The sequence below is a fragment of the Panthera tigris genome, chromosome C1 (genome assembly GCF_018350195.1).
Source record: "Panthera tigris isolate Pti1 chromosome C1, P.tigris_Pti1_mat1.1, whole genome shotgun sequence".
Taxonomy (NCBI): domain Eukaryota; kingdom Metazoa; phylum Chordata; class Mammalia; order Carnivora; family Felidae; genus Panthera; species Panthera tigris.
This window is the reverse complement of record NC_056667.1, coordinates 99,006,970-99,078,457: the sequence shown is the minus strand read 5'-3', so window position 1 is coordinate 99,078,457 and position 71,488 is coordinate 99,006,970. Positions and strand designations below refer to the sequence as shown.

The following is a 71,488-nucleotide window of genomic DNA, read 5'->3' as shown; positions in this document are numbered from 1 at the left end:
TCCAGACCCGTTGAACTATAGTGAGGGGAGGATTCTCCTTTCTTGCTGGCAGGAGTTTTCTGGAAAATAGTATGATAATTATCAAGAACCTTAAAATATTCATGATCTCTAGAAGGCATCCTTAGGAAGAAGCTGGAAATGTGGGCCAAAATTTAGACACAAAGCCTCACGGTACGCTATTTGTAACAGCAAAAAGTCAGAAACAACATAAATATCCAGCAGTTGGGGAGTGGCTAAATGAATGTATAGATACAAAATTAGTGCTATACAACCTTTAAAAGTGTTTATAAAGAACCTTAGTCATGCGGAGACATGCTTACCAATGTTAAGAGGGAAAAAAACAAGGTGCACAACTGGCTAAAAGGCCTTATTTCAACCATGTGAAGAAGGTAAGGGCAGAAGAGAGACTTAGGTGGGAACACACAAACACATTAAGCCTGCTGGTCTCTGGGATGAAGGTCAACTTTCTTGTCTTCTCAGCTTTTCTCAGTTTTCTGATTTGTCTTCGATCAGCGCCTACTGTTATCATAATCCGAAAGAGCGTTAGTGTTCTTATTTTTAAGAGGAAAGGAGCGACAAACCATCTTGAGCGCCAGATGTCTTGGGACAGAGCAACACGCACCACTGTGCGGCTCGGGCCTGCAGGATGGAGTGAGGCGATTGCCCATCACCTGCTTTGGGCTTTCCTGGAACCGCTGAAGGCTGACTCCCCACTTCACTGTCAGCTAGAGATCAGGGGTGGAACAAAAGACTAATGTACAGTTTCACTTTGCGTAATTGATTTCGCTCATCAAGGCCTTGGAACACATGTTCGTTTTTATCCAGAGTCTAACGGAGGCGGCTGTTGTCATTTGTTGTCACTGTCAGGTGTTCGAGTCCGTGGAGCTGGTCCTTAGGACTCTGAATCCTTAGACTGCTCCGAGGAAGTTGAGGTTCTTCAACTGCATGTAGCAAACAACAGGTGAATGATGGCGTTTCCATGTAGGGCTGTTTGCACCAACCCCCTGGGCTCACGCGGATATGGTGATATCTCAAGCAAACAAACAAGGCGTTACTTATTTAAGAGTCACATTTTCACGGTCTTTTTTTTTTCCTAATAAAATGTAGCTTTTCACTAAAACGCTGAATCAAAATATACTGTCACTCATGAATAATACGAAATAGAACAGTGCTTCTTAAACTTCAGACCTGTTGATTATCTGGGAAACTCTTGGGCTCAACCTCAGAAGTCTGATGCATTCACTCAAGGGTGGGTTTAAGAATGTGCGTTTTCAACAAATACCATAATTTGATCTCCGTCTGTGTTTCTGAAACCAGTCTTTGATTGTTGCGGAGTCAGATTTCAAGTACATGCTCGGGGGTGTAAAGTAAATATCTTCCAAGCTAAAAACTCGTCATGATGAATCACAGCTTAATCCAACTAGTCCTCTTTAATTCACAAATAAATTTTTGTTTTTCAGTAAAAGATTGGTGTTTTAAGTGTGGGGCGATTGAAGGACATAGTTATCTTTATCCTACCTGAGATTCCAATGAAGTGACTGTAATTGGATTTTGGGAAAAGTCATAAATCTACAGGAACGAAGAAAAGTAGGAGAAAGCACGACACTAGAAGAGAGAAGTCAACAGGATATTGGGAGTCGTAAAGAGGACAGACAAGTAGTAAACGATGTGTGGAGGAAGCAGAAATCTCCATGTGCAACAGAAGTGATCATGAGAAGCCAATTCGCTCAAGTGAACCTCGGAGGCGTGGAGACCGGAGAGAGGCACCAGGAACCTCTGAGCTTAGGAAGGAGGAATGTGGCTGAAAAAAGCATTCACTCACCGTCTATACAAGTAGCAGTCAGCTCACAGGCCCCCTTCCCTCCCCCACTGCAGGAGACAGAAGATTCCTGTTCTACAAAGAGACAAAGAGGCACTAAATCCAGACACCAAGCTAGTGAGGGGCGAGTGTGCCTGTTACCAGTTTATTGTCTCTCACTTCCAAATCCACCCTTCTTTGCCCTGATTTGTGATACCGGAATTGAACCCTGTGAGCATTTCTTTCTTTCTTTCTTTTTTTTTTTTTTTTTTTTTGCTGACTGGATCAGTATTAGGCTTTGTCGATAGAAGTTTCTAGAGTGATGCTACAAGGTGATAGCAGCAGGAAGGTGCTTGTTTTCCTTGTGGTTTCTCTACCATTTTATTTAGTGGGGGAGCCAGTGGATTGGTGAGGGAGGCCTGGTGGTGTTCACCTCAGCGGCCCTCATGATCGGCTCTGGCCACACTCGGCTTGTGCTCTGTCTGACTGCTTGTGCCCACTTCTGCACACTCTGCTCTGACTGCTTGTGCCCAGCAGTCCCTTCCGTGGTAGCTCCAGGTAGGCCCTCGGGTAACCGTCTCCTCGCCTGGTGGCCATTTCCACAGAAATTTAGCCCATCCACACTTCTGCTGTGGCAGGGCCACTTCTACAGATCAGCGCTGCTGGGGGTCCTCTGGCGGTCTCTTTGCCACAGGCGGGCTACGTGTTCCTGTAGTAGCCATGCCCTCTTTGAGGGGAGCTAATCGTAGCCTTGTGTGTGTGGTGGGGACAGGGACGCGGTGTGCCTCTCCTAGTTCCTGGTCTCATTTCCTTTATGGTTCACTCTCCCTTACCTCAACAGTCTGAAGGAAATCATTGCTCTTTTTTTTGGCCACCTCTGGGGCCTTTAGAGGTTCCCCCCGCCTCCCTTGTTCAGTAATTGACCACTTTTTACTAGTTACCATTTCTCTATATTGATTTTCCTCTTTTGAATTACCAGTGTAGTTTCTTTCAATGCAGCACGAGGGTTTGAAAATGGGGAGTAAGTGAAAATCCTCCTATGGGAGGGTGAGATCCCCAGTTTCCTTCCTTCCTGGACTCCCCCAACACTGGCATCCAGGATTATATCCCTCAGGCAGGAGGATTCCCTCATCAAGAAGCTGACAGACCCAGGAGAAAAGACTTAACATTGACACTCACGTTCTACAACAAATGGCCAAATCTCGCATGATAGCCCAGTGGTGAAGCCCATTGGTCAGCGAGCTCCAACTCTGTTTATAATCAGCTTTCTTGGTTCTTGCTCATAAATACAAATAGATAAATGGAATCACCAGGCATCTGAGGAAAGTTTTCTCCCTAAAAGACAGTTTCAGTAACGAAGGAACAGAAAAAAATAAATTAGAAGAAAACACCTCGGACTTATCACCTGAGGCGTGTGACATTCCATCCCTAAGGGGAAAAAGAATGAGTAAATGGAAAATCCAAATTATGATACTGAAGTTAAAAGCTCAACAAAAGATGGGAAGACAGAGTGGAAGAAATCCCATCAAAATGAACCAAACAGACAAAAATATAGGAAAATACAAAAAATTAGAGCAGTGATCCAAGAAATATAACTATTTTAATAGGCATTCTGGAGAAAGACAACAAAGAAAATTAAATAAGAAATTAAAAAAAAAAATAGTACGAGAAAATCTCTTGGGCCATGAGCTTCCCTATTGGAAAGAGCTCTCTGAGTTCACAGAACAGTGGCACAGAGACATGTCATTGTGAAATTTTAGACAATTGGGGAAAAAATAAGATCCTAGAATCTGGAAACCAATAGATCTCTGGTAACCCTAGTCAGCAACCCTAGAAACTGGAAAACAGGGGGAAAATGCCTTCACAGTTCAGAGGGGAAGTGATGACCAACTTGGAATTCGCTGCCCAGCCCAACTATTCATCAAGTGTGAGGGCAGAATAAAGACATTTCTAGAACATGCACATCTCACAAATTTCATTCCCTGTGCCACTTCTAAGAAGCTACTGGAGAATTCATCAAACCGGGACACGGGAACATATGAGAGCTATAACACAGGCATCCAACATAGGAGAGAGGCAGAGAGGATTCCCAGGGGACGCGTCTGTAGCAAGAGAGGACAGAGACCCTGATAAATCAGAAAAAAATAAATAAATGAAGAGGATAGATTACCTTATGTGTTTGCTTTGCAGGGAGGAGTTTTATTTTTTTATTTTTTTGTTATTTTTATTTATTTTTTCAATATATGAAGTTTATTGTCAAATTGGTTTCCATACAACACCCAGTGCTCATCCCAAAAGGTGCCCTCCTCAATACCCATCACCCACCCTCCCATCCCTCCCACCCCCCATCAACCCTCAGTTTGTTCTCAGTTTTTAAGAGTCTCTTATGCTTTGGCTCTCTTCCACTCTAACCTCTTTTTTTTTTTCCTTCCCCTCCCCCATGGGTTTCTGTTAAGTTTCTCAGGATCCACATAAGAGTGAAACCATATGGTATCTGTCTTTCTCTGTATGGCTTATTTCACTTAGCATCACACTCTCCAGTTCGATCCACGTTGCTACAAAAGGCCATATTTCATTCTTTCTCATTGCCACGTAGTACTCCATTGTGTATATAAACCACAATTTTTTTATCCATTCATCAGTTGATGGACATTTAGGCTCTTTCCATAATTTGGCTATTGTTGAGAGTGCTGCTATAAACATTGGGGTACAAGTGCCCCTATGCATCAATACTCCTGTATCGCGGGGAGGAGTTTTAAAATTTTGACAGAGTTTAGACGAAGAGTTAGCGATAACACAAACGAAAATATACAGTAATTATCTTCAGAACATTTTTTTAGAAGGAGGAGGATATGAATCATAGTAAGGTTTGTGGCTCAGCTGTGAATAATAGGTAATCAGAATAATGTAAACACTGAATATTGAGTTTTTAATAAAAAAAATCACGTCTCCCCCCCCCCCCAAAAAAAAGCATACTACAAGGATAGAGGAAGAGAAGTTCATGTGAGTGTGTTGGAGGGGAGGTGGTCGTTCGATAGTTAAATCCTCATTTTCCATAGTAGGAAGGCAATAGATAATACCTACACTTGAAAAATCAAGAAATTTTGGGGCGCCTGGGTGGCGCAGTCGGTTAAGCATCCGACTTCAGCCAGGTCACGATCTCGCGGTCCGTGAGTTCGAGCCCTGCGTCAGGCTCTGGGCTGATGGCTCAGAGCCTGGAGCCTGTTTCCGATTCTGTGTCTCCCTCTCTCTCTGCCCCTCCACCGTTCATACTCTGTCTCTCTCTGTCCCAAAAATAAATAAACGTTGAAAAAAAAAAAAGAAAAAATCTAGAAATTTTAAGTATAAGCATGTGTATCAATATGGATATAAATGTCAGAAGAGGGGCTCCTGAGCGGCCCAGTTGGTTAAGTGACTGACTCTTGATTTCGGCTCAGGTCATGATCTCACAGTTTGTGGGATCGAGCTCCCGTGTTGAGCGCTGTGCTGTTAGCACAGAGCCTCCTTGGGATTCTCGCTCTCCCTCGCTCTTTGCCCCACCCCACTCACATATGTGGCAGCGGCGCATGCTCTCTCTCTCACACACAAAAATAAACATTAAAAACAAATAAATATCAGAAGAAATGTGTGAAGGAGTTGGAAATGGCTCCCTGTAGGGAGTAAAACTGGGGTACAGGCAAGAAAGACACTGCGCTTCCTTACTGTAAACCTTCTAGCACTTGTTGGGTTATTAACTTTCTGTGCAAGTCTTCTGTGAATCCACAATTAAACATGAAAACAGAGAATTCCAATGACTTGCAATCGTCACTATTATTTTTGTGGCATCAGGTTGGGTGTCCCCGGGGCCACCTCTCGGTCCGGTGATTTGCTAGGAGGGACTCATAGACTGAGCCTATGGTCGTACTCACGGCAATGCTTTGTTACAGCAAAAGGAGGCAAAGTAAAATCAGCCAAGAGAAAAGGAGCACGGGGCAAAGTCCAGAGGAGGCCAAGCACAAGCTTCCGGAGTTCTCAGCGCAGTCACATGGAATGTGTTAATTCTCCCAGCATTGCCTTGAGACAACACCTGGGAAATACCATCTAGCAGGAAAGATCATTAGAGACTCCATGTTCAAGGTTTTGACTGGGGGCTGGTCATGTAGACACCTTCAGCATAGCACAGAAGAGACTGAATTCTAGACTCCTGGAAGGAAGGCGGGTGTCCAGCACAAGCCCCATCGTCTCACTAATTGAGCCACCCAGGCGCTCCACCAAGCCCTAATGTTGACACAGTTTGGGCACAGCGAGCCCCTCTTATTATTTAGGGGACAAAACGTATCAGTCTAGGGGAGCGTTTATCATTGAATTTCCAACAGCCGCCAACGGCCAACCTTGCAAAGCAGGTCTTTCAGAGGATGGCAGTCTTAGTCTGCTAAGTTAACTCTTTTCTGCGTAGGCATTACAAGTTTTTACAGGTATTCTTACAACATATCACAAAAGTGCTGAGTGAACTGGAAAGACTTCTGCGTGCAGTCAGTCATGAGATCCTAGTTCAAATCTCATGCAAGTTGTCTAATGGTCATGTGATACTAGAGAGGAACTGAGATCACTTGAGGCTTACTTTTTCCATAGGGCTGATGGAAAGTTCGAAGGATATTACATGCAAAAACAGATACCCAAGAAGTGTTGATTGCATACAGTTTTGTGATTTTGCCTACTGAGTCTCCTCCCTCTTACACATCAGCCTTCTCACCCAGCCTCCTCTGCGGTGTTTCGGCATTAAAATAGACGTGTTCTATGAGGAGTTTTTAAACGTTTCCTTCACATAGTTTTGTCTCGGCTATGTAGCAATTCTGCTATTGTGTGCTTTTTGGCAAGAGGCCGTGCAGCTTCCCGGGCTCTGGGTGAAACCCTTTGATGGGTCCCTTAACAAGAGAAACCACATCAGTTTAACCAGCTCTGAGTGGGTTCGACCATGAAGACTCTTTAGTGGCTTTCTTCCATGTGTCTCTGGCCTGCTTTCATTCATAGGGATGCCCTCCAAGAAAGAGTTCCCTTTCCTTGGTTTCACCATTCCAGACTGTGCCCATGCCCACGATGTAGCCCTCAAGGAACTTACAAAAGTTGGGGAGCCCGTTGGCCCAATTATACCTGTTCACTCTCCATTTGTTTCTGTCTTGCCTCCCTCAATCCACTGGTTTTTGACCACTTGCTCTGAAGTAACCCAACCCGGATCTTGGGTCCACTGTCCATCGGGCTCTGAAAGGCCATTTTCTGCACCGTTAAGATTGTTCTGAAGATGACATGAAATAAGGAATATGAAAGTGTCCTAGCAAATGTAAAATGTTGTGTGAGTCACGAATGTCACTTTACCAGGTAGTTTTAGAATTCTGCAGATCTCCTTGTTAAGTGACAATTATTTATACCGAAAGTGCCCCGATGTGACACGGTTAGGGTCCTAGGGCCTCAAAAAACTCCATAACTGAAGTCTATTCTGCTGTTTTAAAAATATCTTTATTAGCAATAAATACTTTTTACCCAACTGAAATTCTTGGTCAGAATCCCTAGTATTTTATTGGTTTAAAATTTTACTTCAGATTTATGCCATTTATTATCAAATCAGTCAGTCCAAAATGAGGCTGTTTTGATGAACACAATAACTTTATTTCTTTTTAATTGTTTTTTAATTTTGAGAGAAAGAGAGAGAGCATGATCAGGGGAGGGGCAGAGGGAGAGAATCCCAAGCAGGCTCCACAGAGCCCGAGGCGATGAGGGGCTTGAACACACAAACCATGAGATCATGACCTGAGCCAAAACCAAGAGTTGGATGCTTAACCAACTAAGCCACCCAGGTGCCCCAAACACAATAACTTTACATCAGAGGTTATGAATAACAGTTTGACTCTCACATTAGCCAACTGACCTCTGTATTTTGTTTTGAAGGCATATTACTGAGAAAATCCTAATTACACAGAATAGAAATCACAAAACATACGTTTAAAAAAAATAGCTTGCCTGAAATCTAACAATGCACTTTAATTAACTGTTCCAGAAGCTTGGAAAGGGAATAGGGTGTCTTGTGACTGTTTCAAAATTGAATCATTAACAATATCTAATAACTGCTGTCATCTTTAATTGGTTATTGTTCTATGTGGAGATCATGAATGAATGGACTCCTCAGATAATATTCCACTATTTGGGAGAAGATACATTTTAATTGTATGGTAACTTCTGATATTAGGACATTTTAATCCATGACCTTTTACAAAGTTTTCTATAACTTAGTTCTTGTCTCTGATAGACGTTCATTGAGTTTCCACACAGCAAATCTAACTTATTTTTCATGGTGACTCCACACTTGGTTCGGTTTGATCTCTGACACTTTCTGCAGTTATAAACCCAGTGTTACTGTAGACGACCATGTGATTTTATTGAATTTACTAAAAATATCAGTGAGATATGCAAGCTTGTACAACCGCATTATATTGCAGAGATATTTAACTCAGGGACGTATAAAGTCATAAGATCTCTCTATCAGCTTCCCTCAAAGTGGTTTCTTGTCTCATTTGAATTATTTGTACAAACATCCGGTCTCAAATGTCATTATGACAAACTAAAATTTGGTGCTCACAGTCCATAGCACGAGGAACAATGATGGAAAATCCACAGTTTCAGGAATATACCTTAATCAGGTCAGACCATGTGTGTGGAATTAGCCCACACTGGGAAGATTCTGGCATCTTAGAAGGGGCTGTGTATCCCCGTGGCACATAGTGGTTCATTGAGCACATTTCAGTGGCAGCATTTCTATGTGTTAAGACTTGTGCAGTTTTCTATTACTTTTGTGCTCAGCAATTATGGCACGGCTGCTTGGCCAGCTTATTTGGTGGAGTATTAAAATTGATCCCAACAATTAGGAGTGTCTTTTCCTGTTACGTGGGAAACCTTTCATGTTTGTATCCACATGATCGCATTATGTAAGAACAAGTAAAGAGGTTGAGACCTGTGGCATTACTCCCAGCTACCCACCCTTTTCACTTCACACTGGAAGCAAAGTGTGACCGTGTTTAAATACCACACACCGGGATGTCTTCGAGACGTACAATCACGGAGACATTGTCGCTCTTGCAAACATCTAAAAAGAGGGCTTAGTAGAGAAATTGCTAAGAGTGTTCTCGGAAATCTTGGGGTCTGCTTCCTCCAAGAAGTCAGAGAAACAGGAGGCAGTAGACTTTCAATGAGTCATTAACTTGACATTCATTGGCCCTTTTGTTGACAGAATTTAGAAAGAGGTGGGTTTATTTTCATGGCTGCCACTAGCACTAATTCTAAGGAGGGCATAAAATGCAGGGCAGCTGTCTAGAAATCCCGGGCAGCATAATCTGGTGCCCTCTATTTACCAACGGGGAGAGGGGAAAGTGCTGTATAACTGTAAATCCAATAGGCTCTCAAGAGATTTGAATTGACCCTCAGTCCTGGTGTCTGGAAATCCATCATTCTACATAGACACAGGGACTTGAGCTGAATGGATAATTAGTATGGTGTAGAGAATTCAATTCAACCAGTATTTATTGAACGCACTGTGAACACACAGTGTTCGGGGCCAGGTGCTGGAAAAGGCAGGAAACAGGGATGGGAGAAAAATATGCCACAATATATTAAGTGGCTCCAATCCTCAGGAGCTTCCAGTATTGACAGAGAGGCCATACACACTTTGGAAATAATGCGAAAATTCTAGAGACGGTGTCTGATAGTTAAAACTATATTCTAAGTAGCGATGAGTGTCCAGAGTGACCTGTGGTCTCTGCTTGGGACATGGGTTGGATGGGGATGGGGGAGGAAGGAGACCATCGCAGGCAATTGACTGCTGTAGGGAGAGATGATGAGGCCACATTAGGATAAGGCAGGGGAGAAGGACACCATGGTGATAGTGACAGAAGTGCCACAGGAGGTATTGACTGACATTGACATCAAACTCTTCTTTTGACAATGTAGATTTCTGCCAATCCTCTTTTTTTTTTTTTATTTTTTTAATAACATTTATTTATTTTTGAGAGACAGAGAAAGGCAGAGCATGAGCGGGGGAGGGGCAGAGAGAGAGGGAGACACAGAGTCCGAAGCAGGCTCCAGGCTCCGAGCTGTCGGCACAGAGCCCGACACGGGGCTCGAACTCACAAACCGCGAGACGGTGACCGAAGCCAAAGTCGGACGCTTAACTGACTGACCACCCAGGCGCCCTGGTTTCTGCCAATCCTCTTACAAAATATATTTTAATATATTTACATGTTAAAAATTTATAATATTTTATAATATTTTAAAAAATTATAATATTTTAATATTATATACTCAAAATTTATACTTTATTTTCTAAAGTCCTTTTCAGCTCAAAAACAATCTATTTTTCCTAAGCCTGTTCCAAGTCTACTGACAATTAGAACTTTATGAAAAATCAAGTATAGGACTCCCCATTAGGATAGTTCTAGAAATGATGGAAGTGTAAAAAAAATGAATTTAAATTTAAAATGTACACTTAAGCTGAATACAGTTAGATATACAGAACAGGGATGTGAGGAAGAATAAGAAGAATGAGGGAGATATTTTAGCGATGAAAGGGATTGCTGTAGAAATCCTATTTTGAAAGAACGTCTGCATAGACATGACTCATGTACTCCTCCCCTTTCAGACATGTGGAAAATTACAGTCTTCCAATCCTTTGAAGTTAGCCAGGGCCCTATGGCTAACTTGGAACAATGTTGCCAGCCACTGTCCTATGTATCACTTCCGAGGAAGCTTTTCAGTGCTGTGGGCACGGTTCTCCCTGCTTTTCTCCTGCCACACTCACGAAGGAGTCACAAACTAAGGTAAAGCAGCAAAGTGTGGAAGGGCTTCCGTTAGCCTGGATCCCTGAGGCATCTCATGGAGAACCTGAAGAGTCACCCGGGACCTCGGTGGCTGCTGCACGAACGTCATGGAGAACCTGAAGCGTAACCCGGGATCTTGGTGGATGTTGCACGAATGAGAAATGAAACTTTGCTGTGTTATACCATGAAACTTGGGGGTGTTCGTTATCACAGCGTCGCCTGTCCTATCCTGGTGGGTACAGTGTTTGGTTTTCCCTTTAATTTTCACTGAAAAAAAAACTGAATCTGCCTTAGTTAGCTCATTGGTCCGAGGATGGTTCTAACAAGGCCATGGACACAGATTTAATCTCCACGCAGGTCAATTAAGTTCATGGAGAGAAAAATTATGTGAGAGGCGCCTGGGTGGCTTAGTCAGTTGGGCGTCCACCTTCGGCTCAGTCGTGATCTCGCGGTTCCTGGGTTCAAGCCTCACGTCAGGCTCTCCGCTGTCAGCGCAGACCCCACTTGAGGTCCTCTGTCCCCCTCTCTCTCTGCCCCTTCCCCACTTGTTCTCTCTCTCTCCCTCTCTCTCTCTCAAAATAAAGAAATCAACTCAAAAAAATTATTTGAGGAGTCTATGGGACTCCAGCTTTGTGTGTCTTCTCTGATTCCCTTGATCGCCTCTTTATTTCCCAAAGCACTGCTTGCCTCCCTAGCTGTACTATTACCATCACCAATCTGCTGGCACCCTGCCAAGATTTCTGAGCCATCTGGGGATGAGTTGTTAGTGCCAGCATGGTTTTATATCTCACATACCAAGCCTTGTTTGCTCCAAATCACGTTTCCACTTCTGGAACTTGACTGAAGTGATACGCCATGGAAGCATAGGATCTGGCTCTCTGAGCCACTGAGGGCCGTCACCCAAAAGTGCGGGGGAGTGGATTCTTCCTGGGATAAGACTTGACCAGTAGGAAGTAGGAGATGGAGAGGGCCAAGCAGATAAAACGTTCTCTTCCCTTCTTCCTTCCCTACAATACACAGAGGCGTGGATTTTTCTCGCCATATTTCCAGAGGAAATTCCACCAACGCAACCTTTTCTCTTCATGGCTTCTTGTGAAGATCTGGCCACCCTGGGAATGCAGTGTAGCATGCGACTTTACTTTTTTCCTCCCTTCCTTTCCCTTTTCCTCATCCCTAAAACCATGGGCTTCCATCATCTTGAAAAGGAAGACAGCAATCTTTCCTTGGGATCTAATGATGAGTCACAGCCTTCACTCCAAAGTCCAGACAACAAATGCACAAAACAAAGCCACGAACCTTCACAAGGGGTCTAAACTAGAAAAGGTAAAAGGGGAAAGAGGCTCCGTATATCGTCCATCTTTGACTTCCCATCCAGCCTATTTGTTCCTTCTTCCTGAAATGAACATATCTGGGAAGTTTCTTTGGTAAGGAGCTCTCCAGGTTGCCTGGTTTGCCTGAAAATATCTTCATGTTAGCCTTCTCCTAGATAAGTAATTTTGCTGGGAACATTTCTAATTTGACAGGTTGGGTTTTTTTTTTTTCTTTAGCAATGTGAAGATCTTGTTTCGCCGTTTTCTTGTTTATGTCTCACTGTTGGCGAGTCTTCAGACAGTTCTTAGTAGGTAATCTGTCTTTATCTTCTAATCGCTTTTAAGTCCCCTTTGTCTTTGGTGTTCTGCAGTGTAACTACAGCATGTCTAAGGGTAGATTAGTTTTTACTTATCCTGTTCAGCATTTATTATGCTTCACTGATCTAAGGACTAAAGTAGTCATCAATTCTGAAAAATATGTAGTGTCTCTTCAAATAATAGGAGGAGAGTCTTTGAAAGTAACACTCCTGTCCGCTCATCCTCTCCTCCCCTGGGTGGGAAGATGACTTATCCAGGGTGAGGTTGGGCTAATGTCTGAGTGTTCTCAGTTTCACCTAGAGTGCTCTTTCTCTTTGGGAGCTGACTGCAGGGAGTAAATGTTCCTTTCTGTTCCTCTGTGCTAAAAATTTTTCAGGGCAGATATTGTCAAGTACTGGGGAGAGGGGACAGGGCTTCGATTGTCCAACACCACCTATGATGGAGTGGGTAAGTTTGCTTAATTCTGAGATACAGTATTAGGAAGGCTACTCATGCATATTTATTCAACAGTTCCATCAATAATAAATCTGGCATTTTATCTCCACCTGCCTGAATCCAATGTACTTTTTTCAGTTGGTTCCAAAGACAGTAGAGAATGGAGTGGTACTTATTGGCCTTCCCCTTAGACTCCAATATCCCTGAGTCCTACTCTCTTATTCTGGAATCATTTTTTTAAGATTTTAGTTGATTTTATTATGTTTATTTTAGTTATTTTTGAGAGAATGAGAGCGTGAGCAGGGGAGGAGGCAGAGAAAGAGAGTGACACAGAGAATCCAAAGCAGGCTCCAGGATCTGAGCGGTCAGCACGGCGCCTGACTTGGCGCTTGAACTCATGAAATGTGAGATCATGATCTGAACCAAAGTCAGATGCTTAACCGACTGAGCCACCCAGGCGCCCCTAAAGATTTGATTGTTCAGTAACCTCGACCCCCAACATGGGGTTGAGCTCACAGGCCCGAGGTTGAAAATCGCATACTCTACTGACTGAGCCAGCCAGGCGCCCCTGGAATTCTTGTTAATCTCATGTTAGACCCATTCTATTTCCGGTGCCCCTTAACTCTCTTTTTATATTTCCCATCTTTCTGTCTTACTCTTTGCATCCTGGGTAATTTCTTTCAACTCACTAATTCTGTCTTCTCCTGTGTATACTCTCTTGCGTGACTCATCCTTTTTTGATGATACCTTTTTCCCGGCTCAATTCCAATTCCTTGTAGCGTTTTGAACTGTACTGTAATTCTAGTATCTGAAGTCCTAGATGATCTAACTCGACTGTTCGTTATTTTCACTGACTCTTGCTCGTGGTGGCATGTTTCCTTATGTCTTTTATAATTTCATGGTACGATCTTGTGTTTGGCTGAGTTGTGTTTCTCGGGATCCTGAGACACCTGGGCTGAGGCTATGCCTTCTAGAGGCAATTAGTGTTCGCTTCTACCTGTCGCCATGCACACTGCAAACCTAGAGGCACGACACTAAATTTCTCAGCTTGTGACTTCTTGGCCAACACAGGTAGTGCATGATCAAAAGCCAAACTTGAAGTTTTAGGAGAGACTTTTTTTCCCCCTAGTCAGCTTCAGCCCAGGCTGAAAAAAAACCCTGAATGACTCACTTTGCTTTTGAGCAGCTTTTCCGTAGCCACCTTTCACTGAGACTGTTTGACTATGTCAAGATTACATGGGGGTCTTTGCTCAACTCTCGCCTGCAGATGGACCCAAAGCTTTCACCTCAGCCCTTGTGCAACCATTAAACCCGTAACTCTGGGTTACAGAAATCAGCAAATCTCCAAAGGGCACTTACAACCTCAGAGTCAGTTCATTCCCATGTTTCCAGCTTCAGTTTCATTCTGTAGATATTTCACTATCTTGTCAAGATCAGTGACACCTTTCAGAGGAGAGTTGATCTCTTTTTTCCAGAATCTCTAGATGTCTTATAGTGGGGTATTTTTCTCAGGCTGTTTCATTTACAATAATGCCAGAAACAGAAATCTCCAGAATGCTAAACAAATGAAACACAGAGAATTTTCTGTCAATAAAATTGATTAAAATAGCACCATGACACGTGGCATCGTATCCACGTGTCGTGGACTTCTGCCATACTTTGTGGCCACCTCACTCTTGTTTTTAAGTTTATTTTATTTTTGAGAGAGAGAGAGAGACAGAGCATGAGCGGGGGAGGAGCAGGGAGAGAGGGAGACACAGAACCCGAAGCACTCTCCAGGCTCCAAGCTGTCAGCACAGACAAGGGGCTCGAACTCACTGAATGCAAGATCGTGACCTGAGCCGAAGTTGGTCACCTAACCAACTGAGCCACCCAGACGCCCGACCCCACGTTATTTGAATAGCTTCCTGTGTTTGGGGAACTTCCCACATTGTGGACTTATCCTTCCCGAGGAGGAAACCGGAACTCATTTCCCCAGCTTCCTATGCAGGTGTAGGAGACAGGCATGCTACCTAGACTCTGCTTATCGGATGCACAGTACAAGACTCCAATTTGGCCAAGAAACAAAACAGATGAACATAGGGGAAGGGAAGCAAAAATAAGAAAAAAAAAAACACAGAGGGAGATAAACCATAAGAGACTCTTAAGTACGGAGAATATAAGTGAGGGTTGCCAGCGGGGTGTTGGGTGGGGGATGGGCTAAAGGGGGAATGGGCGTTCAGGAGGGCATGTGTTGGGATGAGCACCAGGGGTGCCATGTAAGTCACAAATCACTGAATTTGTTCCTGAAATCATCATTGCACTCTATGTTGACTAATTTGGATTTAAATAATAAATGAAATTGATAAAGCAAAATAAAAGAAGACTTAAGTTTGGAAAAGAACAATGTGAAAAGCAGAACGCATGGGGGTGGGGAGCTCTTGGCCAGAAGAGCAGCAGAATGTTACTTTCCCAGAGAGCGGTGTCAGAGCTTTTGATCGCCAGTGCCCGGCGTCACCCGTGGGCACCGTACTGCTCCCTGTGTGGTCTTTGTCGGTACAGAGTCGTGATGGCACGCACTTGGCAGAGTAGCTCCCAAGCCTGACCCTCTGGCTTTCTCGGAGAGTCTGTGTGATACCTGATAGCCTGTAACAAATTCCCCTTCTGTTTACACCAGCTAAGTGGGTGATGGTGTTTTCAGTTAAGGCCCCTGACTTATAGCCTGCGGATGGAGCCGTGTACAGAGGTTAATGATGAAGACTAATTCTACAAGCGACACGCAGAAATCAATATGAGGTACAGTCCTGCCTCACTGAATTCTGTGTACTCGTAAAGGGAAGGCTTACAAACTCAAATCACCGGAATAAATTAGATACTATATTTAGAAGATAAAAACCGCTTAGAATCTAAAAATACACCTGTCTCATCAACAATTTGTGTTCAACGGCAGCTTAAAATATATAGAAGTCTAGTGTCTGGTTCAAACTTAAGGGTATATGTGATGCGTGTGTGCACGCGCGTGTGTGTGTGTGTTTCAAGTTCGGCGTGATCTATGGTTTAGTTAAAAATAAGGAAGGAATATTTGGTTCCAGTTGGGATTTTATGTAAGTTCCTGCCAAGGTTATTATTACAAAGATGCAAAGAGGTCAGCACCATGGAGATAAATAATCACACTGATTTTCCACATGATGTCCCACGACACCCCTGATAAATAAAGACTATGCATCTCATTTCCATTCACCTCTGCTCTCTTTGCCTGGATTTTCCTCCCCTCCTGTCTCCACAGACCTAGATTATAGATGTCCTTTAAGGCTCCTTTTTAATGCTGTTCCCTCTGCTGAATCTTCCCTCTGTCACAGCAGAAGGCATGAACACCTCCCTTCCCTGGACCCTCAAAGCACCCCGTGACCCGCACTTACTCTTTGTGTATATGTCTGTAACCTGGGCACCGATCTCTTCTGGTGGAAGGTGATAGAGCCAGACAAGAATGGTCCTTGAGTTGCTGGTCAGCCGGCTCCAGGAAGGGGTCATCCTCAGCTCCCCATCTCCGGTCCCCGGGGAGTGTCCTGGCCAGGGAAGGCCAGGAGGTGGGGTGGAACGGAAAGGTGACTTATACAGGCCTCATCCGGTCATGCGCACGAATAGGATCACACAGTATGTAAAACCAGCTCTTCCCTTTTGTCTCAAGCCTTAGGCTCCAAATCATGCCTAGTTTACTTCATCTGTTTGTCCATATTTCCCTCCTATTCACATAACTCGCACGTCTCCTCGAACGAAAAGGCTCTCTGTTCGAAGGCCTGGGTTTCCCAACAACAAAAACAACCTCCTCTATTTGGTAGCCTTGGGGGCTTCAACCTCTGGGAAGGGAGGAGATGGTGAGGAATAGAAAAGCTCATCCTTCCATCTATCACCTCCCGGGGCTAGGAATTTAGCATTTTGAGAGACTGAGCCATTTCCTACACGGTCCTCAATCCTTGTACGGAGTAGATCGACACATATTTGTTTAAGGGATGGGTGGACTATGGAGGCAATCTGGCAGAGAAAATTCCATGTCCTGATGTTTGATGATACGTGACTTATAACGTCAAGACCTTTATACTCTCCTCTTTTTCTTCATAAACTTTTTTTTTTTTTTTTTAAAGCGAGTGCAAGCAGGGGAGAGGGACCGAGAGAAAAAAAGAATCCAACGCAGTCTCCGTGCTCATTACAGAGCCCAACGCGGGGCTCAATCCCACAACCCTAGGATTGTGACCTGAACTGAAATCAAGAGTCAGATGCTCAATCAACCCAGGTGCTCCCGTGCCCTCCTCTAACAAGGCATGGAATGCACAGTCTTTATCTGTCTGCGCAGCCCAGAGTGGTTGGCCGCGGTCAAGGGCTGAAGTCAGGAAGTTTGCTCTCGGCCCCCCTGCCCTCCTTTTTGGTCTCCCAAACCCCAAGCATCTCTCCTCCCCTTCCACCCTAGTCAGAGCCTTCTCAAAAACAGGAAAGATCTGATACCACATGTATTTTGACTAAAACCGTTTCTGGTGAGATAAGCTAGATAATTGTAAAAGGTGAAGACGCTGTCTTCACGATATCACAGAAGAGTGACGGCCCAGGTAAAAAGAGATGCCTGAGCAGCAGGGCTTTGTCTCAGAGCCTGGAACTCTCTCGATGGACACAGGGGGCTGGATAGGAACCACTGTCGCAAGAGCCCACCCCAGGCAGCGGCAGGAGCAGGGTGGCGGGGCTCTGTGTGGGGACAGGAGAGAATGATGTGGGCACCTGCTATAGCTCCAGGGAGGGTTTGCCTCTGGGACTCAGAGTGGGGCTTGGAGTTGAACAATTGCTTGCAGTGCTCCTCGGACTCACATACCATTGCACCTGTCACTTCCCCACTGACCATCCCCCAGGCTGATGAGACCTGGCAAATAAGTATATGTACATCTCGGCAGGATGGTGAGTTTTCCAGTCCAACTGTAGTATTTTTCAACCTTCTAATCCTGTGCCTAATACACTGCCTGGCACGATAGATGTCCGCCGTAAAAAATTACTGGAGGGACAGATGGACGAATGAATGGCCAAATGAATAGCAAGTCGACATTTTCTGGGTCCTCCGAACTGAAAGACAGACAGGAGGGAGGCAGCTTCTGGAGGCAGCTGGGCAACGTCCTGAGCTTTCTGAGAGATTTTGTATGTTCACAAATACCAACAAAAATTCGGAGTTGCCTCCTGTTACCCTCCTTCCCCACACTTCAAGGTCTGGTCATATTCGTGTGGTCATAGAACTGTCTCTTCACCAGTTTTATGTGTCCACCAGGAGGCTGTATCCAATGGAAGGGGGGCTCGGAGCCAGTCCTAGGGAAAGATGGACTCTTACTCTCTCTAACTCCCTTGCCTTCATCCATTGTACATTTACTGACCAAATTCTGTGGGCAGGAAGAAAGAAGTCATTCAAGGGGCCCATCGTCTGTCTCTTACGTATATGGCAGGCCAAGGTCGTCTTCATGATTCGTGAAGATAAGTATGGTTCCTATAAGTATTTGTGAGGTGGGAAGATGGGGGTGCATAACGAGTGAAAACACAAGGTACTCTCCTCTGTGATGTATTTTATGATAACGTTGTATCTAAAGAATATACACACCCAGCGTAACAGTGAGTGTACTGCTTATTCTCCACCTGGCCTCGCATTCCATCTTTCTCCATCCGCGTATCAGGAAGTTGACCCCCATGGACTGTATCACCTGGGCTCCATTACCTCTTGGCTGCTGGTGGGGTTGGCCAATGAGCAGCCACGAGAAGGGAAGAGACGTTGGGGTCCTTCCCTGCTTCAGTACTGTGTCCCTGGCTGTAGCTGTGTCCTTCCACGATAACGACTCCCTCCTGGTGACCCCTTCCCCACAGCTCTGGCTTTCACTGGACCCCTTGTCCCTTCTAGTCTCAAGGGGTAACAGCTTCATACAGTTCCTAGCCTCTGGGTACCTCAGCACCACTACTGGCCCCCTTGACCTTGCCCACCCGTGGTAAGTGGTCCCTTCCTTGGAGTCTCTTCAGTTGAACCTCTGGATGGAATTCTACTTCTTGCCAGCGCCCTGGCTGGTATGGAGAAGAGTGTGTAGGCAGCACATGAAGAGTAATTTTCCACTAAAAACAAGTTCTTACATTGTGCTTGTGTTTTTATTATTGAAAAGTGATTTCTGGCTTTTCAATACCTTCCTGCCCAACCTGTTTTCATGAGCTCTTTTCACTGTAGCACGAGTACTGACGACAGCACTTCAAACACGTGGTTTATGGTGGATGTTCTGAGTGTTCCTGCCAGTTTGGGGGTTCGGGTTCCTGAAAGTTACAGTAATTCTACTGTGCAGGGGTCCAAGCCCTGGCAGTAGGAAGAAGAGAGGGTTCATTATCCAATGTCAGCCTCCAGGAATCCTAAACGGACGTTATAGCCAGGGCCAGATACAAGTATAGTATGGTTTGAAGAACAAGGAGAAGGGCTCGCGGGCAGTTCTTGCCATGCTCCTGACACAGTTGCTGAAATTCCTAGGGGACACCAGGTTTCTCCATGAATTGCACATGGCCTGGTGAGGGAAGGCATTGTTGTGAATGTGTGTACCTGCTTTTTAGTCAGGGTGTAAATGATAGTGTCTGATCCTGTCCTGTTAGGAAGCAGGAACAGATCTGGCTCTGAGAAAATGCCAGAACCCACATGGAGGGGAAAAGGTAGAAGGAAAAGAAAGCCCCACTGAGCAGAGTGTCCCCTGAGGACTTCCCCTAAGGGATGTCGTCCCCCTGAGAACCCTACCTGATAAATACTCCTCCTGAAATGCAGGCCCTCGGAGGAGATCTCCCTGCGGGATGCTTCCCCTGAGAAGTGTTCCCCCTGAGGACTCCCCCACCCTGCCCTGATGAGTGCTCCCCCTGAAATGCATGCCCACCAAGGAGATTCCCTCTGAGGGATGCTCCCCCTAAGACGTATTCCCCCTGAGGGCTCTCCCTTGGGAGTGCTCCCTCTGAAACACATAATTCCTGAGGAGATCCCCCTGAGGGATGATCCCCCTGAGAAGTATTCCCCCTGAGGACTCCCACCCAGGGTGCTCCTCCTGAAATGCATCCCACCAAGGTGATTCCCTCTGAGGGATGCTCTCCCTACACTCAATCTTAGCCAAAGGCTGAGAAGCAATGTGAGGGATGCTCCCCCTGAGAAGTGTTCCCCCTGAGGACTCTCCCCTGGGAGTGCTCCCTCTGAAATGCACACACCCTGAGGTGATCCCCCTGAGGAGAATTTCCCTGAGGATGGCTCCCACTGAGCAAGGCTTCTTTGGTCTCTTACAGATACTCCCCTGAGCTCTGGGTTGAGACAAGACTCTCTCCCCTAGAACAGGGGACTTTCCAGCTTAGCAGAGAACAGACTTCTCTTTCGTCTTCCTAGCAGCTCTTGGAGGCTACCAGTGGAGGGCTCCATGGGCCTAGCAGCTGTTCTGGAGAACATCAGGCAAGCTGCCCTGCTCACACGGCCTCAGTCCCTCTGCTCTGGGCAGAGGCTAGCCTCAGGCAGAGTTCTGAGGGGTCAGGAAATTGCCCCAAACCCCTCCCACATTACTCTTCTCCCCCTAGACCCCTAATCGTATCCTACCATTTTTACCCCTTCAATACTCAGCCAACGTGTTCTTCTTCCCACACGAAAAAGGCTGCTCTTTTCTGGGAGGACTTGTGTTATAACAGGGTTTGAACCCTTATGCCAGAGGTGAAATGAAAATGGAAAAATGAAAGGCCCTAAGGCCCCAGTCCATTTGCTTCCCACTGAAATGAAACTATAAAAACAGACAACAACAACAAAAACAAAGAACAGTGCATGAACTCAAGACCTAGAATACCTACTTTACTGAATAAAAGATTGTCAGGGAGGAAACCAGTATGGCTCTCTCTCCACTAAAGGATTAGTATCTGGACACTGATGCCAACATCACTGGCCGGTCTGATGGTTCTCACGTGTAACTCTCAGTCCTGACACACAAAGCTCTAATAGTGAAATTTCACTTATCAGCCAGTGTTATGGGAGCTATCTAGGGGGCCAGTGGGCCTTCCGGCCCCTCGGACATCACACCAACAGGCTCTCCTTGTCCTGTCCCTGAGACACAGATCTCCCTGATGTATAAAGAGGGCCTGACTTTCCTCCACCTTCCTGACGCTTCACAGAAGACCCCTGTCCCTAAGAGATGAGTGGTAGGATTACTTGGGGCCTGTTCTCTGAGTAGCAGGAATTTCTACGGCTACTTGTCTCCACTCGCGTTCATAGGGAAACATGTCTCTAAGTACAACCAATAGTCACACTTGCTTGCCTTTATCTGTCCGGGTCACAGACATCTGCCTTGCCTCTCTTGATGAACATATAGCTCTAAGATCTATTCATTCAAACTTTGGTTACCTCGTGGTCTTGCTTAGGTAACTCTGGTGTCATTAGGCTGTCGCTAATGTTAGCAGTTTAAGACCCATGTTGCCGGCTTTGCCCCAACAGCATCCTTTCATGTCAACTTTGAGGCAGGAGGGAAGCAAAGCAGTTAGAGTCTTTGCAGGCCACTCTCTGGCAGGAACGTTTCCTCTTGAGACTACCTGCCTTCTTCCAAAGCCTTCTGAAGGCTGATGTTCAGTTTGCTGACACTGAGGGTGGAAAAGATAAAAATACTCATACTGATGTCTTTGTTTTCTGGGAATCGCTTCCCTGTTTTCTCAAGTTCACTCCACGAGGGGACCATGCAGCGTGAATGGCGAACCTGCCACAGGTCCCCGGGCTCCTCCCTGCTTGCCGCCTGGTCCCCGTCATCTCCTCGCCACTGACCCGGGAAGCACCTATTACGTGGGTTATGTGGTTCTTCACGTCACGGTGCGGTTCCTGAGAGAGATCTCTGGCTCCTGAACCAGCCACACCCATACAAATGAATGTGTTTTAATGAATAAATGAACGAATTTGCTTAGAACTATTTATGGAGCACCAGCTGTGTTTCAGACGCCGTGCTAAGTACTGGCGATTCCAAGGCCGACCAGACGGACCCAGGGTACCATAGCCCAGTGTGAAGGCAGGCATTACAGCAATGGCCGCTCTCAAACATTAGGAAGGTTGTAAGAGGGGACTGTCAGGGCGCCATGAGGAATTCAGAAAGGGGAGCCTAGTACTCCAAGGGTTCGGGAGGATGTTTGGGGTCTCAGGCAAGAAGGATGATGTATAATGTGGAACAAATAGAAGCTGGCCAAGTAAGAGGCCTAGAAGTGAGAGAGTGTAAATATGTTTAAATAACTGAGTAACGCTGAATATGCCCAGAACTTAGTGATGGGGGTGAACATGGGAAGATGCTTGAGAAGTAGCAGAAGTCAGGTGGGGAAGTGCTTCAAAAAGCTCCTGCCTGGGGCTGTGGTCTGCCTTGACATGTTGGCCTCTGCAGTCCCTGGCCACTGTCCCATCAGCTGTGGTGGAGAGTGGGAAGGGAGCTAATCTGAAGGCAATGCAAAAGGAAAAAAATAAACACTTGAACAGTTAATTCTCATTATTCATGATAGTTAAGTTCTATAAAGTCACCATAAAAACTGAACTGGCAAATACCAAGCCATTGCTCCCAGGGGAGCGAAATATAGGGTTAGGTTCCCGTGAGCCTCTGGTCACATTTTCAACAACTGATCAATGCATAACCTTGTTTTATGTGTGTTTCTGTTTGTTTGTTTTCTTTTTTTTGCATGTTAGTGATGTTTTATTTGAACAACAGTGAGTGATTATGGAATCCAGCTCCTCAACTCTATTATATATTCAGATACACAACAATCAATAGGGAACATATTAGTGATTTCTTGACTAGGAACCTACCAATTCTTCTGCTTTTTAACATAATTTATTGTCAAGTTAACTAACATACAGTGTATACAGTATGCTGTTGGCTTCGGGAGCAGATTTCAATGATTCATCACTTACATGCAACGCACAGCGCTCATCCCAACAAGTGCCCTCCTCAATGCCCATCACCCATTTTCCCCTCTCGTCTGCTTTCCCCCCACCCCCCCCATCAACCCTCAGTTTGTTCTCTGTATTTAAGAGTCTCTTATGGTTTGCCTCCTTCCCTCTCTGTTTGAAACTATTTTTTCCCCTTCCCTCCCCCCATGGTTTTCTGTTAAGTTTCTCAAATTCCACATATGAGTGAAAACATAAGATATCTGTCTTTCTCTGACTGACTTATTTCACTTAGCATAATACCCTCCAGTTCTGTCCGCGTTGTTGCAAATGGCAGAATTTCATCCTTTCTCATTGCCAAGTAGTATTCCATTGTATATATAAACCACACCTTCTTTATCCATTCATCAGTTGATGGGCATTTGGGCTCTTTCCAGAATTTGGTTATTGTTGAAAGTGCTGCCATAAACATTGGGGTACATGTGTGCCCCTATAAATCAGCACTCCTGTGTCATTTGGTTAAATTCCTAGTAGTGCTATTGCTGGGTCATAGTGTGGTAGGGTCCGCTCCCTAAGGAAAGAAAAAAAAAAAACAAAAAAACCTCAAGGCATCCTGGTTATATGCGTAACTGACAACATCCCTCATGACCTTGTAGCATGAGACCACTTAAACAGACTACATGTTTGTGTCTTACCATATATGGGAGACAAAGAAGTGGAATATAAATAGACAACTACACCACATGGCGTTTGGGGCTCAGTTCTTCGGGTACAAACCCAACTGAGGGGTGCCAGCAGGAATAAATTTGCTTTTTGGAAAGAAAGCCTCGGTGTCATGACTCTGCAAGAATCCTACTACAATAGGGTAGTTCTATATTTAATTTTTTGAGAAACCTCCACCAGTTTTCATGCCCACCAGCAGTGCAAGAGGGTTCCCATTTCTCCACATCTTCGCCAGCATCTGTTGTTTCCTGATTTGTTAATTTTAGCCACTCTGGTGTGAGGTGGTATCTCAATGTGGTTTTGATTTGTATTTCCCTGATGATGAGTGATGTTGAGCATCTTTTCATGTATCTGTTGGCCATCTGGATGTCTTCTTTGGAAAAGTGTCTATTCATGTCTTCTGCCCATTTCTTCACTGGATTATTTGTATTTCGGGTGTTGAGTTTGGTAAGTTCTTTATAGATTTTGGATACTAACCCTTTATCCGATATGTCATTTGCAAATATCTTCTCCCATTCCATGGGTTTCCTTTTAGTTTAGTTGATTGTTTCCTTTGTAGTGCAGAAGCTTTTTATCTTGATGAGGTCCCAATAGTTCATTTTTGCTTTTATTTCCCTTGCCTTCAGAGACATGTCGAGTAAGAAGTTGCTGCGGCTGAGGTCAAAGAGGTTGTTGCCTGTTTTCTCCTTTAGGGTTTTGATGGTTTCCTGTCTCACATTCAGGTCTTCCATCCATTTTGAGTTTATTTTTGTGTATGGTGTAAGAAAGTGGTCTAGTTTCATTCTTCTGCATGTTGCTGCCCAGTTCTCCAAGCATCACTTGCTAAAGAGGCTGTCTTTTTTCCATTGGCTACTCTCTCCTGCCTTGTCAAAGATTAGTTGGCCATACATTTGTGGGTCCAGTTCTGGGTTCTCTATTCTATTCCATTGGTCTATGTGTCTATTTTTGTGGCAATACCATGCCATCTTGATGATTACATCTTTGTAGTGGAGGCTAAAGTCTGGAACTGTGATACCTCCTGCATTGTTTTTCTTCTTTAATATTACTTTGACCCTTTGGGGTCTTTTGTGGTTCCATATAAATTTGAGGATTGTTTGTTGTAGCTCTGAGAAGAATGCCAGTGCAATTTTGATTGGGATTGCATTGAATGTGTAGATTGCTTTGGGTAGTATTGACATTTTAACAATATTTGTTTTCTAATCCAAGAGCATGGGATGTTTTTCCATTTTTTTGTGTCTTCTTCAATTTTTTTCATAAGTTTTCTATAGTTTTCAGCATACAGATCTTTTACCTCTTTGGTTAGGTTTATTCCCAGGTATTTTATGGTTCTTGGTGCAATTGTAAAGGAGACTGATTTCTTAATTTCTCTCTCTGTTGCTTCACTATAGGTGTATAGAAATGTAACCAATTTCTGTACATTGGTTTTGTATCCTGTGACTTTGCTGAATTCATGTATCAGTTCTAGCAGCTTTTTGGTGGAGTCTTTCGGATTTTCCATGTAGAGTATCATGTCATCTGCAAAAACTGAAAGTTTGACTCCTTCTTTGCCAAATTGGATGCCTTTTATTTCATTTTGTTGTCTGATTGCTGAGGCTAGGACTACCAACACTATGTTAAACAACAGCGGTGAGAGTGGACATCCCTGTCGTGTTCCCGATCTCAGGGGGAAAGCTCTCAGTTTTTCCCCATGGAGGATGATATTAGCTGTGGGCTTTTCATATATGGCTTTTATGATGTTAAGGTAGTTTCCTTCTATCCTGATTTTCTTGAAGGTTTGTATTAAGGAAGGATGCTGTATTTTGTCAAATGCTTTTTCTGCATCTGCTGACAGGATCATATGGTTCTTATCCTTTCTTCTATTCATGGGATGTATCACATTGATTGATTTGCGAATATTGAACCAGCCCTGCATCCCAGGAATGAATTCCACTTGATCATGGTGAATAATTCTTTTCATATACTGTTGAATTCAATTTGCTAGTATCTTGTTGAGAATTTTTACATCCATGTTCATCAGGGATATTGGCCTGTAATTCTCCTTTTTAGTGGGGTCTCTATCTGGTTTGGGAATCAAGGTAATGCTGGCTTCATAGAATGAGTCTGGAAGGTTTCTTCCTGGGAGTGTTTCTATTTAGAGACACCTTCTTTAAGGTATATTGTTGGGGCACCTGAGTGTCTCAGTTAAGCGTCGGACTTCGACTCAGGTCATGATCTCATGGTTTGTGGGTTCAAGCCCCACGTCAGGCTCTGTGCTCACAGCTGTGAGCTGCTTCAGATTATGTGACTCCCTCTCTCTTTGCCCCTCTGCCTTTCACTCTCTCTCTCTCTCTCTCTCGCTTGCTCTCTCAAAAATAATAAACATTAACAAATTTTTAAAAAAGATATATTATCGATGCATTAACTAGAACTCACGGCCAACAGCACTATAACTCATGCCTTAATGAAGCTTATCTAACACATATATTTTCTCCATAAGGCACATCAGAGCCTTCCTGCCCTTAGGAACATTAGACAGCACTTCAATAATTATGGACTGTTCTCTCCTCCAAAATTCATACATGAAAACCCTAATCCCCAATGTGACTGTATTTGGAAATAGTGCTTTTAAGGAGAAAATTTAAGTTAAATGAGAGTAAAAGACTGTGGCCCTAATCCAACAAGACTAGTCTAGTCTAAGACTAGACTTCTTAAAGAAGAGGGGACCCCGGGAGTGCACCGGCCTAGAGAAAAGTCCACGTGATGACATCTGCAAGCCAGGAAGAGTGTTGTCATGAGAGATCAACCTTACTGGTGCCTTGGTCTTAGACTTCCAGCCTCCAGAACTGTGAAAAAATAAACTTTTTTTTAAGGCACCTGGTATTGTTATGACAGCCCAAGCTGACTTATATCAATAATGAATTGGGGGGACCATTTTTTAAAAATGTTTATTTACTTATTTTGAGAGACAGAGAGAGTGAGGGAGAGACTCCCAAGCAGGCTCTGCGCTGTCAGCATGGAACCCAACGTGGGGCTTAATCTCACGAACTGTCAGATCATGACCTGAGCCGAAATCAAGAGTCGGACGCTTAACCGACGGAGCTACTCAGGCGCCCCGGGGGCCATTTTCAATTATGAAATCACCAACAAAGAAGCAGAAAAGAAAAGAGAGGAAGTGGAGACATGTTTCACCACCCTGATTTAGCTCATCTGGGAAACCATGCCCCTGTGCCAGCCACAGTTCTCTCACTTTTTATACTCCTGTAACATCTTGCTTTTGCCACTATTCTGGTTCAGAACTTGGTATCCTGGGGTTGACTTCTGGAATCCTGTCCTGTTACTCGAGTTAAATCCCCACACGTTTGTGTCTCTATTCTGATATGGTCCAACTTCTCCAGCCCGAGGTCCTCTTAGGGTCAAGTTTATATATTCTGTCATCTTTCTATGCTTAAAAAAAAGTTGTCTTAACCCCCTTCTTCTCCCCCTCCACTTCCTCCTCCTCCTCCCCCTCCTCCTTCTTGACATAATTGTCAGATTTATCAAGATTTAACATGCATATAGTTTAGAGTCAAGCAGTCCCACAAAGCTTATTACCAAAAAGGGTACTAACGCTTGTAGTAGCCTCCTGATACCCCCTCCCCACATTTCCCACTCTCCAGGGAAAACCACCTTCACATTTTAAAACTGAGTCTTTGGGTATTTACATCCCTGTCTCTAAGGATGATTATATAGTTGCTTCTTGATTTTTTTCCATTTCAGGCATTATGTGTATAGACTCCCCACCCCTAATCCTACCAGTAAAGCAACCTTATAATTTTGGATACATCAACATTCAGTGTTTATATTATTAGTGGTCATGTAAGTGTTGTGCACTGCCAAGTGATATGGGCTGCAGTGATTTGCTTTTCTGTGCAAGTTATTATTTTTCCTATGGTTAATTATTGTCTTTTGTTCATTGAGTAATGTGCTCTGTACTTATCCCTAATTTATTCTCAAACTCTCCCTCAGAAATGTAAATCTTTTCTCAATATGCTTAAATACATCAGATGTTTTATTAATTTCATCTTCTTGAATAATTCTCCCTTGGTCCCTTTCTCTGCTCCAGTCAGTCTCTCTCTCTCTCTCTCTCTCTCTTCCTTTCTCCTTTCCTTCCTCTCTTCCCCACCTTCCTTTTTTGGGTCCCAGTGTTCCGGAGTTTTACAATGATACATCTTGTTGCGGATCATTTTCTTTCATGGTGCTAGGTCCTTTGTGAGCTCTTTTCATGTGGAAATTTATGTCCCCGTCTCTTCTCGGCCCTTTGGCTAAGATCAAGTGTGGAAACTTATGTCCTTCCATTCTGGAATGTTCTGGAATTATTTCATGGACAACAAACTCCCTCTGCGTCCACTGTTTTCTTTCCAGAATGCTCATTTCTTAGGTTTTGGATCTACTAGAACTGTTCTCCAATTTTAAAATCTTTTTATTACCATTGTTTCATCTTTGTCCTTTTGCTCTGTTGTCTGAGAAAATTTTTCAACGTATCTTCCAGGCTTTTGTTGAGTTTTTCCTTTCTGCTATTATATTTGTAATTTCCAAGAACACTCTTTGTTCTCTGAATATTCTTTTTTCATAGCACTCTGTTCTTTTTTCAGGGATGCAATATTTTCTCATCCCTTTGAGCTCAATAAGGGTAGCGTGCTGTTTAAGTTTTCCTCCCTCACCTCCAATGTTTATGCTTGGGGTTTTTTTTTTTGAGTCCTCATGTTTCAGATTGGAAACTTTCCTCCTCTCCATGGTATACTCAACTATCTGCTCATATTTAAGAGAAGAACTGTAAAGACAACCTTGTGTGGGTTGGGGGGGGGGGTTAGTGACTGCAGACTTCACTCCAGGGTCATCTAGATGAGTGGTTTCATGGGGAAACCCTGGATGTTGGTGTCATGAGGTCTTTTTCAATAAGATTTTTTTGTTAAGATCTGGTGTTTTTTTTTTGAGCTGATAAGTCTTTTCTAATATCCTGCCTGAAAAAATATCTACATAATCTGCCTAGTTTCTGCAAGCTGGTGGGGTAGGAGTTCAATCCCAACATTCAGTAGAAAACTTTTATATAATCCCCCTGTTTTTTAATATAGTCCCTTTTGGTGAACTGTGCCTGGCATCTTCTAATCTAGAAACTCTGTTTTTCCATCTCCAGGGAGCAAACCTCCAGATCTCTGCCAGAAGTAACTGATCTGCATGGTGTAGGAGACAGAATCTGGGATCTAACTGCTTCTCATGAACCAGCCTTTCTGTCTCAGCCTCACCATCATTCCTACTTCTGGAGATACCTCATGCCACCAACTCCTATGCCTTTTGAGTATTTAATGGCGTAAATCAGTTTGCACCATGGCTATCCCCATTACTGCCTTCAGATTGATGTCACTTTTGAAGTCTTCATAGTCAGCTACTGCCCTTCCCTCTGCCTTTTCCAACTCCCCAGAATACGCTATTGGGGTTTTTTCCTCTGTTTTCTCTTTTTTTGTGTGTGTGGTTTATTTCTTTTTTTCCTAAAGTGAGGTCTGTGCCCAACATGGGGCTTGAACTCAAGACCCCGAGATCAAGAGTTGCACGCCTCCCTGACTGAGCCAGCCAGGTGCCCCTGTTTTGGTGATTTATATCTTTTATTTTTGTGAAGTGTAATGTCACTTTTGTTGGGTTTCACAAGGGAGTAAAGACTGATGCAGGAGTTAAGCTCTTACCTTAACTAGAGATTCCTCTTCTTTATTGTTACCTCTGCCCTGTCCCCTCCCCAGTCACAGCCCCCTGCAATATAGGTATTGTCTCCCTTGTGCATGTGGCTGGGCTCTGCTACAACAATTCCTTTTGGACCTCCAGGACTGGTTGACTGCTTGAATCCATGAAAGTGGATTGCCCAGTGCAAACAGTGGCAGGAAGCACCACCCCTGTGCCAGCCCTGGCCAGTGGGTAGATCTCATGTGGACAGGTAGGCTATCAGAAAGACCAGAATTTCCCTGGCCTCCCTCTCCTCTGCTTTGAGTTGCTGTTGAATAAACCACCAAGCCATCTTATGTCCAGATGTGTCATCGGGGTGGCCCTGTTCAAGGGGCCAAGGAGGTGACAGCCAGGCCGGTGGCTCAGTCTAAGCTTTGTGGGGTGGTCTCCCAGATCTGTTCTTCAGCTTTTAACACATATGGTATAGAACTTCATCCATTTGTCCCGTGTGGCCCGGTGTTTGGAAACTAACACAGGTGAATCAAACTCACAGCACAATGAGTCACCGTATAGTGTGCCTATTGACTGATTTATAGTCAACTTTGTCTTTTTCCAATAACCGGGTCATTTATACCTACTATCTGGGGTATTTCCGTTCCAGTATCAAGCCAGATAGAAAGCTCAGTTATCAGATGTCTTCTGTCCAACAAGACAGACCAGTTACGTTTACATCTATTATTTACAATTAATCCCCACTCTGCCCCCATGAGCTGTTATCCCCATTTGACAGATAAGGAAACCAATACTCAACGAAGCTGAGTAAACTACTCCAGCTCAGGAAAGGCCTCTCTAGTGACCTTTGGTCTGGGTCCTGAAAGAAGACTGTGGACAGGTGAGGAGCCAGCGGGACAGGGCAGGCAGTGGCCCTGGAGTACAGAACACATGTCCCAGTGTGAGGAGCCCTGTGGCTGCTGCCTGGTGAGCATGGGCGAGCCCTGAAGGGCCCATGTGAGAGACCGCAGGGATGAGGGCCAAGTCCACGGCCAGGGGCCCCTCGGAGCCAGGCTGGCCCGGGTGCTTGGATTAGACAGCTCTTCAGGGGGTGGGCAGGGGGTGGCTATCAAAAAGATCACACTTTTCTACGACACTCTTGCGTTGTTTCAGTCTCTTGCGTTACCTGGATATTTTTTCCAACTTGGCCAACTTCCTTGTCTAGAAAGTTCCCTGCAGAGGATTATCTTTTTTTTTTTTTTTTTTTTTAACTTCACTTATTGTGAGACGGAGAGAGAGAGCACAAGTGGAGGTGGGGCAGACAGGGAGAGAGAGAGAATCCCAAGCAGGCTCTGCACTGTCAGCCCAGAGCCTGACGCGGGACTGGGACCCACAAACCGTGAGACCATGACCTGAGCCCAAGTCAGACGCTTAACTGACTGAGCCACCCAGGATCCCCGTGGAGGATTATTTAACCAGGCTGTCACCGTCTTTCCTACAATGTTGTATTATCCATAAGTCCTCAAGTTTGGCCGCCCACTGATGAAGAATAATTTGAGGACCAAAAGACCTGTGCTTCCCCAACTTGAATGTCCATTGCAATCACCTAGAGAGGCTATTAAAAACACAGGGGCCCCAACCTACCCCACTGAATCACCGGGATTTCTTTTCTGTTTTTTTTTTTTTAAGTTGGTTATTTATTTAGGTGATCTCTACACCCAGTGTGGGGCTCCAACTCACGACCCTGAGATCAAGAGTCACACGCTCCTTTGAGTCAGGCAGGTGCCTCATTTTTTTCTAAGTTTTTTTTCTTTTTAATTTTTAAATTTTTTATCTACAGTCTATTCTCATGCAGCTGGCCTGACCATTTCTTAGAAACTCCATGTCCCAGGACAGGATCAGTGGCAGGTTACGCATCAACAGACATGTGAGTGACTGCAGCATAAATCTTGAGCAAAACCCGTGTCTTCTGCCTTACGGTGGAGACTCCAGGAGGGCAGGGGATGTGTCTTCTGTCTACAGATGCCATAGATACTCACTGCCCTTCCTTTGACAGGACTGTCCTCATCCATCCAATCAATTGGCTAGTGATATTTTCCACGAAGTGCTAGACACAATACTGAGAAATACTCATTGTCCTCAGGAAGCTTTCATTGATTTCATTTTTTATTAAAAAAATTTTTTTTTAATGTTTGTTTATTTTTGAGACAGAGAGAGACAGAGCGTGAGTGGGGGAGGGTCAGAGAGAAAGAAGGAGACACAGAATCCGAAGCAGGCTCCAGGCTCTGAGCTGTCAGCACAAAGCCTGACGCAGGGCTCGAACCACAAGCTGTGAGATCATGACCTGAGCCGAAGCTGGACGCCCAACCGACTGAGCCACCCAGGCGCCCCTTGCTTTCATTGATTTTAAAAAGCATTTTTTTTTTTTTTACATTTTAATATCCCGGAAATGGAGTTGCGCCTAAAAGTTGATTGTATCTTAGCATTTGTTACGATGCAATAGAGAGTGTTTTTCTTTCTTATGGTATGTAAAATGATGAAGCCTCTTAGAATCCGTGGTATCTTCAAATTGATGAAACACAGTAGTTGAAAAGGGAATAATATACCTGTATAAACAGGTAACTGACGTGAACCTTGCTCGTGCCGTTCCCCCTGCACAAGTAATTCTGCACATCTATTTCATCAGTGCTACTGATTTATTATGACTCAATTCAAATGCCACTTCCTCCAGGAAGCCTTCCATGTCACCTCAGTTCCTGCACTCAGTGTGGACGCAGAGTCCTTCCTCGGGGCTCTTATACTTGCCTCCGACCTCCACTTACCAAGCTGTGTTACATTTGTCCTCCCCTCTCTAGACTGTAAGCTGAGTCTAGGCAAAGATGCAGTTGTACCTCTCTGTGTTCCTACCACCCAGCACAGAGCCAGGTACAGACACGTTTGGTCAATGTTTGTTGAATGCGTGAACGATGTACGTTCTTTACCACATGTAATGCCACCGGATTTCAGCAGAAAGGCGGGGCTGGAGGCTAGAAAGGCAAGGGAAGTCTTCATGAAGGGATTGGGAATGGGCCATGCTGGCAGGATGGCTGATGGAATCACTCAGGACTGCCATGAGGGAGGAGAATGGGCCAGCGCTAAGACCTTCATTTCTCCCACCAGGTAGATCCCGCGAAAACCATTACTTGGTTGGATTTCGTGTCTGAATTTCAGGAGGCTGTGGGGGCTCATCCATCATCATCCTTAATAATCGACTCTGGGTGTTAACACACAGACACTGAGGTTCAGAGGCAAGAGCGGCTCCCCCCTCGGTGCGCTCTCACAGGAAGCCCTGAATATACATAGACTTTGTGGTTTAGACCTCAGAGCTTCCTGCCAGATCTTGACAAGGTTTAGCAAGTCGAAGAAGCCAGGAGAAGGGGGGCAGATGGGACCACAAAAATGGCACCAGCATTTCAAAGCAGGTGCCTTCTCACCGCCTATCACTGTAAACCTTAACTGAAAACTGTTTTGGTTTTCTTTTCCTCCCACTTCCCCCAGTGCAGTTAGCATGTGGCAGCTCGCTGGGGATGGGGTATGCTCTTTTCCTAATGGCCATTTAAGACCCTCGGGATTTAATTCCACCGACCTGGCTCTTGGCCTGCCTTTTGATGGTGTTTGGTAGGCTCGTGTCACTGCCAGTATTCACGGATTCCTTTCTTTCCAGGGATGATTCTACAGATCCTTGTGCCCGTGTCTAAACAGTCAAGGAAGTGAGACCCAAACAAGTACGTTTGCCGGTGCCCCTCCTTATACTTTGCGCACAGAGGTTTCAATCCATCAGACAAGTCTACAAATAGCCTATCGGGCCAGCTTTGCAGCTGAGACCTGGGGAGCACGTTCTGGTTGTCCTCGGCGGGGGGATTAGGCGGTCCGGGTGAACTGAGGTGACCAAACTGGATCCTGCTGTCACACACACCCGGCCTCCTTCTTATCCAGCAGCTTGATGCTGGGCTTCTTTCTACAATGAGCAGACACTGAGGTCAAATGAAAGCTTTTATTTCCCTTCTACGTCCAAGATGGTGGGCAAGCGTCCACCAGATACATAAGAAACCCAAGGGCGTCTTGAGCAGGCAGACGGCTTGCAGCGAGGTCCCGGTGCCGCAGGACGCCTCACGTCTGCACGGGATCTGAAGGGGAGGCGAGGACTTGGTGGTCGGTGGCCCATCCTCCTCCTGGTGGTGGCACTTGTATTGCCAGCCCTTCTGGGCGTGACAAGGAGCAGCGGCTCCAGGTGTTAGAGCATGCAGGTGAGCTAGGAGATGCCGACACGGCGTGGCCCGCGAGCCCAGGGGGTGGTCATCCTACCGCAGAACACACCTGATGGAAGTGTAGGTGCTCCCCCTCCCAGCGGAGAAATTCCACGGTGCCTTTATGGGAAAGGACGATTTCTATCGCTTTTAATTAGAGGAAGGGGACACCCAGGTCAGGAGACAGAGTTATGAGTTTTCTGTGGCCCCACGGGGAGCTTTGGGTTGAACTCGAGGCCTGGGGAGGGGAGGGCCTTTCTGCTGATAAACTTGTGTGGCTGGTGGAGGGGGGGCCTTCCTCTGCTGGTTGTGCTGGGCCCGGTGGCCAGGAGGCGGTGGCCGATGACCCGGGGCCTGGGGCCGATGACTGGGCGGTGGAGGAGGCCGGGACGCAGCGGGACTTTGAGGAGTCGAGCCTGGCACCTGGCAGGGCTTCGGGCCCCTTTTCTTGGTGGTTAGTCTGCATGCTCTTATCTCCAGCTCTTCATCTGCAACAATAAAACCTCTGACAGGTCTCTCGGTAAGATAGGATTGGTGTAAATATTTAACGAGTGGTAAATATTTACCACCTACGTGCAAAACGCCATGCTAGCTGTTTGGGGGGATGCGATGAGGCAGAAGCCCCCTCTGCGCTCTAAAATGTCCAGGTCCTGTAGGAGAGACAGAAACGCCCACCGGCAGGGTGGAGTGAGAGCCCAGGGCTTCCAGAACTCAGGGAGCCAGAGGCAAAGAGGCGGGGAGAGGAGAGGGCTTTGTGTCTGGGTGTTCTGACGATATGGACCTCAGAACCCTGCCTCTGGGTTATCCAAGAGAACATGCCCAGAGGGGACCCTGTGGTTAGAGCCCTCAGGGCAGGAGCTTAATAGAGGGGACATCAGCAACAGCCTGCCTTCAGGTGGGTTTCCCTGTTAGATCTGCCTTTCATGCAGGTTTGTTCCAAGGAACGTGAGCAAGAGGCTTTTGAGACCTTAGAAACTCCCTAGTGTCTATGCATTTCTCAGAAATTCACAAGCCAGCCCCATCCTCTTCGGGTTGGCAGGAAAAGAACTTCTCGCCCCGTCTGGAATTTTCCATGATGTGTGACTGCCCTCCACGAAGGCAGGGCCACAACTCCCAGTAACGTGGTTGTTCCTTTGCTGTCTTAAAACCACACGGGCAATCTGTGAGGAGGCTTCCTACTTCTCTAGGCCTGGAGGGCCCCGCTGGCCCCTCGGGCCTCCCTGGGCTACGAGGGAGGCGTTCTGGTCTCTGTGTCCAAAGCCATCCTTGGTGGGGGGGGGGGGCTCCCAAGGGAGCTAGGAAGAGGGTGTCCTCCTGGGGCCAACGAATGGCCCTACATGTCAGTATGGAGCGGGTACAGCCCCGGGAATCACAGGCCCCCTCTGAACACCCCCCCCCCCCAGCTTCAGGTGAGGCTGCCCGTGGAAGAGTCGCCCCTCATGGCGGAAAATGCAGTCTCAGGTGGCTTTGAACGTGAAGACTCAGAGTCTAACAACATGGTTGTGACACGTGAGGGGCCAGAGTGCTCTGTGCACCAAAGGTCAAGGGCACAGAAAGGGAAAAACACATCCTCTATGCCACCTTTGCTGGCCCGAGGTAGCGGTGGGTACGCCAGCACGCTGTGGAGAGGACCTTGACCCTGACCCCAATTCCCAGCAGTGGGGCTCTTATAGACCTCGTCTAAGGCAAGCTTGGGCTGCCCATTTGTCCGCCACCCACCGTCCCGTCCGTTTGTTCTTCAAACATCTATTCCCTGTCTTCTGGGTTCGGGTGCCATGGCTAAAGTAGCAGCAACAGCTCGGAAGCCTGAAATCAAGTGACACAGAGCGGAACCGCACACAATGCACACAATGTCCATCTCCGGTGAGAGCCCGGAGGGGTGCAGGCAGAGCCCAGGGGCTCCGGGAGGAGGGGTGGGGTGTGGCCAAGTGGCTGAGACCCCAGGCCGGCTCGCACAGACGGGTGAGCTGGGGCTCGGAGCGGCCTGCCTGGCAGAGCAGGACTGTGGGGCCCGGTTTGCCCACGCCTGTCACTTCAGCCACTGCCCAAATGTCTGCTCCCAGGAATTACTCCACACTCAGTGTCCTTTCTCACTCATCTCATCTCCTGGGTACGCACCCGGGGCCCAGACTAGGGTGACGCAAGCAAGACGCCCAGGGCATGGCCTTGAAAGAGCCCTCACTCTCAGGGTTGGGCAAGGGCAGCGTGGGCCCTGAGGGCGATGGTCTCCTTCAATTTTGCTTCATTTGATGGGCTCCCGGCTTATATCGCCCTCGTCCTGACTCAGCCCGCTGGCCATAGGATTGGGAAGGAATCACTTACCCTCACTGAGCTTGAATTTCCTCACCTGTATGGATATTATCTATCTCACAGGATCACCGAGACAGTTGGATATGATAATGAACACGAAGCATTCTGTTACGGAGATAAGTGCCTGGCACAAGTGACCGCTTGTCAGCGTCGGCTAATGATCACGCTGGTCACTTTGGCCTGGCGAAAGCAGGGATCGCCTTGTCACGGGGTGCCACACGAGGGCCATGTTGGAAGAATATGTGGTCTTTGACCATCAGGCAGTGGACAAATGCAGGGGGACTCGGGCAGAGAACCGCCTGAGCAGGGCACAGGGGTGACGGAGCTATGCGTGCCTGTGGGACTCGGCAAGCAATTCTGCTCCACGGGGGCAGAGAGCGCTGGAAAGATGGTGGTGGAAATATGGCGCCACACTGGGGGCAGTGGTGTGGCAGGACATGGGGCTGAGGGGCAGGGGCCCGAAGGAGACCCAAGGCGAGAAGTCTGAAGGAAGCAAGCTAAATCCAAAGGGGGTCCAAGGCCACCCCCGCTGGGGCAGGTTCAGCCCACGTCCTTGTTAGCGTGGCACTGCCGGTGGCTGGCATGGGCCTCCCGGGCCCGCTCTAGGAAGAGACCCAGAGTGAGGGGACCCAGCCCTACAGTGAATGGCAGATTGCCCAGGACCCGAGGGACCTTCCTGCCTGGCTGCACGGCTTGCTGTTGGCCAGACACAGCTTACTGGACGCTCCTGGAGCATGGGGCCCCACCCCCACCCCAGAGCCTGCAGGGACACCTAAGGCACCGTCATGTGAACTCACTGCCTTGGGTGGCCTGTACTGTATGCTCTTTGAGCCCAGCTCCCCACTTCTGAGCCTAACGTTCTCATTCTTGGTGGCTGTTGGAGTCCTGACTTGCGGACTGTTGGAGTCCTGACTTGTTGGAGTCCTGACTTGCGGACGCAACAGTCCCAGAACTAGCACGTTCCGTCTGAACAACAAATCGGAAAGGGGGGCATAAACCCCTGGTTTTAGACCATACGTGTCCTCGCAGGTCCCTGAAATTGTACCTGTGCTCCTAGGAGCCTGGTCCTGAACACATCTCGGGCCGCCCTCTCAAGAGAGGATGAGATGTTTGTTGATGGAAACCATGTTTTGATGGTAACCGTTCTACCCACGTAGAGACGTGTGGCTCATTCGAAATAGGTCCGCATAGGCCTTCACCGAGTCAGCCTCGGCGGGGGATTCCAGGAGGCCAACCAGGATTCGGCTTCTCACAGCTCTCCTACTGTCGCCACCGAGAATGTGTTTTTCAAAGATCAAGCTAACCACAAAATGGAACACAGTGTAACCGCTGGTGATAAGCCTGACATCCTCAAACTCCCCATCTCCATTATTTTCTTTCCAGACTCAGAGTGTCGTCCCCATGAGTTGTTTCCATGGGGATTTTGCCTGGGGCCTGCAGGGGGACAGAAGTGGGGGGGCGGGGGGCGGGGGGGGGACTTACCATTCTTCCTACTGTTCTGTTTTTTCCTCTTGTTGATGTAGAAAATGAGTAGCACCATGAAGATGACGAACAAGGTGCTTCCTCCACAAACACCAATAATGAAATACAGGTCCAGACCCTTCTCTGCAAGAGGAACAGGAGTGGCTGGAGCGGGGGAGGGGCCCCGGGCAGAGCGGCCATCTCACTGCGCTGGCCAAGGACTCCTGCCTCCCGCATGACGCGGATAAAAAGAGCCTGATGGGACTTTTCAACCTCAGAAAAGCCGAGCTCGTGGAGGCTCTCAATTGTGTCAGCCTCCAAAAGGGCAGGGTCCAGGATAAGCCCCCCAACCCCAGATGGCTCCTGGGGGGGGCGGGGTGCGGGCAGCTGGTCTGGACTGGAAATGCCAAATTCCTCGTGCGCTGGGACATTGTCCACTGCTCCTCATCAAGGCGCATGTCACAGAAGTTTAGCTCTGAGGAGGAGTTTAGAGACAATCTAGCGTCACCTTCAAGTTTCACAGACAGGCCCAGAGAGGGAGGATGAGTTGCCTGAGGCCACACAGCATCTGTTTCTGAGTGGTTCCTTTAAGCAGCCCCTCGTGTCCAGGTTTCTGCACTATTTACCCACCTTCATCTCTGGCTGCCCTCCTGCACCATTTTTTCCCCCTCACCCTCTTGACCAGGCATTTTCCAAAGACTTGGGGTAAATCTTTCAGTTGTCCGGCCCACTGGCCAGCAACCCCTCCCGGATTTTCCCCGGCCAGTGAGAGAACCTCACACACACAGTGAGTTAGCAGCAGCCGTGGATTTGATCTTCAGCTCACAGACCGTCAGTGGCTGTAATGCAACGAGGCTGACAACAACTCTGTGTGCAGAGAAATGGGTTTGAATCCAGGCTCTTCTAGGCAAGAGCTGTGTGACCTTTGGTAAGTGACTCCACCTCTCTGAGCCTGTTCCATTCTTCATAAAAGGGAGATCATGAAACTTACATCACAGGGTGGCTGTTGGAGGTCAATCAGATAATGGATGTGAAAGTGCTTTGTAAACTGTAAAACAACATATAGGGGTGAGGTCTTGTTCTTAGTAGAGCCCTGTGCACTGGTGATTCTGGGAGCCATTTCCCGGGAGAGGTGCTGGGCCGGCTGCCCTTTGTGAGTCAACAGCAGTTAGAGAGGCAGCAGCTGGGGCCGTGTGGCAGGGGACTGGCACATCTGGAGAACAAACTGGAGCTCAGCCAGTGTCACAAGGAAACCCTTTTCCAGCCCAACGTCCCCAGGAAGACCCTGTTACCCGGGAAGTCCAGGATGGGCCCTGGGAGCAGGCCAGAGGCCCGAGAAGCAAACTGAACAGATCTGACTGCACAGTTTGTTCATTCTCTCTTTCCTCGGGTCTCTCTCTGCCCCATTCTTTGCCTGCCGGTTACACAACCTCTCCCTGCCATGTGGACGAAGGTGCCTCCATTCGAAAAGCAGGCAGGACACTAAGCTCCCGTTCCATGGGACCGAGAAAGCATTGGGTCCTTTAGGCTCCTCAGGCTGGAGCCAGGGGCTGCTGGAGTCTCGGGCTCAACTGCCCAGGATCTGAGACAGGTCAGGGAGTGCAGGCCGAGCCACGCAGCCATGGGGCGGCCACACCCCAGTGTGGGGGCACTGGGAGATACGCGGGCATGCCTCACACCGCCCGCTGGCAGGCCTGTCCGGAGTGGCCCTTCGAGGCACCTGGGGTGCTCTCCACAGGGAACCTTCCAGCTTGTCTCAGAGGCGGCCATGGCCCCATCATTTAAAACCACACCCTCTCCGTCTCTGAATCCAAGCGTTCGGCTTCCTGTGTGCCCTCCTGGAGATGATGTGCCCCTATGTTCTTGTGATGGGGTCCTTCTTCTGCCTCCAAACCTGCTCCTCCCTCAGGGTTTTGGTTTCAAGGACAGGCTCACCTCTGCTGAGCCAAATGGTTAGTCTTGTCCTTGCCCCGCTCTGGCTTGGCCCTTGAAAATGATCCCTTTGAGGGTACCTGCACCTCCCCCGGGGCCCTCCCAAGGTGTTCTTCCCATCTCTTTCTCGGCCCTTCCTCGGACTGGCGTCTGCTCTGCACCACAGAGGAAGGGACACGAAGGTTCCACCTTTGAGCCTTGGCTTCTCCCGAGGCCCTTCCTGACTCCCTCCATCCCTGATGCACACACATGTCTATACTCGTGGGCTCTGGCTAAAATAAACATGAAGAGCAGGGTTGCCCGATAAAACACAGGACACCCAGGTTCATTTGAATTTTGGATAAACAATGGATAAGTTTTAGCATAAGTATGTCCCATGAAGCACTTAGAAGATACTTATACTGTCTTTTGTATTTGCTAAGTGGGGCAGCTCTGATCAGGGGCCTCCCAGAAGGGGGAAAAGAGGTTGTGAAGTCAAGAAGGGACCGATAGATTCACGCAGGGAGCCTCAGTGATCAGGGGGCAGGGGGGCGCGGAGCCATGGCTGGGGACCAACATGAAGAGTGAAGTGATGCTGGTCTAAGCGTGTGGTGGGCAGACTCTAAGCTGGCCCCCACAGCCCCCCACCTCCGGGTATTCCCATCTCTGTGCAGTCCCCTCCTATGCATGTGGGCTGGGCTTACTGAGTTGCTTCTGAAGAACAGAACACAGCAGAAGTGATGGGATATGTCTCCTGAGGTGAAGTTACAAAGAGACTGTGGCTTTGGTCCCGGGTACTTACTCTTTTTCTTAGCCAGCAAGGAGGGAAGCTAGCAGCCATATTGTGAGGTGGCCCAACGGTCCACGTGAACGAGCCTGGACATGGACCCTCCCCGCACCGAGCCTGGGCCTGACTGACATGACTGTGGTCCCTGCCGGTGTGTTGACTGCGGCCTCACGGAAGACTGAGCCAGAACCAGCCAGCAAAATCATTCCCAGACTCATGACTCACAGACACTGGGAGACAGGAACTGTCATTGCAAGCCACTAACAAAAGTAATCTGTTATGCAGCAACAGATAACTAATTGAAAGTATATATGAAAAAGCCTCACTTCTGACTTCATACCAGTTCAGGGCTGTTTCCAGAGGCAGCTAACCAGCCATAGTCCCTGTAGAGACTCAGGGCGTCTGGCCAATTAACTATTTGTGTGTGTGTTCGGTGTCCCTTCAGAGGGGTTAACCAGACAGCACGGGAAAGGTACTCACAGGATACCAGAAGAAGAGACTTTTGGAGCTCATGGCGCTCATTCTCTTTGTGGACCAGGTGACAGAAGCCCAGAGATGGGGGTGGGGGTGGGGGAGCTCTGACGAGGTAATCTTGCTAAATTTGGACAGACCCAAACTAGAAGTCCAGGCCCCTGGTCCCCAGAGCTCCCACTACCACAGGCTGCCTCTCAAGAATTACTTCCAGGGGTCATGTCAAGCTGGGGACCCTGGAGAAGAGTTTAAACTCTTAGAGTTTCAGGACTTCCTGGTGCTGACACCACACGGGGCTGTCAGCTCTGTGGTGGGAGGAGCTTCGCCTCACTGTGTCCACCGTCCTCCCTGGCCGTGAGCGTGTCCTCTCCCCGTACCCCCCTAACTTCTGGGTTTATACGGCCCTTCTACCTTTGCTCCTGGTAGGAAGTACTGCCCATCTCCCTTGTACAAAGTAATCTTTTTTTGCTCCCTTCTCCATCATTACCTTGGGAGTCACAATCCTGGTCACTGACTAGCTGAGGGACCTCGAGCAAGTCAGTTGACCTCTCTGGGAAATGGGGATTTGCATGAGATAAACCTCGACAGTTCCTTCAGAGGATCTTTTCGATTGCCCGATGTTAAATTGTGCTCCATGGACGGACGCCCAAGAACACCCCACCCCTCTCTCCTTCAAGGCTTCCCTTGAAGGGTTCCAGAAGGAAGAGGTGTGTTTTCAAAGGGCTGCCTCTCAGCCCAGTCCCCTGTGCCCCAGAGGGAGTCTCTGCCCCAGACCTGACAGGCTGTGTTTGCCAAATGAGCTTGGGATGTCTGACCAGTGTTTGCCACGCACCTGAACAAGTGATCATCTTCACGTCACTTTCCTTGCTGACTTTGTTTTCTGCCGTGCAGTTGACTAATATCTTCCGCTTGTTTGTAAACCTGTATGTGCTGAACTTCGAAGAAACGGGCTTGATACTGGTCCCATTTACGTACAGTTTTAATTCAGGGTCTGTTCCATTTGATATCTTACAGACCAGGGTTTTGTTGATACAATTCCAGTCGATGTTAGGCGTTGAGACCTTCTCTGGAAAAAAAAAAAAAAAAAAGATCCAATTCATAGTAGACCATTTTCTGATTTTAACTGACATACTTATTTACGGAGGGGGGAATGGAGTTAGTCTGGGACCAAGAGACGATTTCCGAGACCACTAGCTATTGTTGCAAATCCTTTTTATTTAAAAAAAATTTTTTTAATGTTTATTTTATTTTTGACAGAGAGAGACAGAGCATGAGTGGGGGAGGGGCAGAGCGAGAGGGAGACACAGAATCGGAAGCAGGCTCCAGGTTCTGAGCTGTCAGCGCAGAGCCCGATGTGGGGCTCAGACTCATGAACTGCGAGATCATGACCTGAGCCGAAGTCGGATGTTCAACTGACTGAGCCACCCAGGCGCCCCCATTTTTATTTTTTTTATACAGCACACTCAGAACAATTTTTTTATGACGTTCATAGATACATCATATGAGCAGGAAAAAAATGCATCCTGTCAAATGTTTATGTGCTATTTTATACCTCAAAATGTTTTCACATACATGATGTCACTTAATCTTAACAAAGAGAAGAGGCTGATTTTTCTTGCCATTTACAGTGGACATCCCCAAAGCCCTGAGAGGTTCAATGGTGATCTAAGGGCACCCACTAATAAATGGCAGATAACGGGAGGAGCTCACTCTTCTAAGCCCAAGTTCAGGAGCATGGGTAAGACAGCATGTCTTGATCCCCAAAACTTGAGGGGGGCAATGCTTCCAAGCAGCCAGGAACCCTACCCTGGAGGTGTTGTTACATGTGTGGTCTGGGACCTTGGTCACAAACAGACCCTACTCCCATCCATCCACCAGGTCCTGGGAGGAGAGGGCCGGGTGTGCAGCTCAAGTTCTGGGGTGAGTGGGTACCAGCCCCTCATAATCATCAACTCCTTGCCTCTCTTTTTCTGACACAATAATATTCCAAGGCTGCGTCATGAAAGAAAAAGCCCTTGGCTTCACACAGGGCTGGTCCAAATCCTAACGTCACCACTTCTTAGCTGTCTGACCTCCTCCTTTTTCTTCTCTTCTGTCCTTGTTCTCACCCTTGCTCTCTTTTCCCAGACTTAACCACCTTTCTCGCTCAATTTCTCTCCATCCGTTATGCAGCCAGATGGCTGCTTTTTCAATGACCCCTCCCTCCCTGCCTCCCAGGCAATGTATCTTCTCTGTGCACGTTCCCATCAAATTTCATTTCTGCTCTAGTAGATAGGTATGCAGAAATTAACTTTTCTTCCCATCCCAAGATTCTTTGGGGTCCAGAATGAACCGGATGGAGGGCCTACAAGGCAGGGGCAGTGAAGAGTCTAGGGGTCAAGTCAAGGTGTCTATTTGCCTTTTCAAAATGGAAAGAATCTTCTTTCTATTTCTAACAGTAACATCTAGTCATTGTAAAACTTGATCAGCTACAGTAACATGTTTCAAGATTAAAAAATCGCGTGTAATTCTACTACCCAGAGTCAATAGACGCTTTTGATACGTAACACACGTACACATAATGTTTTAAAAACTAAAACTGGATCGTATGATTTTGTAGTCTGCTTTTTTCCCTCCTTACTGATGATCTGTTATGAAATTCTTTCCTTTCTGAACATCAAGAAATATTCATCTCCCCATCTTTTTAAATGAGGTGTCTTAATTTAATGAAGAAGTTTGTAACTGCTGGGGACTTTGTGACCCTTTCCAGTTTTTCACTAACATAAACCACACAGCGATGAGCAGGTTCTTGGAGCCACGTCTTTGTAAATGTCCTCTCTGTAAGTAGCTTCCCGGAAGAGGCATGGCTGGATCCAGTGGGGGCACATCACATAGACGAGAACTCCCTAGATCCAGGTTGCTAGGATTTATTAGTTCTCTCCTAAGCTCTCTTTTAAGAGAACTTCTGATGCCTCTTTAGCCAGGGGCAGCAGCCTCCTCAAGGAAACTGAAACTATAGATGTGTGAAGAAACAGGGTTGGGGTAGGGCATCAGCACTGAGCAAATGGGTATTGGGTCCCAGGTACTGTCCAGCACCTTTGCTCAGTTATCTCATTGAATATCCCATGGAGTTATTATTACACAAATCAGGCTCAGAGCAGACAGAGAATTTGCCCAAGGCCATGTTGCAAGTAATGAGGACCAGACCACAAGCTGAATTAAGATGCCGTGTGACACTCACACACACACACACACACACACACACACACACACAGACTCACTCACTCAGCAGGCACCAGTCGTGTCATGGAAAGATCTCTGTCTTTTGGCCAAGGAGAGTGGGGGTTATTTTTGGGTAATGAACACATTCTACAATCAGTTGTGAGCTAGTTGCCTAACTGAATATACCAAAAGCCATTGAATTGTACACTTTAAAAGGGTGAATTTCTGGTATGTGAATTCTATCTCAATAAAGCTGTTTGGTGGGGGGGGGGGGGAAATGTCACCATCCTCGTTAAGAGAAGCGCTGAACTTGCACCCTGACTCTGCTCCTGTCAAACTGTGAGACTTCGGACAAGTTGCTCCTGATTCCCTCTGGATGATAAGAGGATGCTGTCCGCATTGCTGGGAACCTTAAACAGGATCACGTAGCAGGGCACCTGATGCCTAGTTGATAAGCCATCATCACTGCGTTACTAGATGAGACACACGTGTAAGGCTCGTGTTCAGGAGAGGACACTTGAGCCCATATGGACAGGAGTCAGGAGAGCTGTGTTCCCAGGGCCCGGAAGCAGAGGCCCCTTCCGGCTCTGTTCTTAGTCTCACCCCATTTCTGGAATATCCTCTCTGTTCAGGGTTGCAGAACTAGGGTATGGAAAGTTGTCATTTGCAGGGAGCTGGCCCATCTGGGATTGCTAGAGTGGGGGCTGGGAACAGGCCGGAGGGTGATCCTAGGGAGGGGGAAGGGACCTCGTCTCTGGCGACAATTCCTGTGCGAAGCACAGAAATATTGATTTATTTGCCCCCTGAAACTCTGGCTCATGCTGTTGCTGGAGTTCCTGTCTTTCTCCCCAAGCTTCTCTTCCTCCTATTGCGCCCCTCCCCCTGCTGAGGGTCTCCTGGACTTTCAACTTGAGTGTCATTCAATTTCACTTTCTCTTCCTTGTCTGCTGTACCCAGACCAACTTGCCCATCCTTCCCCGCCCCCCCACCCCCGTGTACCCTGCTTCCTCATTTACAGGCACCCTTTATCGAGGCCAGTGGTCGCGCTTTGGCTGCCCATGAGTCAGCTGGGGTGCTCGAACACCTGCTGATGCCCCGGCCCCATGCCAGGGAGTTCGGATTTGATTGGTCCGGGCTGGGACCTAGGCACCGGTAACCTTTCCCAGCACCTCAGTTGACTCTAACAGGCAGCCTGAGTTACGAATCACCAGCCAGCTCCTTCTCACCTCACTCAGATTATAGCAGCAGCTCCCTGGCTCGCCGGCCCTCCCAGCCCACCACACACAGCCAGCCACCCCTGGCGTACCTTCTACAGAGAGCAGCAAGAGTTAACTTCTGCTTCTGATCGCTCTCCTGTTGAGTAGATCTCAAACATGGGCCGTTCATCTTTAAATTCATCACTTCCAGCCCTTTAGGGCTTAGAACGACTCCTTCAGGGCATCCTGGCTTCAAACGGCTCTCCCGATGGAAGACCCAGTACTCTCCAGCTAGCCTGCCCCACACCCCGCTTGCTCCTTCACGAGCCACCTGGAATGACCGCTGTTTTCTTCTGCCCACGTGCTCCCCTCCTCCTGATTGATGCCACCTTAATCTGGGTTGGACACTCAGTTCTATATCCCCGTAACCTCTGAAGAGAGCGTTTTAGGCAAATAGAGGTGAGGATCTCTCCCCCGTGGATTTCCACACGTGTGGACCTCATCTTTTCCACAGGACTGGAGCCCTCACTGAGCTGGGAGAGAGGCATTAGATTTTTTTTTTTTTTTTAGAGCTCGCCCAAGGCCAAGGTCAGGCCGGGCCGGTCCCTAAATGCTATTCCCCTACTTACTAAACAGCACCCATGCTGAGATGAAGGAATTTAGGGAATAAAGACTTACCTTGAATCTTCAGCTGAAATGTTTTTTCCAACGCATTCTTTCCATCCTTATCGTATATGACTACCTTGTAGGTATCGCTGTCTTCTAGCATCAGATGTTTAATTTTCAGAGTTCCATTCACTGACACATTATATTTTTCATCTGGATTCTTAGGCTTGTTGCTAATTTGGAACCTCACCACCTTCTTTTTGCCTTTTTCCCAGTGTATATCATCTATATTAATCATTTGAAAACCAGGAATGTCCAGGTTGATGTCCTGACCCAGGGTACCCCAGACGATATCATCATTTGCAGGAGCTGCACCTATAAAAAGCAAGACAGTTACTGAGATCTTGAGACTCCCTGCCAGAGAAAGCTGGGCTCTGGCCTCTTCGACTCTAACACTCGCCCCAAGGTCGCCAGTGGAGACCCACGCCACCTTACCTTGGATGGAAAAGACGAAAATCAGAAGGAAGATTTGACATGCGAGGCTCATCTTTGGGATTAGTTTCCTTGTTGTGATTCTGAGCTCTTCCTGCAAAAGGAACTGAAGTAAGACCAGTGGAATCCACCCTCTGAGAACGAAACCACGTGCCTCTCTTTTTTGCTTCTTCTACTGCAGCAATCACACACACACACACACACACACACACACACACACATGCATGCACATCCAACCCTGCTGATGTGCTCCTTTACCAAAGCAGGTATGTCTGTAGGGGTACAGGTCTTCTTACCACATTTTAATCCTCACAAAGACCTTGGGTGGGTTTTACTAGCCCCCTCAAAGACAAAAGGAACCAGGAGGCTAAGTAAACCGCTCGGGATTCCCCTTTGGTTACCGAGGATTCAAACCTAACCATTGTACCCATTCCGCTACATGGCCTCTAGCAAGATCACATAAAAATACAGGTAAATGCTCCTGAGTATCATCGCACAAACCTGTATCCTATGATTAAAAGCAGTGGGAAACGTATGCATGTGAAAGAAGTATGACAGTGGATGTTTTTCTCGTTCTCGAAAGACGTATTTTTACATCCTAAAATTCTTTGCGATTAGAAAGAAATATAAGCCGAGTCTCGCCTGTAAAGACTTGAAATCCCCCAGAGCTTATGTTTAGCAGACATTTTACAACTCTGTTGAAATTCAGTTAGGTAAATAAAAACTTGTTCCCAAACAAACAACAATGCATAGAGTCTGTGGAATAATACCATCAAACAACCAGAACGAATCATTCAGAACATTTACGACGGATAACACTACAGATGGTTAAAAAAGAGAAAAGGAAAAGTGAGAGAGGATTCAGGAAGAGGGAAGAAATTTGCGAGTCAGGGAGAGAAACAAAGTGATGCATTGATAGATGCACACAGAAAAAAAATGCACCGAGAGAGCCAGCCACGGAGAAAAGGGACACCCGATGACGGATTTCCAAAGTGTCTAGTTTTGTGCTTCCTTAGGATAGAGTGAGTAAAAATTTTAAGACTATGCTTGCTTGCTTTTTTTAAAATTTAGGCACAAATATGAATATTATCTCTGAGAAAATTGCCCAGGAAATAAAATTAAGTCAAAGCAATGGATCTCAACCACTGGGTAAAAGGAAACCTACACAGAACATTTACAGCACAGAACCTGCTTTGGATCCTCTATCCCCCTCTCCCTCTGCACCCCCTCCCCCACACACATGCTTTCTTCCTCTCTCGAAAATAAACATTTTTAAAAAGTGACATTTACTTATAGGCAAAAAGATGAACAAAATGAAAAAACATGCTGGAAAATATTTGCCACATATACGAAAAATTATTAATATCCAAGATCTAGAACTGTTTCCCATTAATAAGAAAAGAAAAACTCAAGTTTTTTTAATTGGGCAAGGATACAAACGAGCAGTCTATAGAAGAAATGCTTAATAGAAGAAATGCCAAGCACATGACAGGACATCTAGCATAGCCATGAAATACCATTATCACCACCAGATTGGCAACATTGGAAAAGATAATAATTTACATTATTGTCAAGAGTATAGGAGAAACATGCATCTTTGTACGATAGGGAAGGGAGTACACATCCATACTTCATGGGGAATGAAATTTGGCAATATCTGCCAACTTCAAAATATATATATATTTTTACCGAGTAATTTTAATTTGAGAAATCTGTCTTACACAGGTATTTACATAAATGTGCAAAAATTCTGTTCAAGGATGTTTGTTGTAGCGTTTTTTTTTTTTTGTAGTAGAAACTTGCAAACAACTAAAATTACAATATATTCATCTTATGAAATTCGGCATCAAGGTTAAAGTAGAATGAAGTAGACCTAACAGTGAGAATTATACTACATTATATCATATTATATATTACAATTAGTGGATGCACTGGGGGAAAAAGTCCAGAAGGATGCTGCTGCCCTTTTAACAGTGTTCCTCCTTCAAGACTTCGATTTCGAGGAGGCTGATGAGAATTGTGCACTTTCTTTTTTAATTTTTTTTTTACATCTATTTATTTTTGAGAGACAGAGAGAGACGGAGCACGAGGAGGAGAGGGAGACACAGACTCTGAAGCAGGCTCCAGGCTCTGAGCCTGACGCGGGGCTCGAACCCACAAACCGTGAGATCACGACCCGAGCTGAAGCCGTTCGTCCAACCGACTGAGTCACCCAGGCGCCCCAGAAATGTGCACTTTTGACTTTACCAACTTCTGTGAGGTCAGAAATTTCGGTAACAAACGCTATTTTTGTAACGAAGTTTTTTATGTCTTTTTTTAAATAAAGGATGCTTCAGACACACGTGATTTTTTCAAAAGCACAGGCAGATTCTGAGATAGCATTAGCATCCAGCTTTCCACTCGTAAGTGACCAGCCCACTAGCTGGCTGCCCAACTTCAAACAGATCTGGTCTTGCCTCTGTGGCGGCCATTGTATTATCTGCCTCAGCTTTTAAAGGCAGTTGCCGCCCCCTCTCCCTCCCACTTCCCTGACAGTTTTTCCTATGCTTTCATGGAGCAAATGGAAAGCAGCTTTCTGTTCTTCTTTTTGAAACAATAATTTTCTCTTCCAGCTCATTCACTTCTAAGTAATGAGCATGACACCCAGGGCACGGACCGTGAAAAAGGAAGGGATTGGCAGATCTGACTATTAAAGTTTAAAACTTTTGTACATACAACCCCCTAAGAAACATTAAAAGACAAAGTACTAAGTGGGGCAAATGAATTGCCAGATGTATGACAAAAGCTAATATCCTTGAAATGAATTTTTTTTTTTTGCATAAATGTAGAGAGAAAAGACGGACACCTTGATGTTAAAAATGGGTCAAGGTCGTAAAAGGGACAATTCATAAAAGAAGAAATGCAACTGAAAAATAGGCCCATGAGAAAGTAGCCAATTTATTAACAAACAAAGCAATGGAAGTTTTAACATAGATTCTCATTTTTCATTAAAAAAATGAAATACAGGCCCCTGGGTGGCTCAGTCAGTTTAAGTGTCCAACTTTTGATTTCAGCTCAGGTCATGATCTCATGGGTCGTGATTTCGAGCCCCGTGTTGGGCTCCGTGCTGACAGCTCAGAGCCTGGAACCTGCTTCGGATTCTGTGTCTCCCTCTCTATCTCTATCCCTCCCCCACTTGTGCTCTCTCTCTCTCTCTCTCTCTCTGTCAAAAGCAAATAAACATTAAAATTAAATTAAAATTAAAAGAATTGAACTATACAGTGTTGATGATAAGTGAAAACAGACCTTCTGGTATATGGCCAGAAGAAATGCAAATCAGCGTAGAGTTTCTGGTAGAAAATGTGTCAGTGTGAATCAGAAGCATCAAAAATATTAATATTTGGACCCAGCAAGTCCATACCAATGATTTTGTCTTCTGGAAATAAGGAAGGACTCATAAGACTTGGCTCTAAGTTTATACACTGGTCTCTTTTACAAGTCAAACTTGGAAGCAATTTAAACGTCTGAGAGGAGGAAGTTGGTTGAGTTAATCACAATACGGACAAACTGCCTATGAAAAACAAAGGCCACAATAAGCAATATAATCTCACTGCTGCTTCTCAAAAAGTGTGTTGGGCAATGCAATACTACTCGGCAATGAGAAAGAACGAAATATGGCCCTTTGTAGCAACGTGGATGGAACTGGAGAGTGTGATGCTAAGTGAAATAAGCCATACAGAGAAAGACAGATACCATATGTTTTCACTCTTATGTGGATCCTGAGAAACTTAACAGAAACCCATGGAGGAGGGGAAGGAAAAAAAAAAAAGAGGTTAGAGTGGGAGAGAGCCAAAGCATAAGAGACTCTTAAAAACTGAGAACAAACTGAGGGTTGATGGGGGGTGGGAGGGAGGGGAGGGTGGGTGATGGGTATTGAGGAGGGCACCTTTTGGGATGAGCACTGGGTGTTGTATGGAAACCAATTTGACAATAAACTTCATATATTGGAAAAACAACAAAAAACAAAAAACAAAAAGTGTGTTGGGTATGTGTTTTCAAAGGATGTCCAGCAGGGCGTGGACCCCTGCATGGCGGGATAATGGCCATTGCTCTGTTGTCCGTGGTTTTGTCACTCTTCTAATATTTCTAACTTGATCGCATATTGCATTTCGACTGAAACTGAAACGTTTATTTCGATTCTCCGTGGGCCCCATACTTAGTTAAAAGCTCCAGCACCACGGGCGAGTGAAGCGCCTGTCTTGGAATGTGAGGTTCCAGGAAAACACAGTAGAAAACACAGTGGGCGACTCATCCCGGTTTCTCCCTCACCGTCCTCACCGCGGAAACCGTCCTCTGGGGCTTCTCTTGCTCTGTCTTCATGGACCCTTTTTCTTGCCCGACTAATACTCCTGGGGAAATGGATGAAAGGGAAGACGGGAAGAAGCCGAGCAGGAGGAGGAAGAAGGAAGCGTTCTCAGAGGCTGCTGTGGGACCAACTCCTATCCCTGATCAGGGAAATGCCCCCTGTCCTGACCCCCACCGCCCTCTCTTGGGGTCAAGGTAACGCACTGGGGGGAACCAGGCAGTGCTGACCCTGGCAGTTCATACCCGACCGAATGTTGTCAGTTGCTGGATGTTGTTTTATTATTATTTTTTTAATGTTTATTTTTGAGAGAGAGAGACAGAGCGTGAGCAGGGCAGGGGCGGAAAGAGGTAGAGAAAGAGACACAGAAGCCGAAGCAGACCCCAGGCTCTGAGCTATCAGCGCAGATCCCCACGTGGGCCTCGAACCCACGAACCACGAGATCGTGACTGAGGCTCAGCCGACGGAGCCACCCAGGCGCCCCTGAGTTGCTGGTCTTTTGAGCGGAAAGAAACTCAGGGAGGGATCTGGCCTCCACATTCCAGTGGAGGGTCCTGAGCTCAGGGAGGCCCAGGTCAGCAGCCAAATCCCCAGCCTCTGGGACACTGTGTGCGTCCTGCTGAGGCCCCCGGCTCATCCTGGCCTCCCTTGACTTAGGAGTCACTAAGTTTGGTCCCATCTTCCTACGAGACATCCATCTCCTCCCTTTGGTGCTTCCCACCGGCCCCTTTCCACACCTTCCCACACGCTCAGGTGAGAAACACGAAAAGGGGGCCGCATGAAGCATGAAGCATGTTAGACTAAAGCCCAGGATTCCAGGGCTTCACGGATGATCGGAAAGGCCACAGCCTGTGTGTGTGTGTGTGTGCAGCCCGGTCCTGCCCACGTCAGCAGGCTGTATACGGACAGTCGCATCAGAACCAGCAGCTGCGGCCACAGCCACTCGTGCTGCACGCAGGCCCACAGGTGGCCTCTAATGCATATGCATGGTGGGAGACCCCGTCTCTGAGAGCCTCCTCCTCTGCCAGGTATTACCTCCGCGGGGGGTGAAAACGGAGTTTTCTTATCTTTTCACGTCTGCCACCCCCGCAGCAGGGAGGACGGCATCAGCCCACGGAAACAGTTCCTGTGCGAAGTCTGGGTTCCTGAGATGAGCATCACCAGCTTGGAAGTCCCCCAGGGGCCAACTGCGTCTGAGGGGAGGGGTACTGAGGGTTGGTCGGCGACCGTGTAATCACGTGATTACAGAGAAGGGCACTGGGGGCCAAGCCGACCCAGCCCACCGCCTGCTAGCTCCCCGGATCTGCGTGTGCAGGCCATGTACTGAGCCTCCGTGGCTCATTCGTGGCTCATCAGCGAGCTCATATTGAGATTCACATGCAGTGACTTGTGTTCAGCCTCCAGGGCGGTGCCTGGCCCCAAAGAGACCCTCCACAAACGCCCATTTTCCTTCCTGTTGGCCACCACATTCCTCACAGAGGGGTCTCCTTAAGCGAAGAAGCCGGAGGATAAAATCGAGAAGCTTCACCTTCAGAAAGAAGCTTGAGGCTCTCCAGAGCCTCTCAATCCTTTCCAGCAAGAAAGTCAGTGGTGTTAGAGCCACAGGAACTAGAAAACTTTACAAGGTTTCTTAGTAAAGGTGCTTTACTTTTTTCTGTTTTTTACTTTTGTAACCTTCCTCTCCCCCCCCCCCCCCCTTTATTTCTCAGGGCAGTTTAGCTAGAAGGCCCACAGGACCTGGGAGTTCGTGATCTAGGAAGCGATGAGGCAGGGGACACAGGGAAACAGAGCGCTTCTGGGCCCCTGGGGTGGGAACACAAGCCCAGGACACAAGGAGGTAGAGCCAGCTGCCGGGAATAGAGGAAAACAGGCCGAGGCCTTGCGCAGCTGGCCGAGAGCAGCGTGCAGCGGGAACTGCCTGCTGACCTTGGTCTAGGCCGCGGGACGGGGTGGCTGGAAGCCCGTGCAGCGCTCTCACAAACAGCGAGAGCCCGATAAATGCTGGTTGTAGGAGCAAGCGAACAGAGAAGGTGAAGGAAGAGTTGGTGCTATGGAATTCAAGCTGGGGGACCCGCGGGCCAGGTATGCTTTCGAACTTCTGCTTGCCAGCTGTGTGCTCTGCAAAGCCTCCACGTCTGAAATGGTGAGGTGCGGAGGCGGCGCTCTGCCTGCTCAACCCAGATCAGAAGGTTATGGCGAGGGCTAGATGAAGTCACCGACGAGAAACCTACACTGTGCACCGGAAGGGTTTGGAAGGTGCGGAGTTGGTGGGAGTGGCCATGAGAATCTTGCAGCGCGCGGGGTGGGGGGCGGGGTGGACCGTGCAGGGCAGGTTTCCGGGAGTTGGGTCAGCGGTGGTCAGACCCCACACCGGGTGAGAGGCTAAGTGCTTCAGGGTCAGGTGCAGAAAAGAAAACCATCACCTCAGGACAACCCAGGAAATTGATCCCTTCCGGCAGCTTCTAGGGCTGCCTTATTTCTCAGGACCTGGAGGCAAAGTCCCTGCCTGTTTCTGCCACCCTCTGGCCAGAATCTGAACTGCACCCTTGCTGATTTCTCTGTCGATGGTTGTTAACACTTAACCTTTGCAAACAGACCGTATATTTGCATAGTGTGTTCGGGCTACGCAGTTTCTCCCTCGAAAATGACATTCTCCCATCCACATAATATCTTTGCAGTTATAAGCATTTTTGTCGATGAACAAGCCAAAGTTTGGAGAAGCTTAATGAATTTCTGGGGAGACTTAGCCAGGAGACGAGCCCAGATTCTCTGGCTGTAAGACCTGTGTTCTTTCTGCTATCACTAGAGATGTGTCGGTTAGTTCTACCCCTACTATGGTAGTTCTCAGAATGGGAGCAGGGCATTCTCCCAGATATCCTCTCCTATCCTTTCCTTCTACCGTGGCCCCCAACTCCCTATACCCCATCTGTATCTGAGGCTGCCCGTGGGCAAGGGGTGGCATGGGCAGTCTCCCCCCCCCCCCCCCCCCCTGCTCCCAGGGACCTCAGACAGGTGAGGGAAGTGAGACAGGCTCCCGGGAAGCAGGGTACCCTTGAGAAGCCTCACAGGTGGAATTCTCAGATCAAAGACGCTCCAGCTGGGAGAAGAGGTGCCTGAGCCAGACCTTGAGAGACCAGCTGGATACAAGTTCATAAAGAGATCAATGATGGGGTGCCTGGGTCAATCGGTTAAACATATGCTCTTGACTTTGGCTAGGTCATGATCTCACAGTTGGTGAGTTTAAGCCCGTCACCAGGCTCTGCCTCTGCACAGAGGCTGCTTGGGGTTCTCTCTGTCCCTCTCTCTCGGCCCCTCCCCTGCTCACATGGTGTATCTCTCTCAAAATAAATAAACTTAAAAAAAAAAAAAAAGAGGCCAATTAAAGACAACCAGGCATGGGCCTGGTGGGAGGGAGTCACAGACACCAGGGAGCCTGGAAGGGAGCCAGTGATTCTGAGAGTGGCAGGCAGAGAAGCTGCAGTGAAAGGTTTCAGAGAAGGATGAAATTCATACTGTTTTCTTTATGTTTCATTTTTTAAAAATATTTATTTGTTTTTGAGAGAGAGAGAGAAACAGAGTGCCAGTAGGGGAGGGGCAGAAGAGAGGGAGACACAGAATCCGAAGCAGGCTCCAGACTCTGAGCTGTCAGCACAGAGCCTGACACGGGGCTCAAACTCACGGACTGTGAGATCATGACCTGAGCCGAAGTCGGACGCTTAACCGACTGAGCCCCCCAGGCATCTAGGATTTCCTTTTTTTTTTTTTTTTAATGGCTGAATAATATTCCATTGTGAATATCTACCACATTTTCTTTATCCATTCATCCACTGAGGGACCCAGGGTTGTTTCAATGTCTGGCTAGTATAAATCATGCTGCAATGAACATGGGGTGTGTGTATCTCTTCAAGACAGTGATTCCATTTCCTGTGGATATATTCCCAGAAGGTGGGATTGCTGAATCACATGGTAGTTCTATTTTTTCATTTTTTGGAGGAAACACCATACTGTTTTCTAGAATGGCTGTACCATCGTGGTAAGTGTTCTTATGACAAAAACACAGGGACACGAGAAAACTTTAGAAGGTGTTGAATACGTCTGTTCCCTTGACCATGGTGATGGTATCACGGGTGTTTGCATATGTCCACACTCAACAAATTGTGTACATTAAATACATGCTGTTCTTTGTGTATCAATGATACATTTATAGAACTGTTTTTTTTTTTAATGTTTATTTTTGAGAATGAGAGAGAGAGACAGAGTGCGAGTGGGGAGGGGCTGAGAGGGTAGAATCCGAAGCAGGCTTTAGGCTCTGAGCTGTCAGCACAGAGCCCGACGTGGGGCTCAAGCTCACGAACCGCGAACTCATGACCTGAGCCGAAGTCAGACACTTAACCGACTGAGCCACCCAGGTGCCCCTGGAACTGTTTCGTTTGTTTGTTTGTTTTTTAAGTTTTTTCTTGAATGTTTATTTATCTTTGAGAGAGAGAGAGAGAGAGACAGAGCATGAGCAGGGAAGGAGCAGAGAGAGAGGGAGACACAGAATCTGAAGCAGGCTCCAGGCTCTGAGCTGTCAGCACAGAGCCCGACACGGGTGGGGCTCGAACTCACAAACCGCGAGATCATGACCTGAGCTGAAGTGAGACACTTAATCGACTGAGCCACCCAGGTGCCCCTGGAACTGTTGTTTTTTTTTTTTAAAGCAACAACAGAGGAGCTCTCTAGAAGGTCCCTGGAAAGGGGCCTGCATCCTAGGCCTCCCCCCGCCCCCGTGGGTTTTGTCTGTAAACTTGTAACTAATCCCTCCTCCCTCCCCATGAGGGAGGGGGCAGTGCCACGTGCCAACGTGTGCCAAGTATGTATTAATAAACTCTGAACCATATTGGCAGCTTTGTGGTTTGCTATAGCCTTTTGCAGCCTGGGAAACGTTTTCCGATTAGAAGCCCCTGCTGTTTTATCTATTACATGTGAAAGCGAATACGTCTCCACATGTCCGCTGGGGGTTGGCAAGTAACATCAGAGTGTGCAGTGAGGGGAAAGGAATTAAAAAGGAGCTAATGTCGTCCTCGGGGAATAGCTGGGGAAGGGAAAAAACCACTCTGGAAGAGATTTGCGGAGGGATAGTTTGCCATGTATTGTGACCACTCAAGGCAGAAGAACGTGTATGTTGTCCGCGCCCCCACCGTGTAAAAGGCAGCTGTAAAGAATGTGATGCCATGGGCTGACTTAGAGGGGGAGATTTTTTTTTTTTTTTATCTCACAAGGCAGATTTGATTTCCTGTGAGCCATATGCTTGCTTTTCTTTTCCCCAAAAGGTCCGTAATCTCATGTGGGAGAAATTCAGTTTTATTGGCTTTCAGAGAAGAGGGAATTGGAAATGTTAGATAAATAGAGGCCACATGGCCCAGAATTTCACAGCACTCCCCCAAGGCTGTGGGCGGGCGTGTGCCACGAGGCTATAGATTTGTGGACGGAAGTGCAAAACGGACGTGTGCATGAGCTGTGGGCAGGGCATCAGGAAAGGTGGGATCTGGTCCCTGCTCTGTTGCTTAACGTTTTGGAAGCCCACTTTCCCCGTAGTGTGGGACCAGGGCAGGATTTGCTCCGTGTATCTGGCAAAACCAATGTAAGTATCCAAGGGAGCACGGTATGATCCCTGGGACTCGAAAGGGCCAGTCGTGGGCCAGGCATTGTAACTTACAATCCAACCCAAGCTAAGGTATTTGTTTAGGCACATTTTAGGTAAATACTAATTAAACCCTATGTTAGAACACTTTGTCTACAAGTGGCATAAAAAAAAAGTAGCAGAAAGCCACCTGAAAATAACCTTAATCAAAATATAAAGCAAATGAAATGAAATGAAATGAAAGAAGTCACAAGGATGCAATATACAGCATGGTGACCATACTGAATAATACTGTATTATGTATTTGAAAGATGCAAAGAGTAGATCGTCAGACGCCTCATTACAAAAAAATAAAAAATAAAACTGGTAACTGTGTATAGTGATGGATGCAACTGGGCTTTTAGTGGCGGCCATTTTTGCAATGTGTAGAACTATTGAATCATGATCTTGTACACCTGAAACTAATAGAATGTAATATGTCAGTTATACCTCGATAAAAAAAAAAAAAGTCTTAAAAAAGCCTAGACGTAAAGCTACCATCTGATCCAGCAATTCCAAGCTTAGGTATTTACCCGAGAGAATCGAAAACATGCTAACATCATTCTTGGCAATGAAATAGGGAGTGCTTCCCCCGCCCCCCCCCACCCCCCCCCCCCCCCCGCCTTGCCAGAAAGCAAAGACCTTACTCAAAATGGGGAGGTGATTAGCTCCGTCGGTCTATCCGTCTGAAAGCTGACAGTGCTTTATGGAGAGGCTGCTATGTGCCAGTTTCTATTCTAAGAGTGGCATATATAACAGCAATCCAAATGGCCCCGGTTTCTCCAAGGATGTATATTCTAATGGAGCGATATAGCTAATAATAGCCACGTGAATATATAAATTTTTAGGTGGTGGTATGTGCTATAAAGAAAACTAAAGCAATCCCAGGGGCTGCAGGGTGATGAGGCGGTACCATTTCAGGCAGAGGGTCAGGGATGGCCTAACTGAACAGGTAACCGTTGAGCAGAGCCCTGAAGGAAAGGAGTAAATCATGCAAGGGTCTGAGGGAAGAGCATTTCAGGGAGAGGGAACAACAAGTGCAAAGGCTGTGAGGTAGGAGTTAAAAGGCTAGTGAGGACAGCGTGGGCTGAGTTGTGGTGAGGGTGGTAAGAGATGAGGTCAGAGGGGAGCAGGCAGGTCAGGCAGGGCCTGAGAGTCAAGGTAAGGATCTTGGAGTTGAATGGAGAGTTTCAGGGGGTTCTGAGCAGAGCAGTGGTGTTATGTGACATATGATTTTGCTAGGGTCTCTGTCTGCTCTGTGGAGACTAGGGGATAAGGGACAGGGGTGGAGTCTCTGTGAGGGCTGTGGTGACAGTCTGAGCCGGAGGCCCAGGAAAACATCAGCAGACACCCAAGAAGGGATCGCGTTAGGGGTATATCCCAAAGGCAGTGCCGGTGGGGTTTGCTTCTGGATCAGCTCTAGTGTGGGTATAGGACCGAGGTCTAGGAGCAGTTCGGGCACAGCGGGTCCATTGGCCCTGCTTTCGTCTGTATCTTCACTTTCAGGTGGGCTCTTCCATATGGTGGTAAACATGGCCACCAGTACCTCCTGGCCCGCTTGGAGAGCCTCTCTCAGAAGAGCAAGGATGCTTTTTGTTCTGGAAGGATCCTCTCTTATCTCATTGGTCTGAACGGTGTTGAGTACTCACCCCTGAACCCATGAGACTAGCCAGGGGGTGGAGTTGCATTGACGGGGCTATGCCTGAGCCACATGCCCCATTCCCAGAGCGCTGGGTAGGGCCAGCTTCCCTTCGCCACCTGGGGAGATGTGGATAATGGAAAGAAAACCAAGAGTGGTCACTGAGAGAAGGGGGCTGGGTGTGGCTGACCACCAGTGTCCACTGCAGCCAGGTGGCATTTACCAAGGGCATCAAGTGCAAATGGAAAGGGCTACGCATCAGAGATGCACACGGGTGAACTATCACGTATGGAGGCTGAGGAAGAAGGAGGGCCAGAGATATTTCTAGAATAGTTTAAGCAATGGTGCTACTAGAAATGGGGACCGTGGGATCCAAAGCATGTTTCCGTTGCAACGGGGCAAGGTGATGAGTTAGAGAGAGGCATGGGGGGGGGGGGGGAGAGAGAGAGAGAGAGAGAGAGAGAGAGAGACATGTGAATGACTAACCACAGGTCAAGGCACAATGAAATAGATGTTCAATACGAAGAATAACCCGAATACGCAGGGGAAGCTATAATGGTGATGCCTGCAGGTCAGAAAGGGAGACATGGGACAAATTGTCCAGAAAGGGACAAATAGGCCGGTAGATATTTGGATCTGGCTCTCAACAGCCCAGGAGTGGAGTTTCGTTTTGTCATTGATAATGAGCACTTAATTATCCTGGGCCATGACCCTGCTAGGTAGGGAGCATCATTTCAGTTCACTCTGCCACCAGTGTGTGCACCAGAGCTGCTAATAGGTGGCCCGTGTGACTGCTCTGGTTCCCTCTTCCTTCTTGCCCCAGGGCACAGCCGTCTGTCCCATCAGCGAAACAGCCAGCGGAAAAATGGAGGGGCAAAGGACACTCGGTTTGGCCGCAGACGGAGGACCGGAGAAAGCTGGGTGGTTTTCAGGGAAGAAGCATGCGGAGAAGGAGGGGGTCCCCCCATAATTAAAGCCCGACACAGCACTTCTTGTAAAGGAGAGCAAAATGCAATCAGTGCAACTTCCCCAAAGACTGTTGGAAAGCTCCGGAGAAAGAAATACTCTCCTGTCTGTGGAGAAGAAAGAGAATTAAACAAGAATATGCTGCATCAGTTAAAGCTTCCCGGGAAAAGATAAGAGTGGTGGGGGAAAAAAAAATCAGAATTAGATCACACCAGCCAAAGCAATTAAGGAGAATAAGATGTGCTTTTACAAATATCAGGGGAAAGGAGATTATGGAGAGGAAATAAGACTTAATAAATGCAGAGGACCATGAAATTAATGATGACCACAAACAGCTGAAATACCCAATTCACTCTTTGTTAGCCTTTAACTAGGAAACAAAGAAAAGAAAGCGCGCTATTACAACGTAAGGGCGACTTGAAGGGATCGTGGAGTAGACACTGGCAGGGAGGAGGGTTCTGAAACATCGCGGGCACCTTCCTGGGACCCAACGCTCATGCAGCAGCCCAGCCCTGCATTTGCACTGGTGATGCACCATTTCCTGAGTTTCATGAATTGACAGAGCTTGAGCAAAGAAAGTAGAACGAGGAGAGGGAGATGGGAAGGACAGACCCGGGCCAGGTGCCCCTCAGCCATGGGGAGTTGGGAACCATCAGAGTGGCCCCGAGGTAAACCACACACGGGAGCTCACCGGGTCTGCGACATGGCCCTCCCTGCCATCCTTCCCTGCCTCGCTCTCTCCCTCCTCCTCTGGCACCCACTATTCAGTGGTCAGTACACGTCTATTGGCTTATTCCCCGCGAAGAGCTCGCCCATGAGATTGCCAGGTTTGTGAGAAATTGTAGGAACTGCAGAGAGGCTGGAGCATGCTGAGGAAATAAGAGTGGCTCGTCCTTCTTTGCTCAAGTGAGGAGATCGAGTTGGTTTGCATAGCTTGCTACCAGGAGTCCTGACCAATACAGCCAGGTGCTGCGACAGGCCCTGGGGATAAAGGTGTGAAGATAAGGGCATTGCTCTCCAAGAGCTCACAGCCCAGTAAGGGCAACATCGTATAAACAGAGCTTTGTAAGAGGATGTGATAAACACCATAATGGTGGACGTGCGGGCAAGGTGCCTGACAGAGGACGAGGGAGCCTCTCTGCTAGGGGAGGCCAGTGAAGGCTTCTGAAAGTCCCCCATGCTTTCTTCTGCTGGATGACACCAATTTTGACCAGAGGCAAAGGAGTGCCTTCCAGACAGCAGGTCCCCATGTGCAAAGGCCAAGAGGCACCAACAGTGTGGCATCCAGTACATAAGTCATTCCCTTTCCTTTCTACATCTTCCCCGTATCTCTACCCTCCGCAGCCCGATAGTCTAAGTCAAATGTTTCTAGAGAGAGAGTTTTAGGAATAGATCGAACTGTTGGCTAACCACAGGTGTTAGGGACACTCTCTCCTCCCTTACTTGCCTTACAAAGGAGACTCAAATGTGAGAACAGCGCTGAACCAAGCAATAGACTTTCTGACCTGGTGGTGACAGGGGTTTGGGGGCGGTGGAGGGGAGATTCAAGGGCTGGAGTGCCATATTGATGACCACCTCCTGGGTTCAGATGGCTCTTAGGCCTCTGGAAAGCCACTGGGAAGCACAGAGCACCTCACACAGCTTCTCTTCATTCATTCATTCATTCATTCATTCAAGAGGCGCCATGCCAAGCACCAGCATGGTTCCCACCATCCCAGAGACGAAACTGTCACAGAAACGGAGGAATACCTGTAAATGGGAGATGTGCTGGGGAGGAGAGGCACAGGTGCTGCGACCTTGGACCCCAGGGCAACACGATCTGGTCAGGAAGGTGAGGGAGGCCTCCCTGCGGAAGGACCTGGGATGGGAAGGACCGGTAAGCCTTTACCAGGCCAAGACGATGAAAGAGCATTGGCCCAGGGCAGGGACAAGAGCAGGGGCAAAGGCCCATGTGAGGATGGCAAGTGGGCAGGATGGGTGATAGACTGAATGTAGTGGTGTGGGGTGCAGGGTACGGAGAGGGTCACATATCTGGCTGGGGAGAGGTGCCACCAACCAAGTGGGGACCCTAGAAGAGGACGTGTGGCCTCACTGAGCCTGGGCTCCTCTTACTGTTCACACGGACCTGCCCAGGGACCATTGGGAGGGCCCAGCGCTGTCACCATCACCCTGACTGGGCCCCAGACATCTGCTTTGATCATCAACAGGGCACATCATCTCCATTTCCCTAGTGGAGGGAACGTGGCACCGTGAGGCAACATTATTGCCACTGACCATGATGTTGCAACTGTTACTATCATTCTATACTGTTTTCGCCAACTGCCTTTTTGGGTTTTTTTTTTCCCCCTCCTGAAAAAAGATGGGGCTAATGGGGAAGACAAAAGGCCTAAAAAAGAAGCTATTGACTTGGCAAAACGTACTGAAGAGTTCTATGATCAATCAATCATACAGCGTTGGAATTGAAAGGAAACTTAGGGGGAAAAAAAAGAAAAAAGAAAGAAAAAAATCTCTTCCAGGGCAACTTTGACAGCTGTTAAAACACCCCTCGCTTCAGTGTTTCCAATCCCTGGGAGCAAACTGTCTCAAAAAGCAGCCGGTTCCATTGTGAGAGGGCTCTGATAGCAGGAGATATAGGCTTTTCTTGTATGGAGTCAGAATTGATCTCTGAGCAACCTCCACCCACCTGTCTTGGTTCCATTCTCCGGAGGCAGAGCGGGTCAATGTCCCTTTTAAAATGTGGTGCCCAGAAGGCGACACAGGACTCCAAATGCGGTCCGATTCAGTTAAAGCCCTGTGGGGAATTGAGAGGGCAAAAAAATAAAATAATAAAATAAATAAAGCCACTGAGTTAACCAGCTTTAAAAGATGACAGTCACAGAAAGGCCCATGAGTGCAACCTTGGAACCATAAACTAAAGGAGGCCTTTGAAAATACCCAGCCGGCCCCTTCCCCCCAAAGAGGAAAATCACACGTCAACCTGTCCAAGCCGGAGAAGCTGACCTATTTTTTAAGATCTCCCAAAGCCAGAGTTCCAAGGATGTTTACTGCCGAGAGACTGCTTACAAATCAATCATTATAAAATATTTTCAAATCAGTGTTTTCTAGTAGACGAATTTGTTTCCACGTTTTCCCCTCCCGCTTGCTATTCTCTCTCCTACCACATAAATTGTCTTTCTAATGAAGCCGCTTATTGTAGCATATTCCGAGAGCGCGTGTTCTTTGGCTCCTGTAGTGTTTCAGTTCCTACTGCATTAATTAACCACACTTCTCTATCATTTTCCTCTTTTTTTTTTTTGTACGGGATCCATGCTCTTTATCCTTATATCGTTGCATAATGCTTTGTGGGACGGATGTGTTCTCGAAATCGTGTGCAAATCTAATCTTTGTAAATCGAGTCTCTTCAATGAGAAGTGCCTTCCAAATGCATTTCGAGCGTTCATTATTTAAAAGAGCTCTGGGGGAGGCGGTCTGGCAGGGCAGGAAACACGGGGTCTTTGGATCCAGACATCTGGGTCCACCTCTTACAAGCTGCCACCTTGACCAGATGCATCATCTATATGAGCCTTGGTTTCTAATCTGTGAGATGGGAATAATTATTCCACAGTAGAAGGTTGTAGAAAATAAATCAGCAAGGCGAAATTCCCATGTCTTAGGAAATAGATGCGCCTTCCTCTCTTTAAAGTGAAGAATCCGGGGTGCCTGGGTGGCTCAGTCGGTTAAGCGTCCGACTTCAGCTCAGGTCACGATCTCACGGTCCATGAGTTCAAGCCCCGTGTCAGGCTCTGGGCTGATGGCTCAGAGCCTGGAGCCTGCTTCCGATTCTGTGTCTCCCTCTCTCTCTGCCCCTCCCCCGTTCATGCTCTGTCTCTCTCTGTCTCAAAAATAAATAAAACATGAAAAAAAAATAAACAAATAAATAAAGTGAAGAATCCATTTTAAAATGAATAATCTTGCAAAATTTTATTTTGCACGTTCAGACGTTTCCAAGCACTCATTCCTTCTTCTTTTTTTTTTTTTTTAAGTTTTATTTATTTGAGAGAGACAGAGACAACATGAGTGGAGAAGGGGCAGAAAGAGAGGGAGAGAGAATTCCAAGCAGGCTCTGCACAGAGCCCGACATGGGACTCGAACCCACAAAACCATGAGATCAAGACCTGAGCCGAAACCAAGAGTCGGATGCTTAACCGACTGAGCCACCCAGGCACCCCTCTGATAGCTCATTCTTAAAGCAGGACATAATCATGTACTGACTTCGCTCTCTGACTTTGGAAGCTTTCTACAAAACGTCTTCTTGGGTTCCCCTCTCTTGCTCCCTACCTCGTTCTGGGCACACCGCCTCATCTGGTCCGGAATGGAGGTTGACATCGGCAGGCTACCGGCTGCCTCGTCACATCCCTGCTTTGATCCACTGCACATGGGTTCTTGAAGCTTAGGTCACATTCTGCCTTTCTCACTGTCACATGTCTCTTCTGAATATCTTCACCTGCTTTTTCCCATGACATCTGGGTCTCCGTGGTTCTCCCAGGGCTCTTATCCACAAGCCTGGAGTTTTGCATGTGCTCAAATCACCCTCCCTCCTACCTGACTTTGAGCTCCTTGAGAGAGCACGTCCACAGGCCAAACCAGTGCAAGAGTGAACAGCTAGTGACCCTCGCTGGAAGTTCTTTCTGTAGCCTGACATATGGAGCAAGTCACTTTGCCTCTCTGGGGTTCCATTTGCCATCTGTAAGATGAGGAAGCACAATGATCTCAGGGGTTTTCCAGGCTTGAGTTCCCAGTCCTTAAAGGTTCACCATGGGGAAAATGGAGACATGGACCAGACAATAGTCGGTATTTTTAAAAGCTCCGAAGAAAGTATACAGTGAATACTCGGTATTTTTAAAATACTCGGTATTTTTAAAAGCTCCGAAGAAAGTATACTGCACTGGCTAATTTCAACGCCGTCTCCTTATCTGGCTGGGATGACGTCAGTTTGGTGTGGTAACACAGGTAAAATCATGTTGCTCAGCATGTACGTCAGTCAGGATTCTTGGTCGCAAGGAATAGAAACCAAGTCTGATTGACTTAAGCGAAAAAAAAAAAAAAAAAAAAAGCCCATTGGAACAATGTCCGCTGGTCCCGGAAGAAACAGAGATGCAGGAGGGCCAGGCTCTCGAAATGGCCAGCAGCTAGGGGAACCTGAATAAAGAGCAACCTGCTTAGACTAGCCCTGGACACTGGTCAGGGAGCCCCTGGAACCACCACTCGAGGGTGCAGGATGTTGCTGCCTGGAGGAATGAGCCCCAAACCATGGCTGCCGCTGTGTGCCCCTCACTCTGGGTGCAGAGTCCCAGGTCAGACCATCCGGCCGGCTCACCTTCAGCTTTCTGTGCTCACATCCAGCTCAGACAGGGACAAGTGTCAGGTCATCAGAGACTCTTTCGTGTTAGGAGAACTCCCCAAATACAGAAAGAGGAGCCACAGCTGGGCGGCCCCCCTCCCAACTGGCACATATCCACTATGGTTGCTAAACGTCATTTTTTTAAAAATGTTTATTTATTTTTGAGAGAGAGAGACTGAGAATGAGGAGGGGAGGAGCAGAGAGAGAAGGAGACACAGAATCTGAAGCAGGCTCCAGGCTCCGAGCTGCCAGTACAGAGCCCTATGCAGGGGCTCGAACTCACGAACTGAACTGCGAGATCATGACCTGAATCGAAGTCCAACTGCGTCAACCAACTGAGCCATCCAGGCGCCCCGGTTGCTAAGTGTCATGATGAGTAAACCAATTAGAACTTAATCCATGGTGGGGGGAGAGCTTATTTTGGAACATAGGACTGATGGAGAAACAAATAACAAACAGTCTTGATGGTTAAAAAGGGAGTCAGGGCGCCTGGGTGGCTCAGTTTGTTAAATGTCTGACTCTTCATCTCAGCTCAGGTCTTGATCGCAGTCATGAGTTCAAATCTGGCGTTGGGCTCTGCACTGGGCTTGGAGACTACTTAAAAAAAAAAAAAAGATTGGCCAGAATAGATGATTTCTTTTTTAATTTTTGTATTTATTTTTGAGACAGAGACAGAGCATGAGCAGGGGAGGGGCAGAGAGAGAGGGAGACACAGAATCCGAAACAGACTCCAGGCTCTGAGCCGTCAGCCCAGAGCCCGACGCGGGGCTCGAACCCACAGACCGCGAGATCGTGACACGAGCCGAAGTCGGACGCTTAACCGACTGAGCCACCCAGGCACCCCCAGGATAGATGATTTCTAATATTTCAGGGTAGGTTGAGGTGCCCCCTGCAGACAGAATGAGGGAACAGGCACCAAATTGATCTCAAGCTCTCTCTTTCATCAAATATGTGTCATAAAAACCTAGACTTGTAGAATTAATCACCGTTCAGAAATAATTAGGCACAGCTGACATCAGGTTCTGCCACATAACAAGACAATAGGAGGAGTAATGGCATAAACATGATACAAAGCTTTCTCATAGGTAAGAGAAATCTGGAGGCAAGTGGTCCCAGGCTAGTATCGTTCCCTAGTGTTCATGAACCCAGGCCTCTTCTATTTGTGCTCTGCCATTCTGAGTAGTTCAGGGTTTTCATCCACAAGGATAGCTCCTCAAGGCTGCTGGAGCTCCAGCCACCATGTCTACGCCCCAGATAGGAAATAGGAGGAATGGTGAAAAAAGACAGAAGGCAAAAGGGCGCATACAAATCGATGCCTCTGAAGACTTTGTGACAATCACGGTTAACGTGTCTGCTTACATCTTATTGGCTACGCCTAGCTGTGAGACCGTCTGGGAAATAAGGTCTTTTTTAGCTGGTCGCACTGCCACCCAAAGACTGAGTGGGCAGCAAGCAGTCTTCACCTCCTCAAAGATGATCAGAGGGAGTCATAGGTCTGGTTTGGTGGCCATTGGCTCTCCTTCTGCCCTCCTTCATCCCTCTCCCCAAATTTATGTGGTGTAGCTTAAGACCCAGGAAGCCTCGGTGGGAAAAACCAGCACAGGTGCCTTAGGAGAGAGCTTTCTGAAACATCTAGAAGGTGGGTCCTGCGAGGGACTTCCTAGAGAACAATAAAAACAATCAGCAGGTACTGAGTATCTGTCCTCCGTCAGGCACACTGTGTGAAACGGTTTATCTCCGTCACCTCATTCTCCCAGCGACTCCATGAGTTGGCACAATTGTACCCAGCCTGCAAGTGAGGAAACCAAGGATTGGTGGCAGTGAGCATCTGGCCTGGTCACAGTAAGTGGGCAGTGAGCATCGAAGCCTGGGTCTGACTCCTCAGCCTAAGTTCTTTTCTTTTTTTTTTTTTTAATGTTCATTTATTTATTTTGAGAGAAAGAGAGAGAGAGAGCAGGGGTGGGGCAGAGAGAGAGGGAGGGAGGGAGGGAGGGAGGGAGAGAATCCCAAGCAGGCTCTATGCTGTCAGCACAGAGCCCGATGCAGGGTTCAGACTCCCGAACCGCGAGATCATGACCCGAGCCGAGATCAAGAGTTGGATGCTTAACCGACCGAGCCGCCCAGGCGCCGCTCGTGAGCCTAAGTTCTTAACCAGCCCCCTGCAGTTGCGCTGACCCATACGGGGCTTAGTGGCCACGAGTAGAGATGCACGTGTAGATACAAGGCAGTTGACCTAGAAGGTGATTTGATGGCTCAGTGGCCCCCTGCAGGGACTCGTGGCTATCACACTGAATAGTGAAGACATAAAATATTTTCTTTTTTTTTTAAATTTTTTTTTAATGTTTATTTATTTTTGAGTCAGGGAGAGACAGCATGAATGGGGGAGGGTCAGAGAGAGAGGGAGACACAGAATCCGAAATAGGCTCCAGGCTCTGAGCCGTCAGCCCAGAGCCCGACGCGGGGCTCGAACTCACGGACCGCGAGATCGTGACCTGAGCCGAAGTCGGCTGCTTAACCGACTGAGCCGCCCAGGCGCCCCGACATAAAATATTTTCAACGCCACAGAAAGTGCTGCTGGATGGTGCTGTGCCAAGGAAATGGATTGTTTCTGGCTTCCATTCCTCGTCCCAAAGGAGGCAATGGGATATTCTCTTCCTTCCTCCGGCCTCCTCTTTTGTTTCCCAGTTGCTCTGGCTTGCGACCCTCTACAACTTACTGTGAAAAGAAGTCGAAGAAATTCTGAAAACGGATAACACCCATGGAAGTTGGGAACGCGGCAGCCTGTGATATTTCTGCTGCTACAGCACTTGGCTTTGGGGCAGGGGGACCATTGTGGGGACGGGCCTGGCTTGGCACTGAGGACGCTCCCCGGAGTTTACAGTCTGCTCAGCTCACAGGGTGACGGCTAGACGGGCGTGAGTTCCCGAACACCACGCTGCAGGCCCCTCGTCTTTTTATTTCTTTCTTTAGCTTTCATTCTCTCCTTTCCCGTTTTGGCACAGGCCCAATGTGTTTCGCTTTAAACTTGCTCCTTTAGGGACACCTGGGTGGCTCAGTCGGTTGGGTGTCCGGCTTCGGCTCAGGTCATGATCTCGAGACTCGTGGGTTCGAGCCCCGCATCAGGCTCTGTGCTGACAGCTAGGAGCCTGCTTCTGATTCAGTGTCTCCCTCTCTCCCTGCCCCTCCCCCGCTCAAGCTCTGTCTCTTTCACTCTCAAAAATAAATTTAAAAAAATTACATCAACTTGCTCTTTTAAAAGGTTGCAGAGCTCTGGGCTGCTGCGAAGTCAGATTTTTAAGAGCACATTTGCATCTTTTCTCAGCTGCTGCCTTAATTACACATAACAAAGGTATTGCGCTATAAAAGAATAGTTGATGAGCCTGAACTATAATAAAAAGGTCTTGCCAAAAGCCATTTCCTTTGTCAAGAGAGAACTTGCTCAAAGGCAGCGTGAAGCCGTGATTCATTCTTCTACCCCAAGCGTTACTCTGAGAGAGAAATTCGGTTCGTTGGGAGTGGCTGTCGCAAGCACTTGAAGCAGTGACGGAGCCCTCAGTCAACACCCCTGCTTCAGCTGGGAACGGAGGACAAGGGAAGCCCAGTGCCGTGTGACCGGTTTATCGGGGTCTGAAAATTTTTGCCGGCCGACGGCCTGATTTCGTAAATAGAGCTATATTGGCACAAGGCCCATGGCCATGCTCCTTCGTTTACGTGTTGTTTGTGGCAGCTTTCTCCCTGCAGCAGCCGCACTGGGTGGACGTGCCCTGTAAAGCCTAAAATACTGTGACCCTTCCCCAGCCCCTGGCTTAGAAGGCGGGAGTGGGAGTGGGTGGCAGGTCGTTTGGATGTCGCTCCAGGAGGGTCTGCCCTGCCCCTGCCCCTGCCCTCCCTCCTGGTCCGGGACGGCATCATCTCACCCCTGCATGGCTGCTCTAGCCTACCTCCACCTACCGGTGTCCCCCCCTGTCCTCTGCAGTCTGTGCTGCACACTGCGGCCAGGGTGCCCCCTCGAAATAGAAGCCATTTCATGCCACTGCCTCGCTCTAAACCCTCCAAGGGCTTCCACATCATAGACGGTAAAATCCAGGGTCCTTCAAGTGACCTCAGGGCCCGATATCATCTGCCTGCCATCCACCCCGTTACCTCTCCGACCCGCTTGCTTCACCTGGCTCCCTCTGCCCCAGTCACCCCCGCCTCCTTGCTGAGCCTCGAACTGCCAGGCTCTGCCCCCACTCACTGGCTGGCTTCCCAGGATGCCCGTCCACGGTGTGGCCTTGCTGCTGGGAGGCGGCAACCCCGTCCGATCCCGGGCATTCGGGGTAGTCTCCTGACTCGTTCTCACCTCCGCGGCATAACAGGAAGTGGGGTGTGTCGCCACCGGGGGGTGCAGGTCTTAAGAACTGTTTGTGCCTCCTCTACTCCCCATCTGCCCACTCAGCTGGGAGGTCTTTGAGGCCCTTGGAAATGGGAAAGCCACAAGAGGGAAGGCATGTGAGTCTCTGGACCCAAAGAAAGCATGCTGTCCATCAACCAGCAACGCAACACCGGAAGGAACACGAGCAGGAAATAAACATCTGTTGTGCCGTATTGTTATCGTGAAGTTCTGGGATTCGGTCGCCGCGACGGTGAGTGTCATCCTGACCAACAGAGAACCTTTGCATTTGCTGTTCCCTCTGCCTGGAATGCTCTTCCCCAAACATCTGTACGCTTTTCTACGTCCTTCAGCTCTCCGTTCAAATGCCTGAGCAAATCACCTGTGCCCCAGCTCCATTTGCCCCTGTACGGTTTTATTTTTCTTCGTGACACGCGGCGTCACCTGACATCGTCTTTATTTACTAGCTTATTATTCAGCGCCTGACCTGTTTGCTATCTTTCTTACTCCGCTAGAATGTAAGTTCCCAAGCACTCAGCACAGTGTCTGCGAAGTGTAAGCATTTGCTGAATGAATGAATGAATGAATGAACAGACTAACAATCCCAAGGGTCTTCCTGATGATGTACGCAAGGACTAATAGGAAGAGTGATAAGGTGGGGCGGGGAAAAGAAAGGATGTGGCGTGACTCTTTTTGCAATTTTTAATACTAAGCAAAGTATCATTTGATGGCAAGGCAACGTGGACGCCAGGCAGGGGGAGCCGTTGCTTTCGTGGGGGTGGGGGCCACAGGCAGCAGCACTCGGTGAGAACCGCTCTCTCTGTCGCCCCTGAGCCCAGGCTGCTCAGAATCTCAGGGGCTGGGCATCAGAATTAGCCTGAGGGGCCCGGGGAAGCTTGCCAAAGGAGACAACACCCAGGAGGAGCTCGCCGTGAGAAGAAGCCAGGAGAGGTGTTCCTGGCACGGGGGTGACCCCGAGACGTGCCACAGCCTGGTGGGTTTGCGGAACCCTGAGTGGTTCGGTATGGTGTGAACTGAGGGCAGGTGGGGAGTGGGGGAGGGTGTGGGGCCAGATCATGAACAGACTTGCTTGTTGTGCTAAGCAGCTTGAACTGCATCCTGAAAGCGATGGGAACCAGGCAAGAGAGGGATAAGCAGGGGAATGGCATAATCAGGGGGGCGTTTTACGAGGCTCGTTCTGGCAGGGGTTGGCATGGGCGTGAGATGAGGGACCAGGTGAGACAAATATATGGACACGTCCTGGGGGTGGTCCAGGACCCCGGCCCCTCACTGCTGGAAGACCACACAAACCGTGGGGCCCAGCTCTCCCTGTGCCAGCTAAGGAGGTGAGTGCCATCTGGGTCTAGTTCCATAAAACCGTGGGCTCCAGGAGACAACAGTGGCTTCAAAAAGTGCATGTCTGAAACCTTACTGAGCTCTGCATTCACCCTCTCTCACTGTCCAGCAGGGACAGTCCCCTGCGGGGACGGGGGACCCTGATGGATCATTGCCCCAAACCAGTGCCTGTGAATACGCCAGGGGCCTGGGGTCACCGCCAAAGGGAGGATGTTTGGGAGGCCCAGGCATCAGGTCTGTCGTGTCATAACTTATGCTTTTAGGGTCCTGGCACCTGAGGGGTACCCGGAGAGGGGACATCAAGGGTGTATAGACTATGCTGCTGCATTTCAGAGGAGCGGGGTTGGCATTCGCCAGTTAGGGGAGGCCCAGGGAAGGCAGGATGTCAGCGATGGGCAGCTAGAACCACCCAAATGTCAACAGTGGGTCTTTCATGACTCTTGGTTTGCTCCCAGACACTTGGTAGCCTCCATGTGGCAGTGTCCCCACAGCAGCAGAACCCGTGACACCTTCATTCCATCGTGTCCCAGGCTCTCCCCCACCCATGGAGCACTTGCCAAGGACTTAGGGGATGGGAGGAGTGTGGATTGGGGTCTCGCAGGTGTGCAGATACTATTTGGGGCTGAGGTGGGAGCACTCTAGGGGTCTGGCTTCCACAAATGGGCCTCGAAAGCTGGGAGAGGGTGGAGACAACCCCTGTTTCTCCTATGGTTTGTGCCGTGAGGAAGCGACTGCCTTCCAGGAGCTTAGAGATGTTCTGAGGCTGAAGGAGAAGGGTGGGCAATGTCCGAAGCATGGTTAAGCACATGGAGGAGGTGATGCATGCCCAGAGCACCCTGGGGACAGGCTCTCCCAGGCTCTCTGTGGCTCGTGTTAGGCAGGGGTGGCATGGGGGGTTGAGTCGGAAGCTTAGAAGGGCTGGCAAGCTATGCGGAAGAATAAAGTGGGCAGGTGGTGACCAGTCTCCCCCCGAAGGGGGAGCCATCCTTCATCTCCAGCCATTTGTTGCCAGAGGGCTCTGGGGGGGCGGGGGGCAGGGTCATGGGTCTTCTGACTCTTTAAGACGAAAGGAAGATCCAGATTCCTATGGGATATCTTCCCTATCAGTCAGTTTTGCTAGGTTAGAGCTGTAGAACAAACAGCCCCCAAAACTGGCTTATACCAGTAGAGGTTTATTTCTGTTCCTTCTGCATGCTGGCCGGGATGGCTCTGCTCTGAATGGCTGGCCCCCTCCTGGATGTGCCTCTTGTGGCGGAGGGAAAAGAGGGCCCGCGGACCCACAGGCCCCTCTTCAAGCTATGGCTCCCAGCAGGTGGCATGGGTCGCTCGTGCCTGCACTCCATCAGCCAGAGCAGGTGCCCTGAGCGAGGGGAGGGGAAGGGGGAGGCTGGATCCCTGCCCCTCTGTCTTTCACGGGGAGACTCGTGGGGAGACACTGCTGCCCACGTGGCCACTGGCGGGCGAGGGGCGGGGCATAGGGGACAGCGGGGGCAAGGATACCATCTGCAACCCTCTTTTTAAACGTTAGCAACTGAATCAAAAGCACCATCAATGCTGGGCAGAGCCACACAAGACACAGGGCACCGTGGGCTGCCAATTTACAACCTCTGATTCATAGGGTCGGAGATGGAATGAACAATCTCGTGCTCTCTTTGCGAAACACAGAGCCCCTGTCTCAGAATCCCCTGAGGTTAATAGTCCTCTCAAAAAGTGAGAAATGGTTACCGGGCCTTAACATTATGGGCAAATCGATACCGGCTCCTAGCAATCACCACTTCCTTTTACAAGGGCTCATGTATCTCCTTCTAGTAGTTTATTCATGAATATTACCCGGAATCTAGGTGGCCGGTCATTGTGTGATTTCCAGAGCTCCCCCTCTTCCGTTGTTTGCATACAGGACATTTGCCTGGGTCTAGGCTTAGGACGTCAGTTTCGTCCCCACAGTTGAAGATTGTTGTTGGCAGAACTCAGCAATGACATTTGCAAGGTCTCTCAGCACCCAAGGGTTAAAGTTTCAGGCCAAGAAACTTAACACCATTTCCAATGGTAAGAAGCTCTTTTAAATTCCCT

General features: G+C 47.9%; 1 protein-coding gene across 1 annotated transcript; it reads right to left on the bottom strand.

Annotated features, from left to right (window-relative positions):
- Positions 1 to 32,999: 32,999 nt before the first annotated feature.
- On the bottom strand, positions 33,000 to 62,783 carry CD2 (CD2 molecule). Its single transcript, XM_007075668.3, has 7 exons — positions 62,628 to 62,783; positions 60,994 to 61,101; positions 45,705 to 45,795; positions 45,282 to 45,584; positions 41,039 to 41,272; positions 37,059 to 37,181; positions 33,000 to 33,754 (listed from the first exon to the last, which is right to left on the bottom strand). Exons 2-7 carry the CDS (start codon positions 61,006 to 61,008, stop codon positions 33,456 to 33,458), a joined length of 1,065 nt encoding a protein of 354 aa, XP_007075730.2. The 5' UTR covers positions 61,009 to 61,101; positions 62,628 to 62,783; the 3' UTR covers positions 33,000 to 33,455.
- Positions 62,784 to 71,488: the final 8,705 nt, after the last annotated feature.

Excerpts from the sequence above, each read along its gene's own strand:
- CD2 (XM_007075668.3), bottom strand. Across the intron at positions 45,585-45,704 it reads TTTCGTCTTTTCCATCCAAG|GTGCAGCTCCTGCAAATGAT; the intron begins GTAAGGTGGCGT and ends TGCTTTTTATAG. Across the intron at positions 33,755-37,058 it reads ACAGAACAGTAGGAAGAATG|ATGAAGAGCTGGAGATAAGA; the intron begins GTAAGTCCCCCC and ends TTATTGTTGCAG.